A 72,089-nucleotide genomic window follows, 5' to 3' on the forward strand; every position below is an offset into this window, starting at 1 on the left:
GGGGTCTGACACATCCCACTGGTTCGGATTGGTTTATGTCTGTGTCATTCCAAAATCATAGCCTACAATTGGTTAATGGTTGGCACATGCCCAACCTTTTCTTGCAAGTTCAATCAATCAATCAATTAGTAATTAGTTAAGCGCACTACATACCCGCGAGGGTCGCAAGGCGCTGGGAGGGCCACTACTGATCGAACAGGCAGTGACCTCCCGAAGGTCAGCAGGTCTTGGGTCTTACGTAGGCTCAGTGGGAGGGTGTTCCATGTCTTGGCGGCAAGGTGGAAGAAGGATCTCCTGCCGGTGGTTGCTCTTCGGACACGCGGGACGGTGGCGAGTGAGAGGTTGGCAGAGCGTAACTGGCGGTTGGGGGTGTAGAAGAAAAGTTGTCTGTTGAGGTAGGCTGGACCGGTTTTGTGGAGTGCCCTGTGTGCGTGGATGAGGAGCTTGAGGGATATCCTCCTGTTGATGGGGAGCAAGTGCACGTCTCTCAGATGGGGGGTGATGTGGCCGTGGCGTGGTACGTCGAGGATCAGTCGTGCCAAGGCGTTTTGGATGCGTTGTAGTAGTTTGATGAGCTTGGTGGGGGCTCCTGCGTAGATTGTGTGCCCGTAGTCGAGCCTGCTGCTGACGAGAGCCTGGGTGATTGTCTTTCTTGTATCTGTCGGGATCTATCTGTAGATCTTGTGGAGCTTGCAGAGGGTGTTGAAGCAAGAGGAGGAGACGGCGTTGACTTGCTTGATCATTGAGAGCGTTGAGTCGAGGATGATTCCCAAGTTGCGTGCGTTGTTGGTGGGTGTCGGGGCTGCCCCCAGTGCCGTCAGCCACCAGGAGTCATCCCAGGCTGAAGGGTTGAAGCCGAGGATGAGGACCTCCGTTTTGTCTTAGTTCAGTTTCAGGCGGCTGATCTTCATCCAGTCGGTGACGGCCTTCATTCCTTCGTGGAGGATGGCTTTGGTGCTGATGGGGTCCTTGGTGAGGGAGAGGATCAGCTGAGTGTCGTTGGTGTAGGAGATCATGTTGAGGTCGTGCTGTCGGGTGACGTCTGCGAGCAGGGCCATGTTAACGTTGAACAGTGTTGGGCTGAGGGAGGATTCCTGGGGTACGCTGCAGATAATCTCAGAGGCTGCGGATCAGAATGGGGGCGGCAGATGCTCTGGGTTCTGCTGGAGAGGAAGGAGGTGGTCTATTCCAGAGCCTTGTCTTTTGATCCCTGCCGCGTGGAGGCGTCGGTGGCAGACGGTGTTGAAGGCAGAGGAGAGGTCTAAGAGGATGAGTGCTGCAGTCTCACCGTTGTCCAGCATGGTCCTGATGTCGTCGGTGGCGGCGATGAGGGCGGTCTCGGTGCTGTGGTTGCTTGGAACCCTCACTGGGAAGGGTCCAGGATTCTGTATTCTTCGAGGTATCGAGTTAGCTGTCTGTTGACGATCTTCTCGATGACCTTGGCCGGGAATTGGAGCAGAGAGATGGGCCGGAAGTTCTTGAGGTCTATTGGGTCTGCCTTGGGTTTTTTGAGTAGGGCTTTCATCTTGCATGTTTCCAGCTCTCTGGGAAGGCCACGGTCTTGAGGGAGAGGTTGATGACGTTGCACAGGTGGGGTGTGATGGAGCTGCATGCTTTGTTGAAGACGTGGTGCGGGAGTGGGTCTAACGGAGAGCCGAGTGGATTGTGCTCATAGTCTTGATGGTGTCATCAGTGCTCACGCTGGCCAAGGCTAGCATGGGGTCGTGGTCGATGATGTGCTGAGAGTCTGTTGTGTTGCTATCTGTTGGGACTGTCTGGGTGTTGAAGCTGTCATGGATGTCTACTATCTTGCGGTGGAAGAAAGTGGCGAGGGAGTCGCACAGGGCTTGCAACGGTGGTATGTTGTTGGTGTTGGAACAGGGGTTAAAGAGTTCATTCACGATGTTGAAGAGCTCTTTGCTATCGTGTGCAGTGTTGTTGAGTCGGTCTTTGAAGGTGGTCCACTTGGCAGCCCTGATGAGATGGTGGTGGTTGCGGATGGCGTCCTTGTGTGCTGCGTGGCTGTCCGTGTCTGTTCACTGTGCCATTTCTTCTCTAGTTTCTGGCAAGCTCGCTTGGAGGCTAGGAGTTCTGGGGTGAACCAGCAGGCCCTCTTGTTGGTGTCTCTGTGGGGGGTTTCTTCAGCGGGGCAAAGGTGTTGGCGCAGTCCTCAATCCAGCATCTGAGGCTGTACGCAGCGTCGTCGGTGTTGGAGGGTACAGTGAGTGGGCTGAGAGCGAGGTTTGCATGTAGTTGGTCTTCGGTGATATTGCTCTAGCAGCGTTGGGGGATCTGTTGGATGCGGTGGTGAGTGGTGGGTTTCTGGAAGGTGAAGTGGATGCAGCAGTGATCGGTCCAGAGGAGTTCGATGGTGTGGTTGAAGGAGACGTGCAGGCTAGAGGAGAAGACGGAGTCGAACGTGTGGCCGGCGTAGTGGGTGGGCATTGTGACGAGTTGTCTCAGCCTGAGGTTGGTGAGGTTATCGATCAGGGTGTAGTTGTTGTCGTTGTTGTTCGCAAGCATAAGTTCAGTTCTCCGAGGAGGATGTAGTCAGAGGAGGTCAGGGTGTGCATGCTGATAAAGTCGGCGATGGAGTCGCTGAACTGGGGGCGGAGTCGTGGGGGTCGGTAGACGAGGGGGCCTCTGAGGGTGGATTTTGGGTCTGTGTGGTTCTGGAAATGCATGCGTTTGGCGGTGCTGAGAGTGTCATCGGTGCTGGTCGAGACGTTGATGTTGTTCTTGGTTGACCTATCTGGTAGGGTCAAGGGTTGTTCTCCTCACCGGGCAGCGGCCAGCATATATGGCGAGGTGGGAGGGAGGAGAAGCTGGGAAGCAGAAGGCGGGGGCAGTCAGGGGGCGGGCTGCGGGGGACGCATCGGCGGGAGCGGTGAGGGGCGACTAAGGAAACGGAAGGCAAAGGGCAAAAAATAAAGGGACAACGAGTGGAACAGAAGGCAAAAGGGCACGGAAATGCAGGGGCAACAAATGGAACAGAAGGCAAAAAAGGGCAGAGGGTCAGGGGCAGCTTAAGGAACAAAAGGCAAAGACGGGCAGAGACACAGAGACAGCGAGGGGTACAGAAGATAAAACCGGGCAGAGAGATACTGGGACATCACGGCGAACAGAAGGAAAAAATGGCACAGATCAAGTACCGGCGGCAGGGGAAGAAAGAGAACAGCAGTCAAAGGCACACAAAACAATAATAATAAAGGCAATACAGTAAATACAATACAATAAATAGCGGAAAAATAGCAGAGATGAACAAACCTATGACCTACCACTGGCCACCAGGAATGAGGCACAGGTGGTAGCCTGCGGGTTGAGGAGGGCCTCAAACTTCCTCAGCAGCGGCAGCTGGGGCAGGGACACACAGGAGGTACTGTGCGGAGGGGGAGCGACGTACCTGGAAGGGTCAAGTTAACTCCCATGGAGTATTGCCTCTGGATCGAGCAGCCCCGTGCATGCTGCTTGAATGCCTTTATCCTCTTTCCTTTCTTTCTTCCTTACGAAGAACTTATATTTTAAAGTGTTTTATTGTTAACCTAGCCACAAATCCCCAAAGCTTTCTTTGCTATTTGGGGATTTGGAACCCCTTTTTTGTCTCTTGTTATTTTCTGTGCCCACGTTTTGAGAATTTCACTTCAAGCACATATGAAAACATTCAGTTTACTGCTTTTCCGAACATCATGTTGTGGATAATTACCTTTGATGCCACTTAAAACACTCTCAATGGACCTGTCGGAAATCACACAGGTCAAGCCCCAGAGTTATAGCTTTAGAAGATCAAGAGCCACATGCATCAAGCATCTTTGCCCTCGCGAGGGCAAAAATGACTTTTCTGAAGCATGAAAGGCTTTGTATTTGCAAATTAGGTAATTGCAATTTTTTACGATTACCTATATTGCGAATGCATTTATGAAATTGCAATTTGTCATTCCCTAATGCTGATGCACGTAGCTTAAATTGCTGATTACCTTCAGCTTCAAGTTGATGGTAATTTGTACATGCATTGAAAATGCACAAAAATGCATTTTTCAAAGTGATATGTGGCACAGTTGGGGCCCGAGGCACCATCCAGTTCTGTGCCATTGGCGTCCCAGTTCAGTCCATCCCTAATTGACATACTAAGCCCTGAACAGTATTTTTTTAATGGTTTCGGAAACACTTCTGTTTTCTAAAGGTTTAATATCTGACATTAGTTTTTGTCCATTTTAATCCAGAAAATCCTAGCCACTGGCAGTCGGTGGATCACTCCTGAATCTCCAAAGCTCAGTGTGTGTGAATCTACTAATGAAAAAGTTACACGGACGGATTACAGCTCCCTGAGTCAGCAGCAAGGATTGCTGAGCCATAGTGGTGGCCACATCTCCCCTACTGTCAAGATCATTTGCATCACCAATCCACCCGCCTACCACAATAAGATACATTTTGTGCAAACTGTTCCTTCAAATGTACAGTGGGCCTCATTTATGAAAAGTGACGCATCACTGCGTGAAAACAGCGATGCGTCACTTTTCATTGCGCCCTCCTTGCGACATGCTGGATGAGTCATATTTATAATATGACGCATCATGTCGCAAGGAGTTACAGATACGTCAGTATTTCTGACATATCTGTATGGCGCAAAAGTGACGCCTTGATGGAGTGTGTCACAAAAGTGACGCAACTCCAGCAATGTGTCCTTTCACATGGGGCAAGCCCCATGTGAAAGGGCCTGCGTCAGTCTTACGCCTGCTGTGAGGCAGGCTTAAGAAATTGACGCATTTGTGTCCTAGAAGTGGCGCAATGAAATCTCATAGATTTCACTGCGTCACTTCTACGACCCTTTCTTGCGTCAATACACCCCCCTTGCATACATTATACCTGGTGCAGGTATAATGTGGCGCAGGGGTTTACAAAGTGACGCATCTACTTAGATGCGTCACTTTGTAAATATGGCGCAACAAGGTGCATTTTTTACGCCACTGGTGCGTCACAATAAGTGACGCACCGGTGGCGTAAAAGTGACGCGCAGCCTCATAAATGAGGCCCAGTCTTTTTAACTATTTGTGCGTGCACTCAGGGATGTCAGTGGGGCAGCAACAGACATTTCAGGTCTTTCTGTGCCTGCACATTGTTCCTTTCCATGCCCTGTCCAGCTGGTGTTAGTCTGCTAAGGACATCCACTGATTCTTCTGCCAACATGTTTTGCACACATTAACCTCTTACACTTTAAAGGCCGGGCGTAGATCAAATGTTAAAGTAAAATGTTCTTTCCTTAAGTGACTGGCAATAAATCTTGAAACTCTGAGAGTTGTAAGAGTGTGAAGAGTGCATACTTTATGTTGTCTAATCGAGGTGCAGCAGGGGAGCCCAGTTCGAGCCGTGCATTTGTTTACTGTATTCATTTGTTATCTTCATTAGAGCCAGAGGTAGGTCCCTCCTGCTTCTGTCCTCTGCATCCACGTTGGCTGCATTCATGATAGTCACTCGCTTTGGTACTCTATCAGTTGGGTTAAGTAGGTCTTCCTTTTGTCCAGCTGTGTTGGACTTGGCCTTTTTCGCTTTTTGCCCCCCTAATTTGAATAACTCCCCCATGGTATTAAATATGTATGGACCATGTGTGGTAAGAGTTGCCCTGTTGTGAGATTAAATGTTATTAAATGGTGTGCAGAAAACAACCCCCATTTTAAAAATGTACCTGACTAAAATGTACTGTGTTCTTAAAATGGATGCCATGGCCCTGGGTAGTGCCACCTGACTGCGATAGGTCAGCGGTCTAGATAATAATACCCAGCTACCCCTAGCTTTTGGAGGGAAGCCTGGCACCCAGGGTGCTCACCCCCTCCCCTAGAACCAGTTTAGGCTAGATTTGCCAACATTCTAGAAGGTCCTGGCACTGCCTGGGAGGAGGGTATAAATAGGGAGAAGTGTCACCAGAAAGTCAGTCCGCGCTGGGACCAGGAAGGGAGGGGACCTGCTGTGAGGTGCTACCGCCACATGGGCCTGTGAGCTGGGCCCAGCACCCCTATAAACCCCCCCGCTGCTGTCCCCATGGGCCCCTGACAAGGGAGGGCCCCTACCCAGGTCACTGACGCTGTTTGGACCGGGTACCACGCCAGCACTGCATGAGGAAGCGCCCAGGAGGTGAGGAGTGTGCCCCTGAGGCGGACTGTGGGACTATTCACCCCCCTGTAAGGTGTGCTGCCAGGTGCTGTGCTGCAATAGCGCTGTTTTGGGGAGGTTGATGCCCCCAAGGAAGCGCTGGGCTGCGAGGTGCCTATGGTGAAGGGCTGTGGACAGCTGACCGGCGTAAACTGCAGTATTGCCCCCTAAGCACTGGGAGTCTAAAGACTGTTGCTGCCTGTGGAGCTGCCTGGGGAGGATTGTGCCCCCAAGGGACTGTGCCCTGTGATTGGTGTGGCCCCCGAAGTGCTGTCGGCCCTGAGGATTGTGTGGGCTGAGGGAGGAGCTGTCCTCCGAGAAAAGCGCCCCTTTTGCTGTGGAGAAGAGCGACAGATAGATAATTAATTAAAAGGGAGCCTACCCCTTATTGCCGCCGATTTCACCGCCGCAGCCCGAGGAGTGTTGGCGCTGCCTTGCACCGGTGGTAAATTGGTGAAAATCACCACCGCTGCCCGGCGCCGCCTTTAAGGGACCCCCACCATTGTGGATACCGTTGCGGCGACCCCCGGTGTGAGGAGAGGGCCGCCGAAGTGCAGGGAGGGCCGCGCTAGGCCCTGAGGCCGTCAGGTTCCCCATCACATGAAGGGGGCCCGGCCGCGTCATCGGCCCGCCCCGCCGCGCACTGATTGGCCTGCGCGGCCGTGACCTTTGAAGGCCGCGCAGGGATTGGCTATTGGCCGGGAAGGCCAGGAGAAGGGGAATCGAAGCCCCGGGTCCCCGTGAGGTAGGAGGGGGACCCGGGTGAAGCGCTGGTGTGGGGCCCCCGTGGACGAAGGGGGAGCCCCGAGGATCGAGCGACCGGAGCGGGAGGCCACCCCGCCGGTCTGTGCCCGCGCTGGAGGGAGAAGCAGAGTCTAAGCCCCGGGTCCCCGTGAGGTAGGAGGGGGACCCAGGTGAAGCTCCGTTGCGGGGGCCCCCGTGCAAAGGAGGGAGCCCTGAGAGAAGCGACCGGAGCGGGAGGCCACCCCGCCGGTCTGTGCCCCATGCGAGGGGCCGGTGAAGAAGGCGGGGCTGGGGCACACTATCGGTGCCAGCCCCGCCTCCCGACCTGAGGCGCCCGGAGCAGAGCAGCTGCGAGGCTTCCGTCAGGAGGAGGGAGCCCCGATTGAGCTGTCCAGGCCCCCGTGAGAGGAGGGGGGCCCGAGTGATGCCACAGGGAGGGAGGGGCCTCGAGGCACATTGCCGGTGCCTGCCCCCTCAACGGAAAAGAGCCCTGCAGGGGAGAGGACCCCCGGAGTAGCCCGGTGAGTGGGGCCTTAATTAAACTGTGTGGGGAGTGGAGAGGGCAACGGGGCACAGGGTCGGTGCTCGCCCCCCCCCGGTAGACATTGTAATTGAGCTTGTGGGCCCTAATTACACCAGAGCCCCCCCCCCCCGCGAGAAGTACCAGCCGGATTGTCAGGCCTCTGAACTGGGCCACACCATTAGTTAATCCCTGCCTGGGGTGACCAGGTGAATGCCAGCTAGTGTAGGCCCTGGGATTTGTGTTAGTGTGGCAAGGCAGTGCTTTCGCTGAATTTCACGCCCAGTGTGTCAGTGTGGTTATGACCCAAGGGCACGCCCCCATATAGGTTGGCTTGAGTGGGCCGGGAGGGAACAGATGCCTAAGGGAGCCTTCATTAGATGAGGCACCAGTGTGGAGGGTTAGGCTCATGCTCATGGGTTAATGCCTAACATCGCTCTATAATGTGTAAGCTTAATGTTCATGCAGAGGATTGGCTGTTGTGTACACCCTGCTGTTTATGTTTATAGTGATGCCAACGTTCTGCCTGATGCTTGGAGAAAGTTCCATGCCAGTGGTTATTTCCCCTTGCCAAAGAGGAAACTTTGTTGTGCCTTTTAATACAGGTGTGCCCTATGCTGGCCTGACGAGTTATTCCAGGCCCCTGGCTACGCCCCAAGTTTGTGAGCTGCAGTACTGATTTCTTACAGGTGCTCCTGTCTAATATGTGCTGTGATGCTCTGTTGTACTTCCCTTACAGGGGTGGGGTTTGGCGTAATAACGCATGAGGTGTATTTATGCATAATGTTAGAGTTTGCAATTACAGCCTACCCCCGAGGATGAGAGCCTGAGTTGGCCCCGCCAGATTGGCCCCAGGTCTAGTGTTTAATTAACCATCCTTTTTCCTTTCAGCATGGACTTTGGACTCAACCCTTTTTGTCCCATGTAAATAATCCCCCACTGAAGTACTTGGCTCTGGTGCCAGTTGGCGCCTTGTTGTGACTACCACTATTCTGTTCCTTTTTACCTTGCAGGTTGGAGACATCATTAAACTTAATCTTTTTCCAACCAAAGGTGGTGTCGTGACTCTTTTGTGGTGTTATTGGTGTGTCGTCTGTGGGTACTGCGTGAATGCTTCACATGTCCTCGAAGTTTGGCCTGCCCGCTTGATGCCATGCTACCCCTTTGGAGATTTGGGTAACCCCCATTTCTTACACCAGCCCACTTCATGTCCTCGTCCATTTTCTTGGTATAGGGCTTATCTCTTCGCATCTCAGCGGGATCTTCTCAAAAACGTGTGATAATCATCGGCGAAATCGGTTATCGCAATGTTTCATATCGCCGTCCTTCATGGGAAAATAACTCTGTGTTAACGTTCTATTTCCAACACGGCGATTACATGCGATATGCTCCCGATAACGCGTCAAATGTCCGCGATAAAGCTACCAGGACGGCAATAAAAATGTAAACCCCAATGCAAATGAAGTTGCGATGGGTTCAACCGCGATAAATAAATCAGCAATAATCTTCACCGGGCCTGCAAGTCACACACGGCAGGTGGGAAAAATCACTATAAAAGTAGAAAAAAACATACAAACAAAAGCAAAACATCAGCGAAGCACAATCGAGGTAGCCGGAGCAAATACAGAGGACCAGCCTGGGACCTTGAGGTCAGGGAAGGCCAAGGACAAGAAGAAGAGGAAGACGCAGTTCAGTCCGCAGGCAAACAGGATCCTGATAACGGAGGTGGTAGAACACCATCAACAACTGTTTGTCACCTCCACTGCGTCATTGGCAACAAAAAATGGAATATGGCAGTCCATCGTGGACAAGGTGAATGCAGTCTGAGTGCTGAAGAGGACAATGGAAGAGGTTAAGAGGCGCTGGAAGAATGTGAAGGGCAAAACACAGCAGAAACTCGCTAACAACCAGAAGGCAGCAATGCAGACTGGAGTTGGGAGTCCAACGCCACAGGAGGAGCTGAATGAGATGGAGGAAATGGTGTCCACCGTCATCAGTGGGGAGGCAGTGGCAGGAGTTGGGGGAATGGGCACCGCTCAACATGACCTGACACAACAGCACCAGGATGAGTAACAACCAGAGACTGGGGGGACGTTAGAGATGGGCACAGTGGCACAAATGCACAACTAAGTATAGCACATCTCTAGACAAACCATGCCCCAGACCCCCAACTCCCAACAAGAGACCAATGTACCCAAGTCTGCAACATCTCAGCACTGTATAGGCACAGAAGTGAAAGGCACACCGCATGAAAATGATAAGGGGCAGCAAAATCAGAGCTGCAGGGGTGACTATCCCAAAATGCAGCACAAACACATAACATGCAGAGCACATCACCATGCATCAACATACATGTGAACACAATGTTAAACTACATCTCCCCTTCACATTGCAGAGGGAAAACCAACACCTCTGCAGAGCAGGCAGAACCTCTCTTCTCTGATGATGAAGAGGACCACCAACCCTTCGACACGGACGCCATCCAAGAGTTCATTGACAGCCTCCGCACCCCACCTCCAGGAGCAGGGCAGCCAAGCTGCATCTATGAGACCCCACCCCCTGCACAGACCACACAGCAGGCACCACCACAGCTGCCTCCCAGGACCCCCACGAAGAACATCTGGCCTTCCAACGCCGTGTATTGGGATGCCAGGAGAAACGGGCTGACCAGGTGTGGGCGGAGTTCGACCGCGTGACAGCCAAACTAGATACCATACGTGGGTATCTAAGTCCCATCAGGGACCACTCACAGTCCCTAACGGACACCCCCACTCCGCTCCATGTCCTCCAATGATCCATGGCTGACATCGCTGGAGTCCTCACTCAGAGACAAGAACAACTGTCTAGTCAAAGTGGATCTAGCGATGTCAACCCGGAGTTGGCACACATGCGGAGGATAATGGGGACCATGAAGCGGATGCAGGGGAAAAGAGCGGCTGCCATGGCTGCACACCAGCGAGAGGTATCTGGGATCCTCATTGCCCTAAACACCCTCCTCATGACATTACTGCCACAAGGCCTAGCGATGATATATGCTGCTGCTACGACTACATCCACATCTCCGCCCCCTGAAGTGTCCGTGCCACACAGCGTGGCAGACATTCCACCTCCAGCCCCTGAGGTATCACTGCCACCCAGTGCTGGAGACAGAACACCACCCACATGTGAGGCACATGAAACAGCAGAGGATGAAGATGCGGATGAATCTGCCTTCGTGGTAAGCAGGACGCAGTAGCATTCATCTCCGCCATATGGCTGGTTTGTGCTTGGTTCTGCCCTCTGCATCATCACCTTCCACTGTCCCCCGATACACTCTGCAACACTCACCTTGGACCTCGACATGGACTGCCATATTCTGTTTGGTCACCAATGACACAGCATTCAGACTTCGGACTGTACTCTTCCTCTTCTGATGAACTTGACATTCCCTAAATGACTCTGGCTGGATCTCCATGGGCCATCAATGTAAAGTGGGGTTTGCATCGCCCTGTACTGCTACAGCTGCAACACTCCACTGAATGTGCATTAAACATTCATATTCACACAGATGTGTCATGTCTATGATCTTTCACGTGTGGAAGTACGGATGATGTAGGGTCAGTGGTTCCCCCTTACGTCCATGTTGCTCATGTTGTGGGACGTGGGTCACAGGGAGATACATTGCCAATTGCGGTCCGGGTGGCGCGACACTAAAACAGAGATACACGCATTTATTACTTCCTTGTTCAGCCCAGGATGGAACCATGCCCAGAGCCCCGGGGTCATTGTTCACACCCTTGCGTTGGAGTGGCAAACGCCAGGCCAGCCCACTCCTCTTACGCTCACAGGCGTGGCAACAACGCTCCATGTCCCAGGTCTTGCCTGTAGTGATCTGCTGATCACAGGTCTAGTTATCAGCATGTCACAGCCACTCCCTCATGGCTGGTGTACACCCACCCCACACCCATCCGGGACATGCTTCACAGGACATGTGGCCCTGCCAATTAAAAGGGCAGGGCGCACGTGCTGGAAACCATTTCCACTCTCTATCTGGGTGTATCCGTGTGGTTATTATTTATGCATGAGGAACTAGGGCACTACCACATCACATTCCCTAGTGCCGGAGGTGACAGATGGTGTCCGCACCACGAGATTCAATCATAAAGGGTCCATGACTTGTGGGGCACAGACTTGGTGGCACTGGACACACTGCGTCTGGCACAGACATACCGCTTCAGGATGGTGATTTTCAGTGCACTGAGGTAGGGGCACCTAAAGAGCTAAGCGGGTGTGCAGCCTGCGATGATACCCCATCCTGGCGGTCTGGACTGGTAAGTATTTGGTGAGCCCTGCTGGACTGCAGTGTAGGCCTGAGGCAGCGGGCAGTGTGGGCCTACTGCCACTTGGCATTGCCTCTCGGGCAAAGAGAGGTAGTGGCACCTAAAGGGCTGAGCAGGTGTGCAGCCTGCGATGATGCCGTGTGCACTGATATGATCTCTGCCATTGCGAAATCAAGACCCAGACTCAAGTGTGTGGCCTGGTGGCCTGTGGTGCGGGGCTGCATGATGCTGAGGCTGCCATGGGCACGGGCCCCAGGCTTGAAGCTTGCACCAGCACGTGTTGGGCCCTCTTGGAGACACGCTGGTGGCGGGAGGTGAGCAGTGAGGCCTGGATGCGCAAGGGCGTGCAATTATCGCTGGGCGGTGGGAGGGGCTGGGGTGCAGCAGCCTGTGTGCGCAGGGGCGGACAAGCGATGATGGCGTGTGCAACTGTATGGACTCTGCCATTCATGACTCTGGACTCAGATAAGGGACCTGGTGGACTGCAGTGTATACCGGCACGTGGTTGGACACACACCGGTGGTAGCAGGTGAGTAGTTAGGCCTGGGTCCTCAGTGTCGACTCACTCTCTCCCTCTCTTTCTCTCTCTCCCTCTCTTTCTCTCTCCCTCCCCCTCTCTCCCTCTTTCTCTCTCTCTCTCTCTCTCTCTCTCCCTCTCTTTCTCTCTCTCTTCCTCTCTTTCTCTCTCTCCCTCTCTTTCTCTCTCCCTCTCTCCCTCTTTCTCTTTCTCTCGCTCCCTGTCTTGTTCAGGTTGTCGTCTGACTTTACACCAGGTAGGAGTAGGTGTTAAATTCCTGCTGCTAACGCGCCTTATCGTATGTTTTGTGTTCTTATGGCCGATTTGGATGGTCGTTGAGAATGTTAAGAAGTGGTGTGCACGGGAACGCCTACTCTGCATCTCATGAGCGATATTTGACGGTTTTCATCTGTGGCGATGCTTTTTGCGGTTGCTATCGCAGGGAAATTGGTGATATCGGATGTTAGCACGCTACATTGGCTGCTAACTTGGCGATAAGCCCTTGAGTATATGCCTCCTCATTTATACAAAAAAAGTTAAATTTCCACCTTGTAGAGTAAGGGGCAGATATACAAACCACTTGCGCTTCTTTTACGCCGCCGTTGCGTCACAAAAGATGGTGCGGGATATTTACAACGTGACGCATCTGGGAGATGCGTCACATTGTAAAGTCCTGCACCAGAAGGAGGCGTTCCGGTGCAGGGGGGGCGTTCTGGTGCAGGAACGCCTCCTAAAAGTGGCTGAGTGAAATACTGAGTCACTTTTACGTCCATGCTGCGGCAAAACCCTGCACCTGCTTGAAGCAGACGTAAGGATTGACGCAGCATTGGACAGATAGGGCCCCCAGAGCATTGCTGGATCTGTGTCACGCAGCAATGAGCCGCCTTTACGGCACAGATGCGTCACGCATCTGTGCCGCTTTTGCCCCATGGAGGCGCACCCATGCTGGCGAAGCCATGGCGCACAATAACTGGCGCATCCCTGCTGATATAAAGGGATGGAGCAGTTATTGTAAATCTGCCCCAAGTTTCTGAAATATGCTTTCCAGCAGATTTGGAGCGTTGTCAATGGTTTTCCATCCATTCTTCCCCACATTTCTGTTGTTGCTTTTATTCCCCAATGAAATGCGCGAGGCAGACGCTCCCAAGCATTCTTAAAAGGATACAAATGCCATTGACTGAATTTATTGATTTTACCAATGCTTATTTAAATGTCACTCAAGAAGCAAATTACCCGAAAACTTCCCTTAGAAAAGTAGTATGCCTAACTACGGTTTGTGTCTTCCTACTAGCGGGCTGAGTACTCTGCCCCCACGTTCCTAACACCATGCGTGCGGCACATTTTCCCGCTGTGCGCTGAAGTTTTTAAAAACCCGCGGTTCATGACGAGCTCAGCTTGTCATGAGCGTACGAGAGGTGTACCACATGACAAGCTGAGCTCGTCATGAGCGTCGAAGGGGTTAAACGTCTGCTCTTTATCATATTCAATGCCATAAAGAGCCCTGCATTTATATGAAAGTAAAGCAGCATTATGAGGCGCGCACAGGATTGTGGGTATGCAGAGTGATGGAGACGCGCTGACTCTTCCTCTCGAGCATCCTGACCTCCTGCGACAGGAGGGAGCGTTGCACCTCCCGCTCCTTCGCGCAGGCGCGCGTTTACGCACGGCGCCTCGTACTGCGTCACGTGACCCTGTGACGCCTTCCGATGGCGCCTGTGGGAGCCTCCTCTCCTCAGCAGCTGAGGAGGCCCGACCGCCCCAGGAAGCTCACATTTCTGACCAATCACGGAGTTTCTTGTACAGAAACTCTTCAAAAATTGGAGCAAGTTCCGCTTCTCACGGCCCCTCGAAGTGCGCATGATCTGCAAAATATTAAGAACAATATTTTGTATAACTTGCGAAAACCATGTTGATCTGTTCGCCCAATCACGATAAAAAATATCACTTACTACTAGTAGTGTGAATTTGGAGCGGTGACATGCCGGTCACTTTCATGAATGCCTTTGTGTGCACAGCTACAGATATTCCTTCTGCTATTAAACAAACGGGTGTTTTCCGCAGAGGCTTCTGGGTATGCAAATGTTGGTGCCTGGGCACGCCCCCTCCAGTGCCAGCAAGGCTCCTGCAGCAGCCCCCTGGGGACTTGTGCTCTGGGTCATGTGGATGAAGAGTCTCAAAATCCAGCAATAAAGGAAATGTGTGTTGCTAATTTAATAGTGACAAAAAGTGACACTAGAAGTCCCACCAGAAGTAATCCTGCTGAAATAAACAAAACAAGCATTGGCATAGCCAATAGGTCTTGCCTTTGGGAACTAATAAGTGTTAAGACAGAGATATTGAGTTTGTGTTTGTTTTTAAGCTGTGTTGTGCAGACGTCTCCAGTATGCTGAAATGTTATAATAAAGAAGTGTGAGAAGCATTTTTGTTAGTTTAGTTATGATACAAAATGACGATGATAAAAAACTATTAATTAGACGCAATGATTTGTGGTTTCTTTTATGTTTGAATGTTGGCAACTTGTATCTGCCTGTTCTAATCGTTGCTTTTTATGGTGTTTATTGTGAAAGGAGTGGGTATAAATAACAGGAGAGTGAAGGTTAGTTAGTTAGTTAGTTAGTGAGAGTAATAGATTTAGTGAGTTAATTAGTGAGAGATAGTTAGTGAGAGATTGAGAGAGTTAGTAAGAGTGATACAATTAGTGAGCGAGTTAGTGAGAGTGAGAGAGTTAGCGAGTGAGTTAGTGAGAGAGAGTTATTGAGTTAGTGAGAGAGAGTGAGATTTAGTTAGTGAGAGTGAGAGAGTTAGCGAGTGATTTATTGAGAGTGAGCTAGTTATGATCACCAATTATAAGTGAAATGGAAATGTCAGAGTTTCATTGCTCCGGTTTACTCCACCCAGGAGTAAAGAAACAAATAACAAATCTGGATTGGACCTAACAAGCCTTGGCAACAGCAACCCACGCAAGATGACAAGATGACAAGATTGGCTTCGGTGCAGACCAGCAAGGTCTGAGGAACTCACCCTTTGGAGGGGAGTCAGGGCACGTCTGGAGCAACCAGGGAAGCCGTAGAAACAAACTATATTCCTTCAGGGGGACCCACTAGCCAACGGACTAGGGATCACGAAGGCACCTTGAGCGGAAATGCTGAAAGCGGGCCCACGGAACACTCGTGGAGTGTAGGCCCACAATCTTCGAGGCAAAAGGTGCTCAGGGCTTGGACTACAAGTAGCCCAATGCACAACTCCAGGAAAGCTCGGGAAGTAGATGCACTAGCAAATGTGCAGGATGTCCAGGAGTTCCGGTCCCACGTCTATTGTGATAGCTACAGGTCTCAGCTTTGAGTTTCATCCAGCAGCAGGAGGTCAGACTCGTGTCTGTGGCAGCAGGATCAATTTTGTGATGCTAAGGGTCTTTTAAACATTTACCGGGTATACCAGTGTGTACATGTCTTCTCCCTCTAGAAGGGTGGAATTCTACCCCTGCCGCCAGAACTGGTGGGGGTTGGGGTAAGATTCCAAAGTGTTGACACCAAACACAACATGTTTTGATGCATCCAAACCAAAGTTAGCATTTACTGCGAGGTTATAATGCACTTAAGAGTATATAGTATGGCTGTATCAGCCAGTCAGTCAAAAATCTTTATTCGGGTACAGCAGTAACCATAAAAGTGCAAAAGCAATACATTTTAGAAAAAAAAACACAGACATTCAAAAATAGGCTAAGTTCATAAGTTATACAGATCATAAGTAACTTAGTGCATAATTTAACATTTTCACAGTTCAGCGTTATGGGCTTTAGTCTCTAGCTTCAGCCATGGATCTACGTGCCCTAACCACTGATTTCAGAAAAGTGCAAATGCTAACATTATATAAAACAGACATTCAAAAATAGGCTAAATTCATACGTTATACAGATCATAAGTAACTTAGTGAAAAATGTAGCATTTTCACAGATCGACATTAGGAGCTTTACTCTCAGGCTTCAGCCATGGATCTACGTGCCCTAACAGCTGATTTAAAAAAAGTGCAAGTACGAAAAATAAGATCCTCTTCATCCAAAGTTAACATTAGATCAAATGCAGCCTCTAAACTAATTGGTCTCTGCTTTACAAAATACATAAGTAAAAACTGTTTAAAATATTTGTTATAAAATGTACATGAAAATATAAAATGCTTTATAGTTTGCTCACTTGTTCCATTGCACTGGCACGGGATCAAGTTTAAATTTGGGCTATATCCCAAAGGAAAGGATAATGCAAAACGGATAGTGCCTGCCCTTAAACGGAACAGTAAACTGGTCTCCCAGCGTGTCATTGGTAATAACAGATAAACATGGAATGGGTGCCTATAGTACTCAATATCCATGTAATTACGCACAGTAGTCTTACTAGCTTTCGCTGTCTCCCGTTCATTTTTGTATAAGTAATATAATAATTTCTGTATATCCTTACTCGTAACTGAGGCAACAAGTGTATGGTCCCAAAAGATACGTTCCATATTTATGCTGCGGAGACTGTTCAACACACCGCACAGCCATGGGATTTCCAGACCCCTTGCACAACCCAAACAATCCTTGATAATAGACTGGGTCAGGGTCGCTGCTTCATTCCTCCAGACTGCGATCCACATAAGTGCCGGACGGGCCCTAATAAAATCGGTGATAAAATTGATGTTGAGCTCTTTGTGGGTTATATAGTGGGAGGTTGAAATAGGTACATTCAAAGCTTTTCTGCAGAATCTATTCTCTTCCTGCTGAATGTCAGAAACACTAACCGTCCCCCATATCTGGGCACCATAGGTCGCCAAGGGTGAACACTGGGTTTTATACATTGTTTGAAGAGCTAAAACTGCGCCCATCGTTCTAGGACGAGGGATACTTAAAATGGAGTTATTGGCCTTTGAGAACTTGCTTCTGGCGTGGGCTAAATGCTCACTCCAGGAGCTGTTCGCAGCAAAGGCCAAACCCAGGTATATAAAAGATTTTACCGTCGTCATCTTATGATTATCTATTATAATTGGTCTTATGGCCCGTTTTCCCGGTCCACTGCTCATTAAAAATGATTTTTTTAAATTAACTTGCAGATCCAGACTTGTCATGAAATTATTTAAACTTTGGACAAGGAGGCGTAAAGAATTTGATGTGCGTCCTATTAAAACCGCATCATCGGCGTAAAGCAGAGCAGGGATGGGTACATTATTGATGTATGGAATATCACGGGTAGCCAGTTTCAGTGAAGCACTCAGGTCATTAATATATATAATAAAAAGCAGGGGGGGCAAAACACAGCCTTCGCGGACCCCCCTGCCAATATTGATGAATCCTGAAACCTCACCTCCCGCCCCCATCCTAACTTGAGCTTTAAGGTCTCTGTGTAGATAGGCCAGGAAGTGGACCAGGGCTTCGTCCGGACCCTTGGATAAAAGGATAGACCACAGCTTAGACCTATTAACTAGGTCAAAAGCTGTGGACAAATCCATGAAGGCCATGTACAGTGGGAATTTCCTGGCAATGCCATATTTACTAATAATCAAGTTCAAATTGAGACATTGCTCTCTAGTTCCCACCTTACTCCTAAAACCTAGCTGACAAGGATCCAGGATATTAGTTTCTTCAGCCCAGTCTAGAATTTTATTGTAAAGAACTTGACCTAATATTTTAAGGGTGTTGTCTATTAGGGAGATTGGGCGATAATTACACGGTAGTGATCTGTCGCCTTTTTAGAAAATTGGTACAATTATGCTTCTGGCCCATGTATCAGGAATCCTTATCAAAATCAGGTTATTAAAAATGTTCAGGAGTAAGGGGGCCCAGAATGCCGGGATCCACTTAATCAAGTCTATCGGCAGCCCGTCGGGACCAGGCGCTTTATTGCCAAGACTTTGGTCTGTAGCCTCCGTTACCTCTGGAATGTCAATATCTAGTGGTTTAGGGTCGCCAGAGATAGGAGTCAATTCAGATTCCGGTGGGGCAAAGTAAATAGTTGTAAAATGATTCACCCAGGCCTCACTAGTTATATTACAACTAATTGGCGTCAATGACTGTCCCATAGAACGATATGATTAAATCAAAAAGAGACTAGCTCAAGTTACTTTAGGGGAGGGGGAAGACTCTGGTATGTTTTGTCACGGAGTGTGAACACCCAGCAGGTGTGTTCAAAAAGCCCTCACCCACCAACCTAGTTGGTGGCATGCTTCATCATCGGGCCCACCCAGTGGCACCTAGCGTGCCCCGGGTGTGCTTCAACGCCTGACTACAGCGGAGCTGGTATATTACTGAGTGTGCGGTGAAGATAGTTAAGGAAGTGATGTTAAAACGGCTGGACGGTGGTCCCAGTACCCGAAGGTAAAATTAGACTTTAATACCTGGGCCTCCGTCAGCGGTTAAAAATAAGGCAAGGGGATGTAAGGGGCGAGTTACGACCTCTCACATCCAATGGGTCAACATGTTTCAGCCAGTGCCTTATGACTAGACTGGCTTTCTTCAGGACCTAAAATAAGTGAGTGCAAATTACCTAGTGGGGGTGTAGGGGAGACTATGTGTCTACACGCCCTAAAGTGTATCTACGTGTGAGAGGGGGATTCCCTTCTCAAGACCACGCAAGTTTTTGCTCAGTCTGACCTCAAGGTTGGGAGGTGGCAAAGGCTTGACCAGTAATTCTGGGTTGAGCCTGCTCTGGACCTGTAGTGCCTCCTTCGCATACCGGTATGCGAACTCGCCCCTTACATCCCCTTGCCTTATTTTTAACCGCTGACGGAGGCCCAGGTATTAAAGTCTAATTTTACCTTCGGGTACTGGGACCACCGTCCAGCCGTTTTAACATCACTTCCTTAACTATCTTCACCGCACACTCAGTAATATACCAGCTCCGCTGTAGTCAGGCGTTGAAGCACACCCGGGGCACGCTAGGTGCCACTGGGTGGGCCCGATGATGAAGCATGCCACCAACTAGGTTGGTGGGTGAGGGCTTTTTGAACACACCTGCTGGGTGTTCACACTCCGTGACAAAACATACCAGAGTCTTCCCCCTCCCCTAAAGTAACTTGAGCTAGTCTCTTTTTGATTTAATCATATATTAACCGGGGACATGGACTAGCTTTCTGGTCCTACCTCTCTCTCTTGATTACGCATGTCCCATAGAACGCACATCTCTGACTGTCGTCCATGGCTGTATCATAGAACAGCTATAAGGAAGGGTTTCCGAAAGCTGCAGAGGGGCTCAGCTCATGCTAGGGCACCCTCTCACACAAAACCAAGCACTCTGCCTTCAGGATTTTCGAGGCCTGCCATAGGAGTGACTTATAGGTTAATATGTGTCTCTCTATATATATATGGCGAGCTTGTAGTTAATAAACTACTGTGTGACGAGTACCCCTCGAGTGCTGTCTTCTCTTTTCCTGCAATATTGGATTTGGATGAGCGCGATATATATATATATATATATTGATATAGGTATACTATATCTAAGTAAGGGGTGCTTACACCACCAGTGGAGAAGTGTGGCTCAATGGTTAGAGCAGCAGAGTGGAGAAATGTGGCTCAATGGTTAGAGCGGCAGACCCTCATGCAGATGTCTAGACCGGGACCATGGTTCAATTCCCCGCCTCGGCGGGTCTTGGGCTAAAAAATTCCACGGACCTGATCATTCTCACCTCAGTGCCTATTCCAATCATGGAGTCCCACTCTGCAACTCTGGGCAATAGCTTGCTTAATCTCCACAATGGCCCCACAACGCTAAGGATGCCTGACTCCACCTTGGGGGTGCCCAGGAGTGGACACCTCACAGGGAAAGCCAGGACGGGTTCCACAGCGGTATTCGTACAAGCGCCTTGAGACCCTTGCGGGTGAGTAGTGCGCTATACAAGTATCAATTTACATTTACCACCTTACCCAGGCTGCAAGTGCAGACCTGTGGTGCCATTATTGAAGGCTTCCCAGGGGTGACATAACACACGCTTCAGCCCCTGGTAGGCCTCTGGGGTACCTATGCCCTTGGTACCTAAGGTACCATATACTAGGGACTCGTAAGGGTAACCCAGTAACCAATCTGGAGTGTACCTAACGTACATGTAACCAATTTAGAGAGAGAACAGCTAGGCTATGGTCCTGATTAGCAGGGCCACAGCCAGACTAATGTAGATAAACCAGTGAAACACAGCAAAAAGTGGGGGTAACCATAGGAAGCAGCTCCTACTCTCCTACATCCGCTAACCTCCTTGCACTCACTCACATGGCATAAATTCCGCACTCTCCCATCTTCAAGTTTCACTGCACCTTCCGACACCTTTACGACCCTCAATCGAACAGACCAACGAGGTGCCCCCTTTTCCACTAGGCCTGGTTTCCTCACTCGCACATACTGACGTACCAAAATATATGTCCCTACCAAGAGAGTTGACAAATTCCTCCTGCATGCCGAACTAGCCGAATTCTTCCAGAAGTTGAAGCTCTGCGCCTTTTTTGAAAGACAAGACACCAATAATGACACAAGGGAAACCAATGAGACTGGTCTACGACCCAAATCTACATTCATGCCTCCACCTTCCAGTATACCTGTAGAGATCATTGCCTTCGAGCAGGCCATCTACAATGAAGTAGAGAAAACCAATCAATCAGAGACTTACAACAACCTATCAAAAGAAAAACGGGCAGCACTGAAAACCCTCTGAGACAACGACAACATTACCATTAAACCCGCCGAAAAAGGCGGTGGGATTGAGATAAAAGACACCGAGGCTTACCGAGCGGAGTGCCAGAGAGTCCTCGATGACAACCGCAATTACAGACGCCTCAATGGCGACCCTTCTAATCAACTCAAGCTAGCAATCACCAACCTGGTGACCACAGCGGCAGACAACAACCACATCACCAAACAGGAGGCTACCTTCCTCTAAAACACACAAGCCCGGATAACGTACTTTTACACAGTACCAAAAGTACACAAGGAAACGAGACCACCCCCGGGACGACCGATTGTCTCAGGCTGCAACTCACTCCTTGAACCCCTCTCAATGTTCTGTGACTTTTTTCTTAACCCTCTAGTACAGGCAGCGACCACTTACATCATGGACACCAAACATCTCCTGTCCCTCCTTCTAGACCTGGATTTTGACCCAACAACCCAGTTACTTGTGGGACTGGACATTGAAAGCCTGCACACAAGCCTGCCCCAAGACGACACCCTTAAGGTCCTAGAAGAAACCCTGACCAACTCACAATGGGAACACACCACACCGAGGGAATTTGTCCTAGACTGCGCAAGATTGGCATTAAAATAGAACTTTTTTGAATTTGAGGGCACATACTACCTCCAAACAAACGGAACATCCATGGGCAGTATTTTTGCGCCCAGTGTGGCGGGGCTATACGTCTACCACCTGGAATAGTCACATATCCTCGAGCCCAACAACCCTTTCACGGAATCAATACTTTTCTGGCGCCGATACATTGATGACGTCCTCATGATTTGGGAAGGCTCGGAGGAGTCCTTGAAGAACTTCCTGACCTGGCTCAACTCACGTGATCCCTACCTACGCTTCACGTACACCAGCAGCAAAGACCAGTTACCTTTCCTGGACCTACTGATCAAGGCCACCAATGGCAAACTATCAACCACCACGTACTACAAACCCACGGCAAGAAATTCACTACTGGCCTTTGAAAGTTTCCACCCACGACCACCAAGGTAGAACCTGCCCTATGGCCAATTTCTACGCATAAGGCGCAATTGCAGCAATAAGGAGGACTACAACACACAGGCAGCAGACCCTTCCCACAGACTACAACAACGGGGCTATCCAAGAAGGATCATCGACAGGACCAAGAAACAGGCAAAAAAACAAAATAGAGATGCCCTCCTGGAAACACCGACCCGTCAAGAAACAATAACACCATTGACCTGTGTCACTACGTACAACCCTATCTCCAATTCAGTGGCTAAAATCATCAAGAAAAATTGGAGAATCATCAACACGGGCAAACGAGACTGGGACCTGCCGCTCTTTGCCTACAAAAAATCTAACAGCCTACGGGATCAACTCATCTCTACACGGCCTAGAACCACGGAAACCACCACCAACCCTACAATACATTTAGTATGGAACCTCCCCAAAGTCACAGGTCACTACCCCTGTGGAGATTGCAGCATTTGCCATCTCACGACACAGTTCTTCGATCCTGCTGACACGGGGACACATCGTTAAGGCTATTTCCTGCATTTTGGCTTCAGGTTCAGTAGGTGGAGGGAAGATCTATTTTATTTCGTCATTGGTTTAAAAATAGTGTGAATAACCCTGAACACCAACTTGACCTATTATACACTCTTGCGCCCCGGTCCACCGCAGCCCTGTGGCTGATTGATGTGGAGGGCATAGACAAGAGTCATCTCAGAGGTTCGTTTTCTGCTTCACAACTTTAGATCCGTAAACAAACACAAGCTGGACATTTCAGACATCATTAATCCTTACAGCCTGGATATACTTTTCTTCACTGAGACTTGGCTCAAAGACACTTCTCATACTTTATGGATCTTTTGTTCCCCACTGACTATTCCGTTCTCAGGAATGATAGAGAAGATAAAGTCGGGGGAGGCGTAGCAGTTATCTTCAGAAACTCCCTTCATCTCAAAGCTTTTCCCAGAAGCTGTTTCCGCACCTTCGAATGGCTATCTTTGGAGCTTCAAGTACAGCACAGCTTCCCTGTCAGGTTTCACACCATCTATCACCCGCCTGGTGACAGCTCCACCTTCACAGAGGAATTCACTGACTTTGCAAGCTTCTAATACTCACAAATCGACTGTACCCCTATTTCTAACAGCAACAAACAGATTTTTATCGAAGACTTTAATCTTCACTGGGGTAATCTGGAATATTCAGCGGCTGTTAGATTTGGGGTCTCTAGTTGGCACATGTAGGTACTTGTAACAAATAGGGACCCTCGCCTCTAGTCAGGATAAGGGGGAATACACTCCTAAAATAACCCCTGCTCACCCCCTTGGTAGTTTGGCACGAGCAGCAAGGCTTTATCTCAGAGGCGTTGTAAGTTAAGCATTTGTGACCACATACAGTAACCCAGTGACAACCCTACAAATGGACACCACACAGGTTTTAAATAAAAAATAAGTAGACTTTATATAGAGTTACCACCAGACCATGAACGACAAAAATACACAATACTATTACTTTAAGATGGTAGATTTAAGCTTAGTTCAGGTCAGTTCTTAAATGCGACAGTCTGTGTCAATGTACCTTACGTTGCGTTGCGCTTCCACGACAAGCAATGTCGCAGTGATGGGAAATGCAGCGGTGCAAAGAAATAAAGAAGTGAAGATCTTCCAGATGCGGCACGCTTCTCGGGGACTCGAGAAGTTCTCGGTTCGATGCGTGGACTGCAGCAGCGAAACCGTGACGATGCGACTGCAGCAGCTCCAGTGGTGACACTCTTCTCCCACGATGCGTGAAGCTTCCGCTCGATGCGACAACTACAGTGGCGACATCCAAGATGTGATGTCAGCAGCTCCTACGGCGGCGGGGCTTCTCGGGGATGCGAGGTGCTCTTCTTCGATGCGGTGCAGTGCGATAGTTCCAGCGATGACACCCTCTTTCGGAGAAGCGACGGCAGGAACAGCGACGGGGACATGCTCCGACCTCGTTGCGAGATTCTTCTCCTGATGTGGTGCAGTGCGACAACTACAGCGGTGACACACTCCTTCGGAGTTGGGACGGCAGCAGCAGCGACCCGCTTCCTCTTCGTTGCGGCACGCTTCTCTCCGATGCGGTGCAGTGCGACAGTTCCAGCGGCGTCACCTTCCTTCGGAGTTGCGACGTCAGGCACAGCGACGGCGACACGCTTCTTCTCATTGAGTCGCGCTTCCAGCTCCTTGCGACAAGCAGTCCCTCAGAAGGCCCAATGCAGCAGCAGGCACTTCCAAAGAACTCTAGGGAGCAGGGGGTTGAAGTCTGCTGTCCCTGAGACTTCAGCAGGAGGCAATCTCTTTTCCAAGCCCTTGGAGATCCTTCACAAGTTGAAAGCAAAGTACACAAAGTTCCTTTCTCCTTCCTTTGGCAGTAAGGCAAACACTGCAGACCAATCCATCAAGCAGCACTTCAGCTTGGGAATAGTCTCTCCTCAGTTTCTTCAGGTTCCTACCCTCAGTAAAGTTCTTCTTTTAGTCCAAAAGTGATCTAATTTCATGGGATCAGGGTTCCAATATTTATACCCCAAAATCCTTTGTTCTCTGAGGGGAGAGGGGCCTTTTCCCAGTCCAAACCAGTTCTGAAGCACTCTGTTTACCAGACTTCTCCTTTCCTTTCACAGTGCAGGGCAGTCACATCAGACGCCCCACAGGAGGTGGTACCAGCATTGTGGAAGGCAAGTACCGTCCTGGAGCACTTTGTTTACAGGACTCCTTCTCTTCTTTCACTGTGAAGGGCAGAGACATCAGCCGCTCCCCATGTGGTGGAGCCAGCATTGTGGAAGGCAGGCACAGCCCTAATCAAGGTTATGGTGCAACTCCTCCCTCCCATTATAAAATGTAATAACTCTAACAGCCCATTCTGGCCTATGGAGAACAGGTAGCCTTGCAATAGTGAAAAACACAATTGGCTGTAATTCACTATTAGTACATGCTACACACACCAGGGCATGTCCTACCATATGCTTACAATGCACCCTGCCCTTGGGCTTACCATAGGGGTGACTAATATGAAGTTAAGGGAAGGTTTAGGGACTGGCAAGTAGGTGTACTTGCCCAGCCAGCATGACAGTACCGGACTGCACGCAGGTTCTCCAATGGCAGACCTTAGACACATTTTACAAGGCCGCTTCTGTGGGTGGCACAACCAGTGCTGCAAGACCACCAGAAAAGGGGGTGGTGATGAACAGAGTGTCTGAATTAAGCAGACCACTCTTACCCAGTCCAAAGATCAGGGCTTGATCCATCACCGTTATTTAGCTCACTGCCCCATTCCAGCTCAGAACCTGGCTATATGCAAATTAGTCTGTCCCTGGCCCAGTCCATCATGGGAACAGGGCAGACCAAATTACCAAGCCAATTCTTCACCAGAAAGGAGACAAGCTTCCGGGGACCGGTTTCTGGCATTACAGCCATCTTCGGCCCGGCTTGCTTGAATCCTGATGGAGCAGTGAGCAAGGGACTCATGTCTGAGTATACCCGGCCACACCTATAGTGGCCAAAAACGATTCAGAAAAGGGGGTGGTGATGAACAGAGTGTCTGAATTAAGCAGACCACTCTTACCCAGTCCAAAGATCAGGGCTTGATCCATCACCGTTATTTAGCTCACTGCCCCATCCCAGCTCAGAACCTGGCTATATGCAAATTAGTCTGTCCCTGGCCCAGTGCATCATGGGAACAGGGCAGACCAAACTACCAAGCCAATTCTTCACCAGAAAGGAGACAAGCTTCCGGGGGCTGGTTTCTGGCATTACAGCCGTCTTCGGCCCGGCTTGCTTGAATCCTGATGGAGCAGTGAGCAAGGGACTCATGTCTGAGTATATCCTGCCACACCTATAGTGGCCAAAAACGATTCAGAAAAGGGGGTGGTCATGAACAGAGTGTCTGAATTAAGCAGACCACTCTTACCCAGTCCAAAGATCAGGGCTTGATCCATCACCGTTATTTAGCTCACTGCCCCATCCCAGCTCAGAACCTGGTGATGGATCAAGCCCTGATCTTTTGACTGGGTAGGAGTGTTCTACTTAATTCAGATACTCTGTCCATCACCACCCCTCTTTTTGAATCGTTTTAGCCACCAGAAGTGTGGAAGGGTATACTCAGATGTGAGTCCCTTGCTCACTGCACCATCAGGATTCAAGCAAGCCGGGCCGAAGACGGCTGCAATGCCAGAAACCGGTTCCCGGAAGCTTGTTTCCTTTCCAGTAAAGAATTGGCTTGGTAGTTTGGTCTGCCCTGTTCCCATGATGCACTGGGCCAGGGCCAGACTAATTTGCATGTAGCCAGGTTCTGAACTGGGATGGTGCAGTGAGCTAAAAAACGGTGATGGATCAAGCCCTGATCTTTTGACTGGGTATGAGTGTTCTGCTTAATTCAGATACTCTGTCCATCACCACCCCTCTTTTTGAATTGTTTTAGACCACCAGCAGCATTTGGATTTACACGCCCTGGGCACACTCAGTGCACTAGACTAGGGTCTGACAAGTAAACCAAATAGCCAAACATGGAGCCACTGATTAAAACAGTAATTTACAATAGGGAACACTTGCACTGTGGCACTGTGCCCACAGCATCTAACACCAGCAAAAACACATGTGGCAACAGCAAAATGGAAGGGAGACCCACGCCAATGGTGCCAGGTCTAACAGGCTTGCCACTTTTCTCTTAGGAAATGATCTTGTTCAACAAAACAGACCCACTTTAAGGGCACCATTCTTGACCTTGTTTTCTCCAAAATAGATATGCTAACAGCTGTTGATCCTATACCAGTATTTTGGTCTGACCACTTCCTCATCCCCTTCTCCCTGCACCTTTCTCATTCTCTTACTCTTGGCCAACCTAAAGGAACTACTACCTTGTTCAGAAACATCAAAAACATCGATGTTGAAATTTTGTGCAGCACAGCTTTGAACTCACTTCCAATCTTAGACCCCTACTCTGATGTAAACGCCCTTACCACCCAATGTCTCACCAGTCTATCAGCTGTAATTGAAAATGATGAATGGCTGAGAGCTGTTAGCAGGCTCGTTTATTTACCGGTGCATGGCCACAAAAAGGGTCCAGTGTGGTAATCTTCTAAGGATGGCCAATTTATTGCTGCCTAGTACATCAGTTGCCTGGGAGTAGCCAGCTCAAACATTCTTGCAGATATAGCCTAGGATTTTTTTTGCCTTGAACGTTAGCTGTCCATCTAGGTGGGGTACCTATCAAATGATGAGCAGACAGGCACACTTGGGACACCATATATTGGATAATGGACCACAAACAGTTCCTGACAACCACAACAAATTAGGGTCTTCACGCCATGGATCTCTTGATGGTGAAAATGAACAAACAGGCACCAACTTTATTCAGTTACAAATGGACTTTTTGTAATAAAAAACTTTATTTACCAGTTTTACATTTATCACATCGTCATTACCAGCTCACAGTAGATATAAATACGGCCTTACACAGTATACGTATACATTTCAAATGCGCAATGGTTCCAACTTTATGCTCACCTTTGGGTCCAGCATTATTACTGTGTCACCATACATTAACTCTACAATTCACCCTCTTACCAGCACATTTATGAACCACAGCCAGCCCCCATCACATGAAATCTGCGATCACCCTATTAAAATGTCCAAGTTACGAATTCAGAGATCAGTGTTTCAAAATCAGCCAATGCCAGCAGGCACTATTCCGCTATTTGGCCGCATCTCAGGGTGTGATTGGAGCGCCACCGTGTATCGTTTAAATGGGCCCCAAATATCCTGAGGACGAAATGAACTGTGCAACGTGGAAGCATAGAGATCGTAGTATATGTTGCAGTGTATTAGACTGTGTAGCCAATCCTTAAACCTCGGAACTGCTTTTTGCCCCCATTTGAGTGCAATCTCCCTTTACGCTAGCAGCAACCCCAAATGCAGTGAACTTCTAGACCAATTTTGGTATGTTATTTACATATCCCAATAAAGCTATGGCCGGTGTAGGATCTATTTCAAAACCAACTGCGTCACCCAGGGTATGAAAGACGTTGGTCAAGAATCTACTGATTGTGGGACCAGTCCAAGCCAGGTGTGCAAAGTCAGCATGGTCTTGCATTTAAGACAACAGTGGGGCCTGTCTGGGGCTATTTTGTGGGACATCTCAGGTGTGATGTAAATGCAGCGTAAATTGAAATGGATAAGCTTGTGTCAGCTGTTCAATGACACCTCCTTAGTTTGCATACAGCATGCAGCCCACTGCTCATCTGTTATAGGGTGACCCAGGGGTGACCCAGATCAGCCTCCCACACTGCCCGTATCTTGTTGTCATGAACTGGGATTGTTTCCACACGGGCCCTATACAGTTTAGAAACTAACTGTTCCCCCGTGTTGCTTTCAATGGCAAGGGACAGAGGTGAGAATGCATCCGGTTCAACTGGAAAGCCAAGAATCTTAGCTTTTATGGCCGCCCGCATGTGGGTGAGTGCGAATTTGTCCATAAATGAGGCATCTAAAAAATGTTCCCCGTCAGATACTGTGAAGATCTCCAGTTATCAGTATCCAGCGTGGATTCGGAAGAGGTATGCTTGGGGAATGCACAGCCAACCAGCAACCTAAGCAGCTTTAGCCATACCCAGCTGGTGGTAGAGACCGTTTGAATGTCTAAAGGGTCGCGGGGATAACCCAGTGGCAATATCGTGCTCAATGTGTCTGTCAGTGCAGTACCAAATCAGCTTCAGGCCTTAAGTCGGGGATTCTGGCATCTGGGTGATACCAGGAATAGGTATAATTGCATTGAGCAATTAAGTAGTGTAACTGAAAGTTAGGGACTTCAAAGCCTCCCCTAGGGTATGGCATGGTCGTGACCTCCCAGCAGACTCTTGGACACCTGCCTTCCAGGCTAGCCGTATAAGGTACATGTTAATCGATTTGAAGAAACGGTTCGGCAGCGTGATAGGAAGATTGTTAAATAGGTATAAGAATTTGGGCAAGACCACCATTTTTATTCAATGCTATTCTCCCCGCTAAGGAAAGTGGAAGGCGAAGCCATCTCTCCACCTGCTGCTCTGAGTTGCTAATCACCGTTTTATAGTTCAACAATAGAAGTTTGTCAGTAAGTAATTGTATGTTGATCCCCAGATATTTGACCGACTCAGAGCACTAGGCAATGGATATTTGCACTCCCAACTGACCGTGTCCGAGATGAGAGGAAATATGACCTATTTATGCCAATTGATACACAGGCCAAAGTAGCCACCAAATCGAATGATCTCTCTGATCAAAGGAGCCAAGTTATTTTGAGGGTCTGTGGAAAAGTAAATTCTGCCATGTTCTGTGTCCCTACGTGTTCCCCATCTTATGTTATGTGTGCATGATTAATATGCATATGTATTCCCCATGTTTGATTAAAGACGCAATTACAGTTGCGTCCATCTCTAGTATGCCAGTTTCCAGTTCTCGTGAAAGCTACGAGTATCAGGCCTATGTAAAGTTACGTTGCCACGTTTCTCAGTGTGCACGTTATTTCATTGAAAAGTCCCCGTTTCTAGGCCTCAAAAGGGCCCGGACACCAGATTCAACTCCTGTCTCCTGAGCCCTCGCTGAGGAGTGATACAGCCCCCACCTGTATTCCTGACCCCTCACTTACTTCCTGCCTCACAGTGCCCGGTTCAGCCTGGCTCTGCCTGCTAGTCTGCCAAGAGTATGTTATGATTCTAGTTATCAGTTCAGCCCTCCTTCTCTGCATTCCTAAACTACTGAATCGCATCAATAGTTTCCGTCATCGTCTAGCCCTTACGTCTCCATGTAAGAGAAATACTGTATTTATGGTCATTTAATATTCTTCAACACGCACTACATGTAGAATAATGCATGCACCAGTCTTAGTGTCTGTTAGCCTTTACCCCGATAACTTTTGGATTCTATCAACATGTTCTCTAGACATCAGATACTAGATAGTGTTTAGGTACATGTCGCCCTGACTCTCCAGACTTCAGTCTCTGCTTCTAGCGCAGAAGTCATAGCCCCCAGCTTCTCCTAGTAACACGTCATTGTCAGTTTGCGCGCACCATTAGGTTAGAGGTCCCGGCTCCTTAGGTAGCCCCCTCCATGTTTCTGCCCCATTTATGACATATTCTGTTACGTTCACATCACATGTCTATGTATACGCCTCCTGTTACACCCACTTTCACCCTTATCTTTCGCGACTGCTATTGACCACACCCACTGCTCCGCCTATTGTATGTATTGTAGTGCAACTGTTTTAGTATATATGCTTGTGTACTGTTATTAAAGTTAGCGCGCGCTCATCCCAGATCCAGCCCCGGCAGCTGCCGGGCTCTGCCATCCTATTCCTGTGCAGGTTGTCCTGTTCCTGTCCTTTATGCTGTATTAAACCTGCAAACTCCTACTACCTCGAATCTTGACTCTTATTTATTGAGCTATCTGTTATTGCTATGTCCAGTCAAACCTAGATCCGGTATTATTTATTTATATACCACGTAATGGCGCCCGAACAGGTACTTGCCCTTTCCCCACGCGCCGGTGAAGCCACGCAAGCCCCCTGATCCTCTGCAGCCGTGACGGAACCATACCGTGCACCGGCAGATATTTCTGCTTCAAGTATCCCTCAGGCCCACGGAGGAGACGGAGGTTGCGGTCCAGCATCCAGACGAGGCGGTGGAGGAACGCGGCGAGTCCCGACCAGAGCCCAAGCCGAGAGTCCAAGGTCCGAGGTATCCGGAGGCCCACCCGTAACAGAAGTCCGAAGTTCGTCCGTCCGGCGTCGAAGCAGTCCAGTCCAGTCCGAGGCCTTCCGTTCTTGCTGCCCGGTGAGTACCGTTGCTGGGGTAGTATCTAGACAGGGTCAATCTAATTGACTCTGGTCCGTGGGTTTGGTGGTACACAGACCCAAAACGAAGTGTCCACTCCGGTGGATGCGGGTCCTGACGTGTCTCTTTATGAGACCGGTAAGTTTCGTACTGTTTTAGCAGTGCATCTAGTTTCTGTTCTAGTCAGTTCTGTTCTCGAGAAGATTCATGTATTCTGTTTTCAGTATTCCAGGTAGTATTCTGTTCGACCTGTTATTTTATATGTTCTTCATGTATTTTTAATGTCGTGGTATGAAAGTGGTGTAATTATCGTGCTCATTGTGTATTGTATTGTGTCTAGATTACAGTCCAGTCATGCCTTTGTTTTCCAAACTACAGCAGTTAAAAACTAGAAAAGGTCTGTTAGAAGAAGCAGTTCCTGTCCCGCCTAGGGACAGTCCAGGTCATTTTATGTATCAGAAGCATGGCATAAGTGCCATATTATATCTAGATTTATGGGTGGAGTACACCAAACAGTTAGAAGAAAAGTACAGATGGCCCGTATCGGGTACATGGGATGCCGAGTGCATCATGCGAGTAGAAGAAGCATTATGGAAAAAGAAAGCCAGACAGTCACAGAAAGATGCCATCGAGTTATGGCGCAAAGAATCTCATAAAAGAACCGAAAAAGAAATCAGAAAGTCAGAATTAAGTAGAGAATCCTTAGAACGAGCCCAAGAAAGGGAATTAATCGAGATAGGTGAACGAGTTAAAACCGAACAGTCAGACAGACAGAGGAATGCCCTCATTAAGGGTATGTATCCTCTTCTTGCCGAGGGCTTGCCAAAAGCGACCCCGGAGGCATCCAGTAATTTTCCGCCACCATTAGTTCCGACCAAGCTACATCACAAACCGACCGCAGCTGATATTTTCATCTCGTCCTACTTGGACGACACAGTCCCAGAATATGCAAATCCTGTTCCGTCAGTCCCTGTAAATCATGCAATTCCTGCTCCTCCAGACACCGGAGTACCTGCCACGGTACCCCCGGTCCAGCCCATAGTACAACTTCCCGCCACATCAGCCACTCTGCCAGCACGAAGAATATCAGTCGACGATTCTAGTCTAGGGGCTGCAGGAGGAGGTCCTCCTGGTACCCCGCCACCACACCAACGTGTAACGTTAGTCGAGTTACATGAACGTGCGTTACAGCGTACGCCCAAATATAAGTCCGTTGCAGATATCCGACGAGCTCTTACTGAATGCCGCTATGATCCAGTTGCAGGTGATGATAGTACAGTTATATATTCCATCGTGTAAGACGGGTGACCGGGTATTTGGACACCCTACCGAATATGAAAGAAGATCTAGACAGAATATATCGTTTCATCCGTACAGGGGATGATCCAGAAAGTATTGGCGAAGCCATGTCTCAAAGGAAAGCTGAGATCCAGCTCATGATATTAAAGTTTCTGATTAATTGTTTAATAAGGGAACAAGATTATCCGTCCAAAGATCCGGCCGAAATGAGAATCCTGACAAGGTGGAGTGATAATATAGCCGAGGGTAAGCACAGAACTATCAGTAGTATAGAGAGTATGTACAAGAGAATTCGTAAGGAAATAATAAAGTTACACGAACAACGTAAAGCAGCACAAGTAAGCGAGAAAGAGAATGACTCTTCTACTGAAGAGGTAGACGACGAGAATCCCGCCAGAATAGCGTATGTAGGAAAATCTAGATTTCCAGACCGCCATTTACGCCTAGAACACAAGTCAGTTTTTCATCACCCAGCACCAGAACAAGGTTCTCTAGAACAAGTATTTCAAGCTACCGATCACATTCTGAAATCACGAATCGGTTATAGTGAGTTAAGTACTATGCATGAACAAGAACTAGCCCGATCAGCAGTCCGATGGATTACTGATTCTACCACTTTTCCAGACGAAATAGTGGCACAAATGTTTCTGAAACTGCCCCCAGCCGAGCAGCGACTGGTGGGTATGTATATGATCCAGCACCTCATTACTCTGTATGAGGGTCAACATTCTGATCCAGGTCCGTTACATGATGTCCTGAACGAGTTACTCCAGTATAGATGGAAAGGTTTAGGTACCGATTTAATTAGTGTCATTCTAGAACAGCGCCACAAATATAGAACGTTCCTGAAACCGCATTTTGTTCATGTCTCACCTCCAGAAAGTAAACCGTTTTACATAGATAGACAGAATCCGTTACGAGAAGTACACCCAGTCAGGACAGCAGATGGTGAAATGCAACGAGTATTTGTTTACACTCCGATTACAAAGATGGAACTCTTAGAGATGAAGAAATTAATTCCCTGTCATGACAAAGATCCAGCAGGGTTCCACCGAGAATTAAAAGACATGCTCCGTATGGGAGAATACACGTATCCAGATATTATTAAAATGCTAAAGGTCCTGTTGCCCGCAGGGGTATACGAGAAACTCAAGGAAAAAGAATGGGAGGTGGGAGAGAAAAAGATCGATTGGGCAGTTCTAGAAGCTGAAGATAAGATACGAGTACCAGGTACCGGTCTTGGAGAGAAATGTAAAGAATTACCTGAATTGTTAATACAAGTTTTGCCCAGGTTATTAGCCACTAAAAAAGAAGACTGGGATGCAATCTCAGCCTGTAAACAGAAACAAGACGAAGACACTAGTGATTTTTATTCTAGATTTGAGAAATGCTTTATTATAAACAGTGGCTTGAAGACGAGTAGCGAGTCGTACCCTCATCTTTTTGTTACTAAATTAGTCGAGAATTCAAGTCCACAAGTTAAGAATCGAGTTTTGAAAGTCGAAAGTACATGGCAAGCTAGTACCCCGTCCCAGATGTTACAGATGCTCCAGTATCATCAGAATAGAATCAGAGAAGAGCAAGAACACGAGAGAAAACGTATGAAAGACACGAAAATGAAAGTACTAGTTGCACAATCTGTTCCTCAAGACAGTCAGAAGAGGGGTCCGAATCAAGCCAGTCATCCTGCAGCTCCCGTTAAAGGGACCTGCAATTATTGTAAACAGCCAGGTCATTTCATAAACGAGTGTGCAGTTCTGAAACACAATATAGCTACTGGTAAAACTAAAGAAAGACCACGTCCGCCTAGACAAGAACAAGTTTCACAGACTTCTCAGCCACAGAATGCACAACAGACAGTTCCAGCACCGCAGCCTATTGCTGCAACACAGCATGTTACACAGCAGATGTACCAGTATGCACAGTCTGAGTATCCAGAGTATCAGCAGTACTCATGAAACAGCCTAGAGAGGGAGGTAGGCTTGCCTCTCATCGAGATTCCTGTAGATCAAGAAGGTCCCTATGTTCATAGTCAAGTACTAGGGAAAGACAGAAAGTTTCTGATTGATACAGGGGCAAGTAGGACGACCATCAGTCACGCCGAAGTTCCAGGGGCTCCGCTCTCAGGCTCTAGAAATGTTTCCCTTGGATTTTCAGGAAAGCCTATTGTAAACGAGATATCTAAGCCAGTTACTCTAGAAGTAGGTCCATTGTCCCGCACTACTGATCTGTTACTTACGAAGTCATGTCCAGAAAATCTGTTAGGTATTAGGACACTGAAAGAATTAGGTGCAGTTATTTGCTGCTCCCCAGAGGGAATACGTTTGTTTTTACGTGACTTCAAGGGTCACTATGTATTACGAGATTTTGATCCAAGATTGTCTAATGTTCCGCAGCATCTATGGGCGCAAGGTCCAACTGATGTAGGTTATATGCAAATCACACCCCATCGTGTGACTCTCAAACCAGGTATAGTCCTGCCACGAATCAGACAGTATAGATTGCCACCTGAGGCTGTAGCAGCCTTATCCAAAATTATTGACGAGCTCATGGCTCAAGGAGTAGTTGTAGAAACTGACTCCAATGTATGTAATTCTCCGATCATTCCAGTCATGAAACGTACTGATCCAAATGCACCCCCAGTATATCGATTAGTGATTGACCTTCGAGAACTCAATAAATGTATTATTCCCCAGTACCCAGTTGTTCCAGATATTTCTTCCCTATTGACAGCCATTGATTCCGAAGCTACATTTTTCACAGTCATAGACCTCAAAAACGCATTTTTCAGTGTTCCCATTCATCCAGACAGCCAGTACCTTTTCGGATTTTGTTTAAATGGAAGGAGCTATATGTTCACACGAGCTCCTCAAGGTTTCACAGAAAGTCCTAGCATTTACAGTCAAGCACTTAAGAGACAACTAGACAACATTCACATGCCAACAGACACTGCCCTGCTCCAGTATGTCGATGATCTACTGATTACAGCCCGTTCTGAACGTGCTTGCGAGCGAGCATCACTTACAGTCTTGTATTTCCTTGCCGAGATGGGGCACAAGGTGTCCCCTTCAAAGCTTCAATTCTGTGTCCAGCAAGTGATCTACTTAGGCCACTTACTGTCCAAGTGGGGTAGACAGTTGACACCCGACCGTATCCAGTTAATAGCGAGTCTTCCTCAGCCCAAGACCCAGAAGGAGGTACGTGCTTTTATCGGCCTTACTTCTTATTGCAGACAATGGATTCCTCAGTATGCATTTCTAGCTAAGCCACTAATACAGTTAACGACACAGGAGGCAGCCGTATCGACTGTCCTCCCTTGGACATCTGAACATACACTTAGTTTCAATGAGTTGAAGAAAGCCTTATGCCAAGCTCCAGTTCTAGCTACACCGAACTACAGTAAGCCTTTTACACTTTTCGTCACAGAACGTGATGGTACAGCATTATCTGTTCTTACACAAGATCAAGCAGGACAGTACAAGCCCTGTGCTTATTTTTCGAGCACATTAGATCCTGTAGCCCAGGCTCTGCCTGCGTGCCTCAAGTCAGTTGCAGCCACAGCACTAGCTATCAGACAAAGTGATTCCATAGTATTAGGACATTCCTTGACAGTACAAGTTCCACACTCACTCTGTGGAAGTTCTTTTAAATCGAACACAGACTCAGCACTTGACAATTGCACGTTTAACAGGTTATGAACTGACACTGTTCCAGCCACACATAGAAATCAGACGCTGCAACGTTCTAAATCCTGCTACACTATTACCGTCAGTTAATTCGAATCCTGCCACACATGACTGTGTGGAAGTAGTTAACACCATGACAAAGCCAAGACAAGATCTGACAGATATTCCATTACCAGATCCCGACCTGACACTTTATGTGGATGGTTCATGTATGAGAACAAGTACAGGAGAACTAGTAGCCGCGTATGCAGTGACTACTGACACTGAAGTTATAGAAACACACCGTATTGACACCCTGTCTGCTCAAGCAGCAGAGCTAGTTGCTCTGACACAAGCCTGCATACACGCCAAGAACCTGAAAGTTAATGTTTACACAGATTCACGCTACGCATTCGGAGTTGTACACGACTTTGGAGTGCTCTGGCAGGAGAGAGGTTTCATTACTTCTCATGGAACCAAGATTCAGCATGGTCTCCTTATTCAAGCTCTGTTAGATGCCATACATTTACCGACATCTATTGCTATCATGAAGTGCAAAGCACATACGAAAGTTACTGACATTATTTCTCAAGGTAATGATCTAGCAGATCGCACAGCCAAGCTTACAGCACAGACTCCAGACATTTCAGTTAATCCGACACAGACTCCAGCTCCGACTACCTGTATGATAGTTAAGGACCCTACTCAAGATGTCATAGATATCCAGTTACATGCTACTCCCGATGAAATCAAGAAATGGTCCGAACAAGGAGGGGTCCAGACAGATCAGGGATGGGTAACGAAGGGTAAAGCCACATGGTTTCTCCCCGACTCTATGGTTCAAGTCATTATCAATACCGCACATAGTCCAGCCCATTTAGGAGAAAAAGCTATGTTAGACAGTATCCAGAACATTTGGTTCAACAAGCATTTACGAGCTGCAGCCAAGCAGAAAGTCCGTACCTGTATGATATGTTGCCAGTTTAATCCAGGTAAAAGTGTCCCGGTGGAACAAGGTGGATTCCAGCCCCCTGACCACCCTTTTGAAGTCCTCCAGATGGATTATATTCAGATGGAGCGATGTCGAGGTTTCAAGTATGTCCTTGTAGTTGTATGCGCTTTGTCCAGGTGGACAGAGGCATATCCAGTTCCAGATTACACAGCCGCGACCACTGCCAAGCAGTTGGTTCGTGAATTCTTCCCCCGTTACGGACTCCCTAGGGTCGTATATTCTGATAACGGCCAGCCATTTTCATCTGAATTGATGAAACACGTTTCCCTGTTGTTAGGATACCAGTGGAAGTTCAATTGTGTACGCCATCCAGAAGCAGCCGGTCTAGTAGAGAGACATAACCAGACCCTAAAAATCCGTATCGCCAAAGTTTGTAAAGAGAAAGGTGTGGACTGGCTAGTAGCTCTGCCAGTCGCTCTGTTTTATATGCGCATGGTCGCACATTCCAGATCAGGTCTGTCCCCGTACGAGGTCGTATTCGGCCGCCCCCCTAATATGTGGGGTACACCTAGACCCCGAAGTATTACCGATGTTTCAAGTAATATGCTGACAGATCACCTAGCTTCCTTGATGTCTGCCCTACACTCTTGTCGTTCACAGGTTGCCGCCGCATTTCCAGACAATACCGAGGTGGCACCGCATGAAATCGTTCCCGGAAATCTGGTTCTTGTAAGGAACTTTGATCGTTCAAGTCCGCTGGAGCCTCGCTGGAAGGAGCCAAAACAGGTCCTCCTGGCCACCCGTACTGCCGTCAAGCTGGAAGGCAGGAAGGGCTGGGTCCACCTGTCTCACGTGAAAAAGTTTTATGGACTAAAGACTGTTTCCAAGAACATTTCCGAGGATTTTAAGGATTGCCAAAGTACTATTCTTAAGGACTGTCCCGCAAAAGACAATGATACAAATCCCTCCCTGTTAGAGAAAACTCTGCGACAGGAGTATAAGCTAAAATTAAGGTCTAGTAAAATAAGTCAGCCACTTTGATTGTCTAAGTCCTCCCCTAGGTGAATCGGTTAGACCGGTTTCTGACATGTATAAAATAGACCCCCATAGTGAGAGAGTTAGTCAAAACTCAATCCGATGTATCGTTTTTCTAAGTTTCATATTGTTTTTCAGCCTCATGATTACCTGCACAGGTTATGCATTTTATTTGTGTTTTCCAGTTTCTCATGTAAATAAGTCTTCTATTGTTACAGTAGAGCACACGTTTAGTGATCTGCCTCCTCATGAACTATCTTATCGTCTTGCTATGCGTAATAATTCCTTTATCCGCATGTTACATTATTCACACCAGACCAGCAATGCCACTAATTGTTGGGTGTGTGGTCGACTCCCCCCTTTCCAGACACCGAAGGGAGTTCTGCCACTGTTTCCTTATCCATTTTCACATAATGGTTCGTGTGGAGCATGGTCCACGTTAACGTCATCCTCAACAGATATGTCTTTTCTTAACAGTACATGTTTTCCAGACAAGCAAGGTCTTCCCCACAGAACAGGGTTAGATCTAGAAAATGAAGTTTATAATTTAGGTAATTATTCTTCGAATTTCATGGTCCTGAATGTTCAGTCTGATACTACTCCAGACTTCCCTGCTATGTCAGTATTACCAGTCAAAGGCGAATTATGTGTCCAAAAGAATGGTTCCGTACATGTAGGACATAGTGATTGTACTACTATTGTCAAGTATAGTGACAGTGGGAAATCGATTTTCAAAGCTTCACGTCATTCTTATTTTGTTTGTGGTCAGACCGCATATGTTCGTCTGCCCCTCGATTGGGAGGGAACCTGTTACATTGCCTTCCTTCTGCCACCAGTTTTTCTAGCCCCACCTGACTATCATAGGAATTCCCACCTAGTACATACTAGACACAAGAGAGACCTCCCGATTGTCGATTATACTGAAACTGCTCTAGAACAATACATAGATATCAATAAAGGTGTCTTCCCCTACTTAGGTACTGTCGTGAACAGTAAACTGATACGTAGATTAACCAGAACACTTGAAGCAGTAGTGATTGAGACTACCTCCGCTCTAGGTAACTTAACCGAAGAGCAATCTTTTATGAGAATTGTCGTGCTCCAGAATCGTCTCGTCCTTGACGTCATACTGACCGATAGGGGCGGGGCATGTAGAGTCATCGGATCTAGTTGCTGCATTTTCATTCCTAATAACGCGCCGTCTGTTTATTCAGCTATAACCAGACTCCATAAAATTGCCCATCTGTTACACCAAAATCCAGGCACCTGGACATGGTCCGGTTGGTTCTGGAATATAATTTCCGCCTGGGGATGGAAAGTGTTGTCCTTTCTAGGTATTGCAGTAGCGATCATATTCAGTTGCTGCCTCTGTATACAATGTGGCCCTGCGATTTGCGGCATTTGTGCTACCTCTTGTATTCCTAGTCCCGAGTCCCGTTCTAAATCCAGTTCCAAGACAATTCGAGACGAGCAAATGATACTGTATGAAATGATAGATGGTATCATGAATATTGATGTCTCCTGATGGAAACGTAGTGACAAGGAGGGAATGTGGAAAAGTAAATTCTGCCATGTTCTGTGTCCCTACGTGTTCCCCATCTTATGTTATGTGTGCATGATTAATATGCATATGTATTCCCCATGTTTGATTAAAGACGCAATTACAGTTGCGTCCATCTCTAGTATGCCAGTTTCCAGTTCTCGTGAAAGCTACGAGTATCAGGCCTATGTAAAGTTACGTTGCCACGTTTCTCAGTGTGCACGTTATTTCATTGAAAAGTCCCCGTTTCTAGGCCTTAAAAGGGCCCGGACACCAGATTCAACTCCTGTCTCCTGAGCCCTCGCTGAGGAGTGATACAGCCCCCACCTGTATTCCTGACCCTTCACTTACTTCCTGCCTCACAGTGCCCGGTTCAGCCTGGCTCTGCCTGCTAGTCTGCCAAGAGTATGTTATGATTCTAGTTATCAGTTCAGCCCTCCTTCTCTGCATTCCTAAACTACTGAATCGCATCAATAGTTTCTGTCATCGTCTAGCCCTTACGTCTCCATGTAAGAGAAATACTGTATTTATGGTCATTTAATATTCTTCAACACGCACTACATGTAGAATAATGCATGCACCAGTCTTAGTGTCTGTTAGCCTTTACCCCGATAACTTTTGGATTCTATCAACATGTTCTCTAGACATCAGATACTAGATAGTGTTTAGGTACATGTCGCCCTGACTCTCCAGACTTCAATCTCTGCTTCTAGCGCAGAAGTCATAGCCCCCAGCTTCTCCTAGTAACACGTCATTGTCAGTTTGCGCGCACCATTAGGTTAGAGGTCCCGGCTCCTTAGGTAGCCCCCTCCATGTTTCCGCCCCATTTATGACATATTCTGTTACGTTCACATCACATGTCTATGTATACGCCTCCTGTTACACCCACTTTCACCCTTATCTTTCGCGACTGCTATTGACCACACCCACTGCTCCGCCTATTGTATTGTAGTGCAACTGTTTTAGTATATATGCTTGTGTACTGTTATTAAAGTTAGCGCGCGCTCATCCCAGATCCAGCCCCGGCAGCTGCCGGGCTCTGCCATCCTATTCCTGTGCAGGTTGTCCTGTTCCTGTCCTTTATGCTGTATTAAACCTGCAAACTCCTACTACCTCAAATCTTGACTCTTATTTATTGAGCTATCTGTTATTGATATGTCCAGTCAAACCTAGATCCGGTATTATTTATTTATATACCACAGGTCCCTTACATACACTATAACGTCATCTGTGTATAGTGACACCAATAGCGGTCCAGTGTAAACTGGAGCCCCCTGTAAAGGTAGCGTTCCTGGAAATGTCTAACAAGGGAATCCATTGCCAAAATGAAAAGTAATGGAGACTGTGCCTGCCTGAGGAGGTACTCAGAAGGTCCCAAAAGTCATACCAATTGCATTGCAAATGCTTGTTTTTCTTGTAACATCATTAGTTTGAGCACGAAACGCTAATTAGGCGAAATTTCCCTTAGAAAAGTAGTGTGCATAACTACGATTCGTGCCTTCCTACTAACGGACTGATACTCTGCCCCTCGTTCTTAAATGTCTGCTCTTTATCGTTTTCAATGCCACAAAGAGCCCTGCATTTAGGATGAAACTAAAGCAGCATTATGAGGCGCGCACAGGATTGTGGGTATGTAGATTGCTGGTGACGCGATGACCCTTTCTCTCGAGCATCCTGACCTCTAGTGACAAGAAGGGGTGTTGCACCTCCTGCAGGTGCACGTTTACGCAAGGCGCCTCGTTCTGCGTCACATGATCCTGTGATGTCTTCCGATGGAAGCAGCCGGAGCCTCCTCTCCTCACATGAAGCTCACATTTCAACCAATCACGGAGTTTCTTGTACAGAAACCCTCTAAAAATTGGTGCGATTTCCGCTTCTCACGGCCCCTCGGAGTGCGCGTGACCCGCGGAGTGTTTTAACGCAACAATTTGGAGTAAACATTAGATTTCTTCGCGTAACCCCGATACAAAATATCACTTCCTACTAGTAGGGTGACTTTACAGCGGTGACGTGTCAGTCACTCTCATGAATACCTGTGAGTGCACACCTACAGGCGCTCCTTCTCCTATTAAACAGAGGCCTGTGTCGCCTGTACTGATTAATCGGGTGTTTGCCACAGAGGCTGCTGGGTATGCAAATGACTGTGGCTGGCCACACCCCCTCCATTGCCAGCAAGGCTCCTGCAGCAGCCCCATGGAGACTTGTGCTCTGGATCCAGGCTGTGAAGAGTCTCAAAATCCAGCAATAAAGGGAATGTGTGAAGCTAATTTAATAGTGACAAAAAGTGACACTAGAAGTCCCACCAGAAGTAATCCTGCTGAAATACACAAAACAAGCATTGGCATAGCCAATAGGTCTTGCCTTTGGGAACTAATAAGTGTTACGGCAGAGATATTGAGGGGCATATTATCAAGGGATTTATCTCTGTTTTTTTGGCTTTAAAAGCCAAGAAAGCGGAGATAAAATGTTCTCCCTATTACCTAGCTGTCGCTAACACCAGTTAGCGACAGCTAGTAGGAGATAGCGACCATCTTGGGCCCCGCTTTGCATGTCAGAGAAATTTATCACTAATGACATGCAAAGTGTGCGTGCCAAGATGTTAGCGACTGGAAACAGTCGCTAACATCGCTATCTCCTATTAGCAAGTTTTGGAGATATTTGCGCTAAGCGTGAATATCTCCAAAAGCTAACACCTGCCCTGAGCAGTTCTTAGCCATGTTATCCAATGGGAGGTGGATAACATGGCTAAGAGAATTGCTTGGTAATGCATGAATATCGCTGACTTTTCAGCAATATTCATGCATTTCCGCCGATTTTTATCGCTTAGGAGATAAACCTTGATAATATCAAGGCTCCTAAGCGATAAAAGTCGTCGCTACATGGCAAAAAAATGATTGCCGCTAAGCCAACATAGCGATAATTATCGCTAGTTGTTGGTAATATGCCCCTGAGTTTGTGTTTGTTTTTAAGCTGTGTTGTGCAGAAGTCTGCAGTAGGCTGAAATTTTATAATAAAGAAGTGTGAGAAGCATTTTTGTTAGTTTAGTTATGATACAAAATGACGATGATAAAAACTATTAATTAGAAGTAATGATTTGTGGGTTTTTTCATGTTTGAATGCTGTCAACTTGTATCTGCCTGTTCTAATCGTTGCTTTTTATGGTGTTTATTGTTAAAGGGGTGGGTATAAATAACAGGAGAGTGAAGGTTAGTTAGTTAGCTAGTGAGAGTGATAGATTTAGTGAGTTAATTAGTGAGAGAGTTAGTTAGTGAGAGTGAGAGAGTTAGCGAGTGACTTAGTGAGAGAGAGTTATTGAGTTAGTGAGAGAGAGTGAGATTTAGTTAGTGAGAGTGAGAGAGTTAGCGAGTGAGTTATTGAGAGTTATGATCACCAATTATAAGTGAAGTTGAAATGTCAGAATTTCATTGCTCCGGTTTACTCCACCCAGGAGTAAAGAAACAAACAACAAATCTGGATTGGACCTAACAAGCCTTGGCAACAGCACCCACGCAAGATGACGACATGACGTGATTGGCTTCGGTTCAGACCAGCAAGATCTGAGGAACTCACCCTTCGGAGGGGAGTCAGGGCACATCTGGGGCAACCAGGGAAGCCGTAGGCACAAAGTAGATTCCTTCAGGGGGACCCACTAGCCAACGGACTAGGGATCATAAAGGCACCTTAAGCGGAAATGCTGAAAGCGGGCCCACGGAACATTCGTAGAGTGTAGGCCCACAATCTTCGAGATAAAAGGTGCTCAGGGCTTGGACTACAAGTAGCCCAATGCACAACTTAAGGAAAGCTCGGGAAGTAGATGTATTAGCAAATGTGCAGGATGTCCAGGAGTTCCGGTCCCATGTCTCTTGTGATAGCTACAGGTCTCAGCTTTGCTGGGGACTCGTGTCAGCCTCGGCAATGTCTGGAAGTCTGTGTCCTGTGTCGCAGATTCTTCGGGATCCGTGAGGAGTCTTGAAAATGCAGACTGGCAAGATGCTTCTTTGGTGACTGTTTCAACAGGGGAGTCACTCCTTGACCCCAAGGGAGATTTCTTCCATCTTCCAGTCGATATGGAATGTCGAAGGTCAAAGATTTATGTTTCAGAGTTTCGTCCAGGGTAATCTAAAGTCTCAGTGACTGGGTTCCTATACTTATACTAAGTTTAGGGGTTGGACTAACTCTGGGGTCCCACCCATGGGATGACCCTGGGAGGGGGTGGTTATACCCCTTCCCCTTTGTCCAGTTTCACGCCAGAGCTGGGGCTGAGTGCCCCAGCAACCGGTTTGAACTGGGAAATGCATGGGCCACCTTGTGTGCCCCAGGCAGTGTCTGAAAAGCATTCACTGAATGCAACCCACCCAACCTCAATACACTAAAGCCTGTCTGGGGAGGTGCAGGCACCTCCCTAGACAGGAAACCTATTGTTCAAGCCTCCCCTGCCGGAGTTTCATCCAGCAGCAGGAGGTCAGACTCGTGTCTGTGGCAGCAGGATCCATTTTGTGACGCTGAGGCTCTTTTGAACATTTACCGGGTATACCAGTGTGTACATGTCTTTTCCCTCTAGAAGGGTGGAATTCTACCCCTGACGCCAGAACTGGTGGGGGTTGGAGTAGGATTCCAAAGTGTTTGACACCAAACACAACATGTTTTGATGCAGCCAAACCAAAGTTAGCATTTACTGCGAGGTTATAATGCACTTAAGAGTATATAGTATGGCTGTATCATAGAACAGCTATAAGGAAGGGTTTCCGAAAGCTGCAGAGGGGCTCAGCTCATGCTAGGGCACCCTCTCACACAAAACCAAGCACTCTGCCTTCAGGATTTTCGAGGCCCACCATAGGAGTGGCTTATAGGTGTATATGTGTGCAATAAATCCTTTGGATTTGACCCCCGTGAGTGCAGTCTTCTGTTTGTGTGATTTTCATATATATACATATATAAGTTAAAAGTTCCAAACTATCAGCCAGGTCCGCAATCACCGGAACACCAACACAGCAAAGAACACGAAGACCCAGAAATCAGGTGAGTTTGTTAATTTAATACCACCTTCGCCAGGATAACGTTTCGGCCTGCACAGAGGCCTTGGTCACATGACGCCATGGAGAGCGGGGCAAAATTTAAAGTGCAAGTGCAAACATTTTAAGACATTTGATTGGACAGCAGCGTGAAAAAGAAAACAACATAGAAGACATACTTGTCATGGCACTTATTGGGATAATCCCAATAAACGAACACATCATTCCAAAAAATATATATATATAACATGCCTAGTAAATTATATCCGAATTGACTTTCATAATCAACAAATGTGTAATTTGAAAAATCATTCCATAATATTTACAAGATGAATGCAAGTAAAAAGTCTGCGGATATAATATTGATATAGGTATACTATATCTAAGTAAGGGGTGCTTACACCACCTTACCCAGGCTGCAAGTGCAGACCTGTGGTGCCATTATTAAAGGCTTCCCAGGGGTGGCATAACACATGCTTCAGCCCCTGGTAGGCCTCTGGGGTACCTATACCCTTGGTACCTAAGGTATCTATACTAGGGACTCATAAGGGTAACCAAGTAACCAATCTGGAGTGTACCTAAAACGTGTAACCAATTTAGAGAGAGAACAGCTAGGCAAACTATCAACCACCACGTATTACAAACCCACGGCAAGAAATTCACTACTGGCCTTTGAAAGTTTCCACCCACGACCACTAAGGGAGGACCTGCCCTATGGCCAATTTCTACGCATAAGGCGCAATTGCAGCAATAAGGAGGACTACAACACACAGGCCACAGACCCTTCCCACGACTACAACAACGAGGCTATCCAAGAAGGATCATCGACAGGACCAAGAAACAGGCAAAAAAACAAAATAGAGATGCCCTCCTGGAAACACCGACCCATCAAGAAACAATAACACCATTGACCTGTGTCACTACGTACAACCCTATCTCCAATTCAGTGGGTAAAATCATCAAGAAAAACTGGAGAATCATCAACACGGGCAAACGAGACTGGGACCTGCCCCTCTTTGCCTACAAAAAATCGAACAGCCTACGGGATCGACTCATCTCTACACGGCCTAGAACCACGGAAACCACCCCCAACCCTATACTACATTTAGTATGGAACCTCCCCAAAGTCACAGGTCACTACCCCTGTGGCGATTGCAGCATTTGCCATCTCACGACACAGTTCTTCGATCCTGCTGACACGGGGAAACATCATTAAGGCTATTTCCTGCATTTTGGCTTCAGGTTCAGTGGGTGGAGGGAAGATCTATTTAATTTCGTCATTGTTTTAAAAATACCCTGAATAACCGTGAACACCTACCTGACTTATTATACACTCTTGCACCCCGGTCCACCGCAGCCCTGTGGCTGATTGTTGTGGAGGGCATAGACAAGAGCAAAGACTGGAACCACTCACTTCCGGGAGCGCGCCATTTTGGTCGGCGCTCTAGTTGCTGCACGCCACATTTTCCTATTTAAAGCTTAGAGATGGCGCGGGCATACTGTTTGTGCAGTTCTCCGATCCTGCTGACATGGGGAAACATCGTTAAGGCTATTTCCTGCATTTTGGCTTCAGGTTCAGTGGGTGGAGGGAAGATCTATTTTATTTTGTCATTGTTTTAAAAATAGCGTGAATAATTCTGAACACCTACCTGACTTATTACACACTCTTGCGCCCCTGTCCACCACAGCCCTGTGGCTGATTGATGTGGAGGGCATAGACAAGAGCAAAGACCGGAACCACTCACTTCCGGGAGCGTGACATTTTGGTCGGTGCTCTAGTTGATAGACCCCCCTACCAACTATTTAAATCCAATATGGCGCGGAAGCGCCGGCGGCGTGCCAAAGGCGCCCCAAAGGCAAGCCCGTCTGCGCCCGTCCGCGCCAGTAGGTCGCCTCTCGCCAGAAACGCTGGCCAAAATCTGCCAGGTAGCTGTCTTTACTCCAGAGAGGTTTTATTAAATCTGCGTCCTCCATCTCACCATTGTAGCATTCCCCCACTTCATCCCCTGAGTGGCCCGTTATGCTGTCCGTGTGGCACTTTTGTACTTTCTAAACCTATGCCTTTATCTGTTTCTGCTGTCATACTCCCTCAACATCGGCTAAATATACTACAGTTAAATGTAAGGTCATTAGCTAAACACCATGCGGAAATATCTGACCGTATCATCGATGAAACTCCTGATTTTTTCTTTCTGACTGAGACTTGGCGGAGTGATGATATGACGGCCACAGCGAATCTGGCGCTACCCCCTGAATACTCGATTTCTTTGGTGAATAGAGCGACTAGGGGAGGTGGTATCGCTGTGATCACCAGGTCTAGCTACTCCTGTCTTTTTGATAAAGTTAATATGGAGCGAGGTGAATGTGCTCACTTTAGTATCTCTGTGAGCACTCATTTTACCCTTTCCGGTCTATTAATATATAGGCCTCCCGGACCTGCCTCCGGTTTTAACAATGCTCTCTTAGAGCCAGTTGGAGCATTTGCCGTGGAATCGGCTAATTTTAGCATTTTTGGTGATCTTAACCTCCACTTTGATCTGGACCAGGATCAGACTATTCGCACTATGCTTGCCGATTTAGCCGCTTTTCAGCTCCATCAAATATTTTAAAGCCCTACTCATAAAGGAGGTCATCTGTTAGACCCCATATTTACAAACATTGAGATGGCCACTGTGATTACCCCTACTCCTATGGCCTGGTCCGACCATCTCCTAGTTGAAATGACCATTCCCACACCTGCATCTTCACACAACAATACTCAACGTTCGGTATTTAAAAGACTGTGGCGCAAGTTTCGACTTGAAGATTTCCAAGCACTCTTAGGAACGGACCCTTTAGGCCCTTTTAGTAATTGTCGAGACAGGATATGATTAATTCTGTGCCTGGATCACCCGGGCACTTGACACTCTTATACCGGCAACCTGGATTAAGGGTCGCACACAGGATTCTAACCCCTGGTATAGTGACACCTGACTTCCCTGAAGAAGACATGCAAAAGGTATGAGCGCAAGTGGAGGAAAATCTATGCTCCCGAAAAAAAGCTTACTATCTAGTCGAACTTAAAACATATCATAGAGCTGTATGCAGGGCTCGAGCGGAGTACTATGCTTCTGAGATTAAGTTGAGCTCCAACCCCCGCTAAAGTCATCTTCAAAATTCTCAAAGATCTCAGTGCCCAAAAATCTCCAGCGCCTATTCCCACGTCAGAATCCCAATGTGAAGAATTGGCGTCCTTCTTCGTGGAGAAAATACGGGCTATTTATCAATCTTTTCCTTCCATGACTATGCCCGGTCCATCTCCTTTCATTAGACCAGCCTTAGCCTCTAATCTGACGGCTATTCCTGAGATTTCCCGGGACGAATTTAGCACATTGACTGTGAAAATTAAGTTGGGCTCTCCGGCTGATCCACTCAAACCTGCTCAGTTCAGAGAATCCTCTCTGCCCTGTATGGCCCCGCTACACCAGCTGATTAATGCCTCTTTCTCATCCGCCATTGTTCCGGTGAAATGGAAACAGGCGTGGGTCTCTCCCATCCTTAAAAAACCTAATTTAGACCCTATGAAGCCTGAAAATTTCAGGCCTATCTCTCTTCTTCCTGGATAGCGAAGGTGGCAGAATCACATGTTAATTCTATACTTACCAACGTTCTGAGCTCCAATAACATTCTGGATGAAACACAACATGGTTTCCGCGCTGGTCATAGTACCGAGACCGCTCTCTTGGCCATGACGGAACACTTGTGATCTATCCTTGACCATGGTCAAATGGCGGCACTGATCCTGTTAGATCTCAGTGCCGCCTTTGACACTGTTTCCAAGATTCTGCTCCACCGGCTTGAGGAGGCAGGGATCACTGATATGGCCCTTGCCTGGTTCAGATCTTTTCTGACCGAGAGGTCATTTCGTGTTTCCACCCCTCCTTTCCTATCTCAGGCACATCCTATTGAGCAGGGCGTCCCTCAAGGCTCGGCATTGAGCCCCATATTATTTAATCTTTATGTTCAGCCGCTAGCTGCTGTCGCCAAATAATGGGACCTCGCCATCGTCCTATATGCTGACGACACACAGCTAGTGGTTGCCCTAATGGAAGGATCGGCCCCAAATGTCTCCGGGTTTAAAAGCGGCCTGACTGCCGTGGCAGACTGGATGACATCTAACTGTCTGCAACTAAATGCAAATAAGACAGAGGATTCTACTGGTTGGAAAAAACGTAGACCTATGGGGTGATCACTGGTGGCCCAATGCTCTGGGTAAAGCCCCAGAACCCAAAACAGAAGTCAAAAACTTGGGGGTCTGGCTGGATTCCTCCCTTAATTTTTGCTTGCAGACCAAAAAAGAGTCGCTGCTACATGCTTTGGCATTCTACAAGGTCTAAGACCTATTTTAAAGTTCTTTGACTCATTTACAAGGCAGCTGATAGTCAAGTTCACGGTTCTTTCCCGATTGGACTACGCCTGTTCCCTGCTGCTGGGAGCCAATTGAGCAGAGATCTCTCGGATACAGCGCACACAAAATGCGGCTGCTAGAGCCTTAGTAGGCCTTCCCCGATTCTGCTCCATCTCTGATACCATCCGGAGGCTTCATTGGCTCCCTATGGCTCAGCGAATTCAGTTTACGACTCTATGCCTGTCTTTCAAAATCTTAAAACTTGCTACTCCTAAAATGCTCTGCAACCTTTTGACCCCGTATGTTCCAACTTGCATATTACGCTCTGCAGGTCAACATCTGGTCAGGGTATCCCGGATTAAGCGCTGCCGAGCGGGAGGGCGCTCCTTCCGCTACTTAGCAGCAAAATTGTGGAACTCATTACCAGCCCACATACGAGAACGGGAAGGCCTGTTGGACTTCAGAAAGGCAATCAAAACCCATCTCTTCCCCCTAAACTAAGCTTTTCTGGAATTATGCCCTGCTGAATCTCATCGGAGTCAGTTATCTATCTGCTACAAAGCGCCGGGACGCCCCTTTGCTGGGGCAGCTGAGCACTACATAAGCTATTTTAACATAACATAACATACCAAAACCCTCAGTCTGGAAACGGGTAAAACATGGCACCAACGCAAGCATACGAACTGCAATTCTACCAACCTAGTGTACTTGATTGAGTGCCCACGCCAGCTCCGATACGTGGGGATGACCACGAGAAAAGTACGCACCACAATCACTGAAAACAGAAGTACGGTTCGGTGCAAGAAGACTATCAGCAAACTCACAGAGCACTTCTTAAGGCATGGACATACCACCAATGACCTTAGATGGACAGTCATCGAGCAGATCCCTGTCCACCCTACAGACAACGAGAAGCACCTACTGTCCAAAGAACAACGCTGGATCTACAGATTGTCAGCCCACACGGAGGGTTTGAATGATAATATTCCGTGGAACAGCCTCAGTAGATAAGGCCTCCCCCCTGTCAATACCTGACACATCACACTCTCCCAGTGCCATCTCACCAACAGCGCCCTTGCTGGGCCTGGAATGCCCCTGCCCTGCCACATGTTCCAATGCCAAACGTCCACAGTGAGACGTACTGGATCTAACACCTAGGTTGTGACCAACTCACTCACAGTTCCTTCTTAGAATGCGCCAACCCAACACTCTGTGAGACAACACTAGATCTCGCCCACTGATGCCCCCGAACCTTACTCCACCGACAGGGCACTGAGCCTCCACGGCCCGACTTACTACACCGTGCCAGGGTATACACCCATACGGGACCATCACGACCCCGCAATGTCCCTTCCAAGGAGAGAGCGTGAAACACCACAGGTGTAATGCCCCTGCACATCCCCATGAGCCCCCACACAGTGAGTTCATCACCTCCCTTCATGGCAGAACCAATATGCATCAACATCACTGCATACTAGCGCCCGTTACCATCTTTGTCCCGCCTAGCTGCTGCAATATGCATAAATAGAGAGGGCGTCCCTCCATTACAGTGCACAGATGGAGCGCGACTGCCCCAATATGGATCAGCACTCTCCTACATGACCGCACACTTGCACGCGCATATAAACGATCTAAGCTTTTGTAATCCTGCCTAGCAGCGCCAATGAGAAAAATTAGAAAAAGCGCTACATACACCAGCATGCACGCCTTTCTTCTATTTTTCTTCTATTTCCTCTATTGCGGGTCTTTCTTCTATTTCCTCTACAACAGGCACCTCCTCAAGACAACAGGAAGCTGAACACGCCCCGCTACAAGTGCCCAGGCCAGAACACCTGACACTGCTAACAAGCAACACCTGGCGCTTTCTCCTGGTATTTAAGCGCTCTCCACACTGAATCTCATTTCTCACAGAGCCTCTGCCCGGACAACAGGTTCATTGCGGGCCCAGCGACATCGCGCAGTAAGTACCTGAGCTCGACTTTGTTAACGGTACAGCCACCATTCATGCTGCCCCCGGCCGTGTTTGTGTGCGCATCCTTTTACCGTTACCTAGTTGGGTCCAGACTACCCCCCTCCCCCAACAGCCTTTTTCCTTTTCTTCCCCCAATTTAGAGTGCACATGACCTGGCCCCCGGCTGAGCTCCATGCTGAGTTGTTCGCTAAAATCTGGGGTAAGCAACTCCCCTTTTAATATTTTATTCCTTCACCACTGTTTACTTCGGTTAGGGTACTTAAGCCTAATTTCACATACATTAACGCATATTGTGAGATCGGCCACACTTTCACTACCCGCCACTGACGCCAACACAATCGCCTTGTCTGTGGTCACCTCTAGGCACCCAGCGCGGCCTCACTGAATGCTTTTAGCCCGCTATAAGGAGACTTTACTTAAATGTTATGTCTGTTTTCTTTACCCCCACAGGTACAACTCGAGAGGAAACACCTCTTGCACATATAAGCACCGTAGCGTGTGCTTTACACACAGGGCACTGACAAACTCATGCAAACCCCTGTAACACCCTACAAATATAAGGTCCTGAAGAAAGCCAGTAGAAGAAAAGGCCTGGCTGAAACTAGTTGACCGCACAGGACGTCGGAGGCCATAAGCCCACCGTGCACGTCCAAAAGCCTTTGTTTTTATTGACTGCCTGGGGCCCACCATAAACAGTCTTTGGGACCCCTAGGACAGTATTTTAAACCTCACTCAGAGCACACTCAAAGCACCCTCACGAACCATAAAAACCCGCTCCGCAGTAACCTGGTGTCGAAGCACACCTGAGGTACACTCGGTACCTCGGGTGCGGCCCGATGATGAAGCATGCCACCAACTAGGTTGGTGGGTGAGGGCCTTCATAAAACCTAATGGTTTTCCTCCACCCACAGACATACAAACACTTTAAATCAGAGCTAGTTCTCATTGGTTGCTACAGTCAGAATTCCAATTATTAAAACAGAATCATCATATATTCAAGATATAATAAGTTTTTTTTTGTTTTTTTCTTCTTTACATGCTAAAATGCATATAATCATTTCACAAAAGTTAAACTATGATTCTAGCAAGCAGTGAGAGAGGTGATGATTTTGAGATCCTCCCTAGTCTAGGGAGAGAACCAAGAAGATGCCTTCAAAACAAAGAGCACATCTTGCTGAATGATTCGAATCAGTGGTGGACCCATCCTCTTAGGACTACGACAAGCACAGTTATGGGCACAAATACAGTCCCAATTAAAAGCCCCTGCAAAGCATTATGGGACGAGATTAGCAGTGGGAAGTGAATATTATAGTATCCAAATAATTCTACAAAGAGCTGCAGTTCACTCCGTCGTCCCCAGATGTCCCTGATAAGGGAAATGCAATAGCATTTAAAATATTATACATCAAGCTGCAGTTCACGTCGTCGTCCCTAGATGTCCCTGATGAGGCAAATGCAATAGCATTTAAAATATTATACATCAAGCTGCAGTTCACCTCGTCAATCAATCAATCAATCAATCAATCAATCAATCAATCAATCAATCAATCAAAGCATTTATATAGCGCACTACTCACCCGGAGGGTCTCAAGGCGCTGGGGGGGGGGGTCCGCTACTGCTCGAACAGCCAGGTCTTGAGCTGCTTCCTGAAGGCGAGGTGGTCCTGGGTCAGGCGGAGGTGGGTCGGAAGGGAGTTCCAAGTCTTGGCGGCCAGGTAGGAGAAGGACCTTCCTCCTGTGGTGGCTCTTCGGATGCGGGGGACGGTGGCGAGGGCGTGGCCGGTCGATCGAAGCTGGCGTTTGGGAGCGTAGAAGTTGAGGCGGCTGTTGAGGTATCCTGGGCCTTGGTTGTGTAGGGCTTTGTGTGCGTGGGTGAGGAGACGGAAGGTGATTCTTTTGTTGACCGGGAGCCAGTGCAGGTCTCTCAGGTGTCCGGAGATGTGGCTGCGGCGGGGGATGTCCAGGATGAGTCGTGCTGAGGTGTTCTGGATCCGCTGTAGTTTCTTCTGGAGCTTGGCGGTGGTTCCGGCGTAGAGGGAGTTGCCGTAGTCCAGACGGCTGGTGACGAGGGCCTGGGTGACCGTCTTCCTGGTCTCGGTGGGGATCCATCGGAAGATCTTACGTAGCATGCGCAGGATGTTGAAGCACGACGAGGAGACAGCGTTGACTTGTCTGGTCATGGAGAGGGAGGAGTCCAGGATGAAGCCCAGGTTGCGTGCGTGGTCTGTGGGTTTGGGTGCACTGCCTAGGGCGGGGGGCCACCAGGAGTCGTCCCAGGCGGAGGGTGATGATCCCAGGATGAGGACTTCCGTCTTGTCCGAGTTCAGTTTCAGGCGGCTGTTCGACATCCATTTGGCTACGTCTGTCATCCCTTCGTGCAGGTTGGCTCTGGCGGTGGCGGGATCGTTGGTGAGGGAGAGGATCAGCTGGGTGTCGTCGGCGTAGGTGATGATGTTGAGGTTGTGCTGGCGTGCGATGGCTGCGAGGGGGCTCATGTAGACGTTGAAGAGTGTTGGGCTGAGCGAGGAGCCTTGAGGAACGCCGCAGATGACTTCGGTGGCCTCTGATCTGAACGGGGGGAGGCAGACTCTCTGTGTCCTTCCGGCGAGGAAGGAGATGATCCACTCCAGTGCCTTCTCCTGGATTCCGACGTTGCTGAGGCGCTGTACTAGGGTACGGTGGCAGACCGTGTTGAAGGCCGCGGAGAGGTCCAGGAGGATGAGGGCCGCTGTTTCTCCGTTGTCGAGCAGGGTTCGGATGTCATCGGCAGCTGCGATCAGGGCGGTCTCGGTGCTGTGGTTGGCCCGGAAGCCAGACTGCGAGAGGTCGAGGGAACCGTTCGTCTCGAGGAAGGCGGCCAGTTGCTTGTTGACGGTCTTCTCGATGACTTTTGCCGGAAACGGGAGCAGCGAGATGGGGCGGTAGTTCTTGAGGTCGGTGGGGTCGGCTGATGGTTTCTTGAGTAGAGCGCTGAGTTCGGCGTGCTTCCAGCTCTCCGGGAAGGTCGCGGTGTCGAAGGAGGTGTTGATGATGTCCCGCAGGTGGGGTGCGATGACAGCGTCGGCCTTGTTGAAGACGTGGTGAGGGCAGGGGTCTGTCGGAGATCCGGAGTGGATGGAGTTCATCGTGTGGACGTGTCTTTGGTGCTGATCGGGGTCCAGGCGTGGAGGGTGGTTGTGGGGGGCGGTGGGTCGATCGTGGCGTGCGTCGGTTGAGTGCTGAAGCTGTTGTGTATGTCCGCGATCTTGTTGTGGAAGTAGGAGGCGAGGGAGTTGCAGAGGTCTTGTGAAGGGGTGATGTCGTTGTTTCCGGCGTTGGGGTTGGAGAGCTCTTTCACGATGTTGAAGAGTTCCTTGCTGTTGTGTGCGTTGTTGTCCAGTCGTTCCTTGAATGCGGTTTTCTTGGTGGTGTGGATCAGTTGGTGGTGTTTTCGGGTGGCGAGCTTGAGGGCAGTCATGTTGTCTGTTGTTGGGTTTCTGCGCCAGGTTTTCTCGAGTGCTCTGCAGTTCTTCTTGGAGCTCTTGAGTTCATCGTTAAACCATGGGGCTTTCTTGCTGCCGGGTCTGCTGGGCAGGGTCTTCAGAGGAGCGAGGTCGTCTGCGCAGTCGCTGATCCATTTCGTGAGGTTGGTGGCCGCTTGGCTGGGGTTCGTTGTGCTGGTGGGAGGGTTCTTGCTCAGTGAGGTAGCGAGCTGGTCTGCAGTGATCTTGTTCCAGCTTCTGCGGGGGACCTGTTGCTGGTGATGGTGGAGCGTGGTCCTTCTGAAGCTGAAGTGGACGCAGCTGTGGTCCGTCCAGTGGAGTCCCGTGGCGTGGCTGAAGGCGATGTCCTTGGTGGAAGAGAAGACCGGGTCGAGCGTGTGTCCAGCGTAGTGGGTGGGGGTGTTGACCAGCTGCTTGAGTCCGAGGTTGGCGAGGTTGTCCAGCAGGGTGATGGTGTTGCGGTCGTTGTTGTTCTCCAGGTGGAAGTTGAGGTCCCCGAGGAGGATGTAGTCGGCGGAGGGGAGGGCGTGTGGGCTGATGAAGTCGGCGATGTCTTCGCTGAATTGTGTGCGTGGTCCCGGGGGTCTGTAGATGAGGGTGCCTCTGAGGGTGGTCTTGGGGTTGACGTGGATCTGGAAGTGCAGGTGTTCGGTGGGTGCGAGGGTATCGTCGGTGTCGGTCGTGATGCGGATGGTGTTCCTGTGGATGATGGCGATGCCTCCTCCTGTCTGGTTGACGCGGTCCCTCCGGATGATCTTGTAGCCGTCCGGGATGACGATGGCGATGTCGGGCGCTAAGGAGGCGTTCATCCAGGTTTCCGTGAGGAAGGCGACGTCTGGGGCTGTGGTGTCAAGCAGGTTCCAGAGCTCGACGGCGTGTCTGTGGACGGAGCGAGTGTTGAGCAGGATGCACTTCAGGTGGGTGGTGCTGGAGTTCGGCCTGGTGGGTGCTGGTGTAGCGTGGGTCCGGTTGCAGGTGAACTTGCAGGAGTGGCAGCTGAAGGGTCCGTGGGTGCGTCTCGGTGTGGCTCGGTAGCAGCCCGGGGTTCGGCCGGTGTTGAGAGCGTTGAGTTCGGTGGCGTCGTAGGTCCGTCGGGTCGGCTTCCGACGGTGGGGGCCAGGGGTCCTGGCACTGGGCGCGGGCCAGGCGCGGACGGGTACAGACGGACTTACCTTTGGCGCACCTTCGGCGCTCAATCGGTGCTCCCGCTGCGTGCGTCCGCTGCGCGGTCGCTGAGGGGGCGTCATAAGTAGGAGCCGGGAGGGAGGGTCAGCCGGGAGGCGGGAGGACCAATGGGAGAGGGGGGGAGGCGGAGCTACGGGTCAGCGGCGGCGGGAAAGCGTCCAGGCAGCAGGAAAGACAGCAGGCAGGCAGGCGAGCGGCAGGACAGCGAGGAGGGAGCGACCACCTGCGAGGGCACAGGGGTCACAGTGAGTGACCCGGCAGTGACCCCTTAAGTAGGAGCCGGGAGGGAGGGTCAGCCGGGAGGCAGGAGGCGGGAGGACCAATGGGAGAGGGGGGGAGGCGGAGCTATGGGTCAGCGGCGGCGGGAAAGCGTCCAGGCAGCAGGAAAGACAGCAGGCAGGCAGGCGAGCAGCAGGACAGCGAGGAGGGAGCGACCACCTGCGAGGGCACAGGTCCCTAGATGTCCCTGATGAGGCAAATGCAATAACATTTAAAATATTATACATCAAGCTGCAGTTCACCTCGTCGTCCCTAGATGTCCCTGATGAGGCAAATGCAATAGCATTTAAAATATTATACATCAAGCTGCAGTTCACCTCGTCGTCCCCAGATGTCCCTGATGAGGCAAAAGCAATAGCATTTAAAATATTATACATCAAGCTGCAGTTCACCTCGTCGTCCCAAGATGTCCCTGATGAGACAAATGCAATAGCATTTAAAATATTATACATCAAGCTGCAGTTCACCTCGTCGTCCCAAGATGTCCCTGATGAGGCAAATAATGCAATAGCATTTAAAATATTATACATCAAGCTGCAGTTCACCTCGTCGTCCCCAGATGTCCCTGATGAGGCAAATACAATAGCATTTAAAATATTATACATCAAGCTGCAGTTCACCTCGTCGTCCCCAGATTTTTATTTATTTATTTAGAGAGTTTTATATAGCGCGAACGTGACCCTTGGGTATCAGAGCGCTTCACAGAATATATGAACAGGAGGTAGATTAGAAATACAGAATACATATACATATACATGAGGTAGATTAGATAAACCATTCACATAGCGTTACCCTAAAGGGAATGAGGTAGGTAGTTATAGTTCCATACAATTAGGTGTAACCTACTGCTACAATACAAATAGCATTGCCCTACTGGACTATGGTAGGTTAGATATACTTTATGTAAATAGGTGTATCATACTGATATGAGGTAGATTCGGTTAGTACTAACACCAGAATAACATAATGCTGACATTTTCAACCTGCGTCTGTCCCCAGGTTGACATAAAAGTTTATAACTTTTCTCCCATATCCTGTTTAATTCAATGCTAGGTTCCTGAATAGACCATACTGTCTTGGCTTTGATTATGCAACTTCTTCTAGATCTCTCAGTGCTCTAGCCTCCAGGTCGTTACTGCTTACTGGACATTGTTTCTAGTTTCCATTCGGTGCTCCGTGTGTGCCCTTTCCGATGCAGTGACGTTGAGGTCCGTACTTGACTATGTAAGGAACTTGTTCATTAGGAAGCTCTTAGCTTCCTTTCTGAATGTAATAATGTTAGTAATTTTCCTGATCTTCGGAGGGAGTGAGTTCCAGACTCTGGGGGCTGCCCCAGAGAACGCTCTGTCATAGGTTTTCTTTTTCCTGAATATGGGTGGCCTCAACAGCAACTCCTTGGCACTTCTGGCCGGTCTGCAACCTCCCGATATCTCAATCTTCTGGGCCAGGTAACTCAGAGTTTTGTAGTGGAGTGCTTTGTGGGTGATACATGCCATTTTAAATTGGATTCTCGCTTCGTATGGAAGCCAGTTTAACGCTTTTAGGTGAGGTGAAATATGGTCGAACTTCCTCGATCCGGTGATGAGCCTTGCCGCTGCATTGAGGCATGCTTTTAGAGGTGCCGTGGACATTTTTGGTAGACCTGCTAAGGTTGTACATCTGTATTCAATCCTTGAGATAACTATTTTTATTTATTTATTTTGAAAGTTTTATATAGCGCGAACAAGATCTTTGCAGATATCAGAGCGCTTTACAAGGGCATGGGGATAAAAATACAAAGTAATAAAGCGTATATACAAAGTAATATATGAGGTAGTTAGGTACAAGGTGCTGGTTACATAGGTGGGTCAAAGGACATGAGGTAGGTCACAGGTGAGGTAGTGTCGGTACACAGTGTATAGACAAACAATTGCGTCAATAGTATAAAGTGCAATAATAAGGAGCATATACTTGCTTAAGCGTGTTTAGAATATTTAGAGTTTAAAGGTGGGCACAGTTGAGGTGGGTGTGAGCAGGGTGTATAGTCCCACAGGTGCAACAGTAGTAGGGAAGTAAGGAACGTTGAGGTGGAGAGGGTAAAGTGTGCACAGTCAACCAGGTGCTTCAACAATAAACAATATACATAATCAACCAGGTGCATCAAACATTATAACAAAATACAAAGAGTGAGCGTATACAGTTAAGAAATTCGATAATACGGGTGGCACAATAGACCAGGGTCGGGTTTTGATTGAAGGATTGAATTGCTAGTTTGAGGTCTGCTGATGAGATGAACGGTTTCACTTTCCTTAAGTAGTTCAAGTGAAAGCGCGCACTTTTTGCCATTATTTTGATGTGTGCTTTCATGTCTAGATTCTTATCCAAGGTGACTCCTAACGATTTGGCTGAGTCCACCAGCGTAGGGGTGCAGTTTAGTGCTGTGATCATTTTGGTCCACTCTATCGTCTCTGAATTGAACTTTGGTGGTGAAATTAATAGGAATTCAGTTTTTTGAGCATTCAGCTTCAGGTGATTACTGGTTAACCAATACATTGTCTTTCTTAACGCTTCATTGATTAACTTGATGTCCTCTAGAGATGCTACTTTGATGTAGATCTGCGTGTCGTCCGCGTACATGTGATAGGATATGTTTGCGTCTTGGAGGATTTCTGTCAGAGGTTCAACGTATAGGTTAAAGAGTGAAGGAGATAAGGTAGATCCTTGAGGGACCCCGATCGATTTTGGACAAGAGGGGGATAAAGATTGGTTGACCAAGAATCTTTGCGATCTGTTCTGAAGGAAGGATTCAAACCATTTCAGTACCAGTCCTGACATTCCCATCCTCTTGTGTAGCCTGTCTAGTAGTTTGTCATGATTTACCGTGTCAAACGCTGATGATAGGTTTAGAAGGACCAGTAGACATGTTCTATTAAGGTCTAGGGCCTGTAAGGCGTCATCCGCGATATGTAGGATCGCTGTTTCCGTGCTGTGTCCTGTTCTGAATCCTGATTGGCAGTTGTCCAATAGTCTGAAGTTTGTGATGTGTTGGCTTAGTTGATTTTGTACGCATTTCTCGATTAGCTTGGCCAGTAATGGAATATTGGTGACTGGGCGAAAGTTATTCGGATCTGCTGGGTCCGCTGTTGGTTTCTTGATGATCGGTGTCACTTGGCCTGCTTTCAGGCATTCTGGAAGGACCCCTTGCGATAGCGATGCATTTATTATTTTTGTCCATATTGGGATGATGACGTGGTTGATATTTTGTAAACATTTGGTGGGGAGTGGATCATTGAAGTGGTTATTTGGTTTGATGTCCGCTAGTGTTTTGGCGATGGTATTCTGATCATACGTTCTGAAGGTGTCCCATTGCGCTTTGTTTTTGGTTTCCTCAAGGTCGTTTGTCTGAATCTTGTTGTGCAGACTGTGTGGTTGGATGAGTAGATTGTCCGCTTCAGCTTTGAGTTCTGTGTCCAATGTGATGGCCTTGTCGGTGAAAAAATTAGCGAATACTTCACAGCTCAGAAGGGTTTTAGTGGATTCTTGGGCCGATTTTGCCGATTTGTTGGATTGTTGCTTTAGGACCTCGAATAGATTCCTTGGTCTGTTTTTGGCGTTATCCAATTCTGATCTAATATATTCCTTTTTAGACTTCAGGATCTTTTTGTTGTATTCATTCCTTATTTTTCTTAATGATTTCAACTCTGGAGTTGCCGGGTTTTGTCTCCATTTCCTTTCGGCCATTCTTAGTTTCCGTCCATCCTCGTTCAGAGCCTCATTAAACCATGGATTTTTGTCCTTTTCCGACACTCTTTTTAACTTTAGTGGCATAGTGGTGTTAACTAAGTTTGTGACTGTTTTGTTGAAGTGGTCTATTAGGTCATTCACGTTCTGCATGTCATTCGGTAACTTGAGATTTTTCTCACATTCTTCTACTAATCGTTCGATATTCGACTCTTTAGTCTCCCGTGTCCACTTCTTGAGTTTAGTAGGCTGCTTAGTCTTTCCCCTTTTCAGCGTTGGCATAAGGAAGGTTATGACGTGGTGATCCGACCAGTCGCATGGCATAACTGATTGTATCTGTATGTTATTGCTTCTTGACAGTATCCAATCAAGAATTCCTACTTTCGAGTGTGTTGGTTGTGTGCATGCTTGGGTAAGGTTTAACTCCGTCAGGAAGTCCTTCAGAGTGTTGATCAATTTGTCCTTATTGTCGTTCCAGTGTAAGTTAAAATCACCTAGGAATATGTTGTTAGAGTGAATGTTAGAATTTTCCGTGATAATCTCCATTAACTGGTCTATAAAGGTAGCATTATTTCCTGGGGGATGATAGATGACATGTAGGATGCAACTTTGAATGCCTGTAGATCGAACATTAAGGCCTAGGTATTCAAAGCATTCCATAGGGTCGGATTGAATTTGGTTGATTTCTATATCAGATCGGTGGATGCAGGCTATCCCTCCCCCAATCTTTTTTGGTCTGTCCAGTCTTACTATGTTATACTGGGGGGGCACTAACAGGTCCATGCATGGTGATGATGATTCCGACAGCCAAGTTTCAGTTAGGATAGCTATATCAATTTCCTGATTAATGATAAGAGCAGCAACGTCTGATGCGTGCTTTACAGCTGACCTGCAGTTGAGCAACATACATTTCACTGGTTTTCTTGCATTATTAGATTCCTGTTCACTCAGGTTCGTGGATATATGGACTTGCTGCAGGTTGTTGAAGTCTAGTTTCCTTCCATTTTGATTGGATATTCTGTTAGCATCAATCGGAACTGTTTTAATTCTCTCCCCTCTACTGTATTCTTCGGGTTCGTAACTATTCAGTATTGACCTTGTTTCTTCTTCTGTTAAGTACCTGAGGGTTCTCTTTGGTCTATTTTGCCTGCTCGACATCTGCAGTAGTTCTTGCATGTGCTCAACTTTGGAGTGTGTATCTACCGTGAGTTCCAGGATGTTTTCCACTCTTTTCAGTGTGTTTTGTAAGTCTTTTGACATGTAGTCAATTTGTGTCTGTATTCTTTTAATTTCTTTTTGAGACTGCGGTCCTGTATTCGTAGTGTTCCTCCTCTCTGTTCGATGCTCATCTTTTGTTTCCTCATGTGTAGGTTCCGTTCCTTTTCTCAGGTTCCTTTCCTTAGTGCCTCCGGTTCCATTAGCCATGTCTCTATTGTGTGGGATGAGTAAGGTAGACGCTCTTTTACGTGAACTCCCTTTCAGTATTGGGTGGTGACTATTTTGTGTGTTCCTACTTGACCTTTGACTTGTACAAGGGGCGCTTGCTGGGGTGGTCGCGTTTTCCAGGTCATTTATGTTTAGGTTCCTACTGCGTGGCCTCTCTGACGGCGAAGTCATATCCAGTGAGCGCAGTCTTGGTTCTTCCCTCAGTGTTTGCTGCGGGGCATTAATATTAGTGCTTATGGGTAATTTTTCACCGTTTTCAGTCATTTCATCCTGCCTGACTTCCCTCTCCATTGAGTCTTCTGGCGTTGTTAGGCATTGCGGCTCAACGTCTTGGTGGGGCAGCGATGCTTCTTCCCTCTGTGTTTGTGCCGGAGCTAGAGCTGTAGTAATCCGAGGTAACCGGTTTTCTGGGCTCTCTATACCATCGTTATTCCGATTGACTTTTGTCACAGATGTGTCATTTAGTGACAATGCTAGTTGGGGGTGTTGATATTCATTAGGTCGATTAGCGCCTGTGTCAGGTGGATGCGTTCCGTGTCGTGAGTCCTGTGTGTCTCTCAGTAGCATGATGTCTGTGTTGATAGAATCGATGGAGTCTGGGCTATCTACTTGCCCATTCCGAAGGCGCTGTTGTTTCCTTGTGTTCTCTACATAATCTTTTAAAGTAGGGAATATGTGGTCAAATTTTTCTAAGTCGGCATTGGCTGCTTGTATAAGCACTATTCCATTCTTATATAGCGTTATGCACAAGTCTGCCTTGATTCTAGGTGACGGTGTGATCACTAGTTTAGTGCCATGTGGTATATTGCTGACAGATTGTATGTTGAGCTTCTCTGTAATGACTGTGCGCCATTTAGCCGTTTTCCTGGTAAAGAATATCATGTCGTTTGCGATCACGTTTAGGTCTCGATTACAGCACGGGTCCGAGATCAATGTGTCAGGGTTTTTCCTCAATAGATTGTGTTTAAATTTTTTGGCTGATGTTTTGGAAAGAAATGGTGAATATTTTATGATGTGAGCATTTATGCCTGCCGCTTCTAAGTTATTTTCGGCCATTTTTGTAGTATAGTGACCCGCTTTTTTGGTGTTGCTGTCTTTTAAGTGGGGAGAGCTCTTTTTAAGATGACTTCCAATGATCTTCTTAATTAATTATTGTCTATCTTTTCTTCTTGTAGTTGACGTAGCAAGCGCTGCGTGAGATTCTCTATTGCTTTTGTCCCTGATGAGGCAAATACAATAGCATTTAAAATATTATACATCAAGCTGCAGTTCACCTCGTCGTCCCTAGATGTCCCTGATGAGGCAAATGCAATAGCATTTAAAATATTATACATCAAGCTGCAGTTCACCTCGTCGTCCCTAGATGTCCCTGATGAGGCAAATGCAATAGCATTTAAAATATTATACATCAAGCTGCAGTTCACCTCGTCGTCCCCAGATGTCGCTGATGAGGCAAATGCAATAGCATTTAAAATATTATACATCAAGCTGCAGTTCACCTCGTCGTCCCAAGATGTCCCTGATGAGTCAAAAGCAATAGCATTTAAAATATTATACATCAAGCTGCAGTTCACCTCGTCGTCCCTAGATGTCCCTGATGAGGCAAGTTCAATAGCATTTAAAATATTATACATCAAGCTGAAGTTCGCCTCGTCATCCCTAGATGTCCTTCATGAGGCAAATGCAATAGCATTTAAAATATTATACATCAAGCTGCAGATCACCTCGTTGTCCCCAGATATCCCTGATGAGGCAAATGCAATAGCATTTAAAATATTATACATCAAGCTGCAGTTCACCTGTTGTCCCTAGATGTCCCTGATGAGTAAAATTCAAAAACATTGAAACCCTTTCATGAATGCTAATAATGATGCTAATCTTATCCCATAATGCTTTGCAGGGGCTTTTCGTTGTATTTTTGCCCATGACTGTGCTTGGGGTGGTTCTAAGAGAATGGGACCACCACTGAATTGTTCAGAATTATATGCTCTTTGTGCTCAAGGCATCTGCTTGGTCCTCCCCCTAGGTTAGAGTCCCCCAAAATCATCACCTCTCTCATTGTCTGATGTTTGTTAGTTCATTTTTGTGAATTGGTTATATGCTTTTAAGCATGTAAAGTTGGTTTATCAAAGCAGTTGTGGATGCAGTTTAATAACTGGTTCTGCTTCACAGAATGGAATTACTGCTCATGCTTATAGAAGACTTAACTGATGAATTGATGGAACATTTACCTGCAACCTGGGAAGTCATATATACTAATGAATGGATTAAACAAACTGTACAAGAAATGCCAATTGTAAAAAAATATATAATCAAGAAATACTTGTAACATCTAAGAAAAAGTAACATGTTTATTTACTTAAATACAAAACTGTCTTAGAAAAAAGTTACCGTTCATTTACCTGTATCATTGACCTGCATGATATAACTAACACACACATATATATATATATATATATATATATATATATATATATATATTCACTGAAAAAACCATAGGTTATAGACCATATATAGTTAGGAATTAGCATTTACAAAACCTTGAAAATTCACTGAAAAAACCATAGGTTATAGACCATATATAGTTAGGAATTAGCATTTAAAAAACCTTATTTTACTCACACAAAACCATTGAAATTCCATATATAGTTAGTTGCACTAACTATATATCGCGCACCCGCAATCCACTGCTGATGATGTCACATATTACATCATTCATGACATGGTCAGTGACATCACTGATGACATCACTGATGACATCTCAAATGACATCACTGATGACATCACTGATGACATCTCATTTGATATCAATGACCACATCACTGATGATATCATTCATGTGACAATACAATGCATCTCCTCACATTTTAATATAACCTCTGTTTCACCCAGTGTTAAAAAGAGTATAATTTTTGAAACCATTGACACACCAATACTAGTTACTACATACGCACTCACTGATTGCTACGTCTACACACACCTTCACTCATTCACCCATACAATCATTCATACATACAATCACTCATCTTTACAACACTATCATATACACTCATACACCTATACAGACACTCACAGTCTGCCACTCATCCATGGAGTTACTTACACACCTAGTCAGTCCTGTAAAGAATCAATGAGACTTCCATTTTCTTGTCCATACAGTTAAACATAGAGCACCTTACATTTTCAAACATGTACTAACACATACTTACCTTCTTATACAATCATTGATACAAGTACACATTGATCTGCACAGAGTCATACACCTCCCAGCCAGCCACACACACACTCAGTCTCCCATACAAATACTTGGGCAATCAATCAATAACCCATATAGTTACTCATATAGCTACTGATCAACACATGCAGCAGTTTACAGAACAACAGACATAATGATGCACAAATTAAGACAGTTTAGTCACTAACCCATGCACTCAGTGAGACACATTTAATCAGTCACTCATACATTCAGTCATGCACCTACTAAATCCTTCGTCCAGACACTTACACATCCACTCATTCTTCAATATGTAAGACATATTTAAACTTTATAGAAACAAAAAATCACTGGATGTTGTTATCAGTGATGTCATCAGTGATGTCATTTGAGATGTCATCAGTGATGTCATCAGTGATGTCACTGACCATGTCATGAATGATGTAATATGTGACATCATCAGCAGTGGATTGCGGGTGCGCGATATATAGTTAGTGCAACTAACTATATATGGAATTTCAATGGTTTTGTGTGAGTAAAATAAGGTTTTTTAAATGCTAATTCCTAACTATATATGGTCTATAACCTATGGTTTTTTCAGTGAATTTTCAAGGTTTTGTAAATGCTAATTCCTAACTATATATGGTCTATAACCTATGGTTTTTTCAGTGAATTTTCAAGGTTTTGTAAATGCTAATTCCTAACTATATATGGTCCATAACCTATGGTTTTTTCTGTGAATTTCATTGGTTTTTTAACAGCTAATATCTGTAGCTGTAAAATGTATTCTTCTTTAAATCCAAAAATATATTTTATATGTTTATGAATAATTTTTTTTTAAAATATTTTTTTTTCTTCGTTCCCGCTTCGCAAATCGGGAAGCTTCCCGTTAGCTGACCTTGATGCCGCGAAATAGACCGCGAGCCGGTAAACGTTTCTTTACCGCAAGTGCCGCGTTACAAAACAACATCGTGACGCCTCCCGTCCGCATGACGTTTCACGTTGTCGCGTGATACGTCATATGACGTACTACGTTAGCGAACTGGTACGCGAAGCGAGTCGCAAAGCGCAGGTTTCTGGAAGCAAACCGGGAGGCCCTGCAAAGCGCTTAACGTAAACACAGCAAGTCATGTGACTTGGTAATAACACTTTTCATTGGTTCATTTCACTTTTGGTTTCCTAATGATGTAAGACTAGGTCATATAATCTAAAATGAACACTTTTGATTGGTTGAGAACTCTTGTTTTTCCCAAATGATGAAAATCCCTCCTTCTTTCCTCACTCTGACTTTCATCATTGTGAGAGAAAGACCCTTTGTGATCACTGAGCAATGGCTTCTTTAGTAGCTTCAGCTGGTGCTTCCCCACCACCTCCACCACATCCAAGGAAGAGTGGACCACCTGCTCAAGTTGTAATTCAACAAGAAGAAGAAGAAGAGGAACAGGAGGACGAGCACGAAGAGAGGCAGTTTTTGCCTGAGCAGCCCAGGACGTCTCACCGGAAAGAAAACTTCATTTGGCAATTTTTTAAAATTCCCAAAGGTCAGAAAAAAGTAAATGCAAGATACGTAACTTGCCTTATATGTCAAGATAGACTGTCCAGAGGGACCGACAAAAAATACAGTTTCGGAAACTACACAATGCATCGCCATATGACTAGGTGGCATCCTAACAACTACAGTGCTGCACAGTTTCGGAACGACCTAGATAATCTCCCTATTATGGCCAGAAGATCTGTTGTACCGGAAGTAACGGGACCAGAGGGCAGGGAGATGGTGCCAAATATACAAATGAGATTTGGTGATGTAAAACACATCTGCGCATTTTGCGATGGATTCATTTCCTACGGAGAAAAAAGCATCACTCTGATCAACAGAGCTATTGACTATCATATGCAAGTTTGTCCGAAACGCCCAAAATAATAAATACTTCTTTTTTTTGTTTTGTTGCTCCTGTTGAGCCCTTTACAATGAATCGTTTTCATTGCCCCCTCCAAGAAAAACCCAAAAAAATATAAAACTGTTCCGAAAAATTCAAAAACAGTAAAACAATGTTCAGAAAAAAAAAAAAAAAGTTCTTTTCAGAACTACCTCCCCGTTATTAAAAAATTGGTACAATATTTGGAACTGTGCCAACCTCTATTTCTCTTAGTTCGCTTCCTAGTTCGCTCGCCGGTACGCGAACTGGAAGCGAACCAAAAACAGTAAGTATAAGGGAAGGAAACACACACTTATGTTAAAAGAAAGACAGCTATAGGGGAGTAAACTAGAGATACCATTACCCGTAATCCACTGCTGATGATGTCACATATTACATCATTCATGACATGCTCAGTGACATCATCAGCAGAGGATTGCGGGTTTTTTGGCAACATGCCTTATCCACGGTTTAATAACGCTGCCTTTTGCTTTATATAAGTTTTCAAATTGTATGAAATATATACCAATAGGTCGTTATGAACCTTTAGGTAGTGCTTTTCTTCATGAGGTCTGGTCGCTTCCATACACATACAGATGTTTCAAAGATGATCAAGAAGTTTATCTGAATGGAGAGGAATGCACTGAGACGCCAGATCATTCACTAATGTGTAGGCACATACAGTTACACGGTTCATGCAACAAACACCGACCAAATATGGCTTGCGTGTTGCAAGGCACGCCAGTTCCTGCTATCATCCCCACGTTCAAGTTGTTGGAAAATGGTAGTTATTTGATGCTCAATAATGAAGATTGTTCTGAGTTAATTAAAAGTATTCCTTTTATCGTAACAGTAAGTGAACGGGTTATTTGCTGCAGAAATGTTCTATTTCCTCCCACACATGAACATAGGGAGTTTTCAATCTGGCCACAAATACCAACCTTGGGACACGTTTCAACGGCATGGCAAGAATAAGAGCTCTTTTGTCTCAGAGAGAGGTGGCCTTGAGTTCGGCCCGTGAAACTTTCGTACTTCACATAGCGAACACCCGTACAGAGGTGCACACCCTTTTCAATTAAGATTTGCCTTTCAATTTCAGCAACATGTTTCCGACTATCTTTAACGCATCCTCCACAAAGTCCCTGGCACACTTTTTTAAAGTTGTTACCAGTGGTCTCGTGACTTCATTTGAGAAAATCTTTGGAGTCATCCCTGCTTCCTTTCATTGTATTTTCTGCACTCTGGTTCGTGGATTGGCATTTTTACTTGCATTACCAGCGGACGCTCTTGTGCTTTTTTACATTTTTAAATATGGATGTCCCTCCTATGCAACCTCCGACCCTGCAGCTGCTGACACTGTTCCGCAATCGCATGCTAGAATATTATGGCACAATGCCGTTGGCGATATTAAGCACGGCATATGGATTATCTTTTCGGTTCTCCTACTTCACCTGTGTCCAGCCTGTATTTCACTGCCTGACCTGTGATTTCGATTGGGCCATTGATTTGTGTCTCTGCGGACCGGTTTCTCCTGACGTCGACTTTAATCAGCTGATGACTCCTATCATTACTCACGAGTTGGTTTGTCCTGGCGAAAGGATTATGGCTGTGGCATTGATGCATGGACTACTTGGTCCCTGGAATTTACTGGCGGCAGCACAGTCTTTCTTGGAACAGAGCTTTCTTGAAAACCCACCGAGCTGTCCTCTGATGGTGATAGAGGATCCGGTGCTGGGAGAGCACGTATGTTCTTTTCCGCTTTTAAATTGGATGGCTGAACTGTTTTCGGATGAAGACGGTGACTTCCTATTGGAGGCTGTTGCAGCTTATTTTGCATACACAGTTATGTCATAGACCTTTTTCATGTTTGATATGCTGAGTACTAGCATTTCATTGACAATTCATTGACTTATTTGTCAAGTTTTTATTATTTACCTTGCCTATTGGCTTAAGACTCGATAAAGTACTTGGCTGTTTTATTTTTCTTTAGCATTAAATTTTCCTAGTTTTTAATGCTTTACCTTGCGGACCGTCCACATATAAACTTGCAATCTGCTCTCATGAGATGGCACTTCTATTATCTTATTCAGTTCGTTTCCGGATCATGAGGAGGTGTCATCTAGGTCCTGGATATCTTTACACCGTGTTAAGTTAGCATGGGCTCATTACCGGTTTAAACGCCATTTTTCCTTTTTTGCAACTTCTGCACACGACACTTAGTTGTTGCTTTAGCTTTCCACCTAGTAGTTCATCGTGGTTTACATGAGAATAATATGTTATTGGTCTACTATCTGCTTTACTTGTTAAACTATATCTGTACAGCGAGTGCTAAAGTTTCAAGAACAACACGATACAGAATTATTATGAGGTCTGATCTCCACGACTTCATACTCATAACATAAGTGCAACTTCCGCCAATTCTGGGCATGAGGCGGGTTTTATATTGCTTTGCCGAACACACATACACAACAGTTGATGCGGTTCACATGAAGAGAGAGCTGGTGTATGCTGATGTGATTCCTTCAAATCTAAGACACTAAAGTATGGGCACGCCCTAAGCCAACACAAAGAGACCTTCTTAGCAAATAATATAATATGTGTATTAGGGAGGATGAGATATAAGCAGCCGCGGGCCGTGGAGGGAGTTACGATGGGGCAGGGAGGCGGGGAGGGGGAGAAGCAGGGTGGAGCCCTCTCTACCTTGCCCCTCCCCCTCCCCGCCTCCCTGCCCCACCGTAACTCCCTCCACGGCCCGCGGCTGCTTATAAGTGTTGCTAACTCTTATTCATTTACAGCATGTTAACATACTGTCACCATTCGCTTTTTATGTACTAGTAACTATGCTGGTAATTTTGCTACTGATAATATGTGTACTTGTATTCTCCACCTTGCCCCTCCCCCTCCCCGCCTCCCTGCCTCACCGTAACTCCCTCCACGGCCCGCGGCTGCTTATAAGTGTTGCTAACTCTTATTCATTTACAGCATGTTAACATACTATCACCATTCACTTTTTATGTACTAGTAACTATGCTGGTAATTTTGCTACTGATAATATGTGTACTTTTATTATCTAAGGTACTACGCCTGAGAAGACGGCATTAGTAAATAAACATTTCAAATACACATCTGTTCTTCTTAACTCCATGTTCTGGTTTCTAAGAAATCTATAACGACCGACTGTTCATGAGTTCCACGTATCCTGAGGTACTATAAGTTCATATTCTGGATTGTCTAAACATTGAGAGTTTGTTATATCCAATGTGACACTGTACCTAGCTTGCTAAATAGTTTTTGATTACTAACGTGAGTTTTGGGACACCCTAATTCGCCGAGGTTCCAATCCTCTGTCCACAGTTCTGTGTGAGAACAGAAACCCTGCGACAGGGGCACCCCCGACCCTTGCTGGAGCTTCATCACACTTGCGATACAACTCCAGCAATGCGCCACCTTTACGGCACAGATACATCACGCATCTGTGCTGTTTTTGCCCCATGATGCGCCGCATTGTAAATGCAGCACACCATAGGTGACGGAACAGCGGCACAGAATGACTAACACATCCCTGGTGATGCGCCAGTCATCATAAATCTATCCCTATGCTTCTTATCTTGTTAGAGATGAACCGCCATATGTATCATCAAAGTTATTTGCATTTCCTAAATAGCGAACTTTAAGGAATAAATAGCGATTCTTTACCATTCCTAGTTTGCGATGAGCTATTTGCTAATTAGCCGAATGTAGCCCAATGAAGCCCAATGTAGCCCAATGTAGCCCAAAGATGGCCGCCAGACACACAAAAAAACAAATGTAGCCCAAATATCAGCCAGATGTAGCCCAACTATAGCCCAGTGACAGAATGACCAATCAGCTTCGCAAACCTCCGTTACGCGAAGCGGAGCGCTGTTACAGATATATATCTTTTTTTGAACGTTAATTTCTCAAAATCCACTGGAGCACATATATTGAGACCTAGCAAAGGCACATCGGGCTACCAGTCCCTAATATTTTGCCAAGTTTCGTGCAAATCCATTCAGCCGTTCGATTATTATTTTTATTATTTTTTTTTGCCCCGCGGGGCCCTTTTAAAACCTCCACATCAAACCTAGGGGGTCAGCGAGGATCTACTATGCCCCCTTATAGTTATTTCCCCCTTTGTTTTGACCTCCTCTTGTCTCTCGATCCTACCGAGAGACAAGATGGCGGCCGCTACGGACTGTTTGGAATGTTGACAGACGCCGGAGAACCAATCAGCTTCGCTTCACAAAGCTCCGTTGCGCGAAAAGTCCGCGAACCAGAGCGCTAACCGGTCCGCTGTTACAGATATATATCTTTTTTTAAACGTTAATTTCTCAAAATCCACTGGAGCACATATATTGAGACCTACAAAAGGCACATCGGGCTACCAGTCCCTACAATTTTGCCAAGTTTCGTGCAAATCCATTCAGCCGTTCGGGCTAAAAGTGAGGCCAACCGCCCTATGGAAAACTCAATGTTAAAAACACGTTTTGGGACCCCCCTTTTTTCTCGGCCCCCACTGGACGAACCCCCCCCAAATTTTCAAGGGCTGCTCAGAAACAAAATGTGCCATTTTCCTGAAAATTTCAGCCAATTCCGTCCACAAACGCCAAAGTTATTTGACATAGAATTTTCAAAAAACCCATAGAGAAAAAATCCTAACTATATATACCTACTGGCGACCGCCAGTAGGTAATATATATATATATATATATATATATATGTAGATATATAGACATATATTAACATATAAGTCACTCCTATGGCAGGCCTTGACAATCCTGGAGGCAGAGTGCTTGGTTTTGTGTGAGAGGGTGCCATAGCATGAGCTGAGGCCCTCTGCAGCTTTCGGAACCATCTCCTTATAGCTATTCTATGATATAGCCATACTATATACTCTTAAGTGCATTATAATCCTCGCGGTTAATGCTAACTTTGGTTTGCTTAATCAAAACATGTCATGTAAGGTGTCAAACACTTTGGAATACTACCCCCCGCCCCCTCCCTACCAGTTCTGGCATCGGGGGTAGCATTCCACCCTTCTAGAGGGAGAACACATGTATTTACTGTGAAACCCAGTTAAAGTTAAACAGAGCCCCAGCATCCCAAATGGATGCTGCAGCCACAGACACGAGTATGCCCTCCTGCTGCTGGACGAAACTCCGGCAGGGGAGGCCTGGACAATAGGTATGTATGAAAGGAACACAGGAGGATATGACACTGCACCCTGACCCCATCAGTGCACACTTTTACATGTATGAAAGGAACACAGGAGGATATGACACTGCACCCTGACCCCATCAGTGCACACTTTTACATGTATGAAAGGAACACAGGAGGATATTAAACTGCACCCTGACCCATCAGTGCACACTTTTACATGTATGAAAGGAACACAGGGGATATTAAAATGCACCCTGACCCCATCAGTGCACACTTTTACATGTATGAAAGGAACACAGGAGGATATGAAACTGCACCCTGACCCCATTAGTGCACACTTTTACATGTATGAAAGGAACACAGGAGGATACTAAAATGCACCCTGACCCCATCAGTGCACACTTTTACATGTATGAAAGGAACACAGGAGGATATGAAACTGCACCCTGACCCCATCAGTGCACACTTTTACATGTATGAAAGGAACACAGGAGGATATGAAACTGCACCCTGACCCCATTAGTGCACACTTTTACATGTATGAAAGGAACACAGGAGGATATGAAACTGCACCCTGACCCCATCAGTGCACACTTTTACATATATGAAAGGAACACAGGAGGATATTAAACTGCACCCTGACCCCATCAGTGCACACTTTTACATGTATGAAAGGAACACAGGAGGACATTAAACTGCACCCTGACCCCATCGGTGCACAGTTTTACATGTATGAAAGGAACACAGGGGGATATTAAACTGCACCCTGACCCCATTAGTGCACACTTTTTCATGTATGAAAGGAACACAGGAGGATATGAAACTGCACCCTGACCCCATTAGTGCACACTTTTACATGTATGAAAGGAACACAGGAGGATATGAAACTGCACCCTGACCTTATTAGTGCACACTTTTACATGTATGAAAGGAACACAGGAGGATATGAAACTGCACCCTGACCCCATTAGTGCACACTTTTACATGTATGAAAGGAACACAGGAGGATATGAAACTGCACCCTGACCCCATTAGTGCACACTTTTACATGTATGAAAGGAACACAGGAGG

Source organism: Lissotriton helveticus (genome assembly GCF_964261635.1).
Source record: "Lissotriton helveticus chromosome 1_1 unlocalized genomic scaffold, aLisHel1.1 SUPER_1_unloc_56, whole genome shotgun sequence".
Classification (NCBI taxonomy): domain Eukaryota; kingdom Metazoa; phylum Chordata; class Amphibia; order Caudata; family Salamandridae; genus Lissotriton; species Lissotriton helveticus.